Source organism: Panthera pardus, unplaced genomic scaffold, assembly GCF_024362965.1.
Source record: "Panthera pardus isolate Hobbes unplaced genomic scaffold, ASM2436296v1 HiC_scaffold_24, whole genome shotgun sequence".
Classification (NCBI taxonomy): domain Eukaryota; kingdom Metazoa; phylum Chordata; class Mammalia; order Carnivora; family Felidae; genus Panthera; species Panthera pardus.
This window is the reverse complement of record NW_026526810.1, coordinates 4387098-4459164: the sequence shown is the minus strand read 5'-3', so window position 1 is coordinate 4459164 and position 72067 is coordinate 4387098. Positions and strand designations below refer to the sequence as shown.

Genomic DNA, 72067 nt, shown 5'->3' with positions numbered 1-72067 from the left:
GGACATTTTTCACCTTGTGAAACTGAAGCTCTGTGCCCATTATCCACCAAGTCTCTACTTCCCGCTCCCCCCCACTTCTGGTCACTACCATTTGGCTTTCCGTCTCTACGGGTTTGACTTCTTTAGGTTCGGTGGAATCATGCAGGACTGGTCCTTTTGTGACTGGCTTCCTTCACTCAGCATAATGCCCTCAAGGATCATGCATGTTATCGCATGTGTCCGAATGTCCTTTTTTTTTTTTTTTAATTTTTTTTAACGTTTATTTATTTATTTATTTTTTATTTATTTATTTATTTTAAACGTTTATTTATTTTTGAGACAGAGAGAGACAGAGCATGAACGGGGGAGGGTCAGGGAGACACAGAATCTGAAACAGGCTCCAGGCTCTGAGCTGTCAGTACAGAGCCTGATGCGGGGCTTGAACTCACAAACCACGAGATCATGACCTGAGCCGAAGTCGGATGCTTAACCAACTGAGCCACCCAGGCGCCCCAAACGTTTATTTATTTTTGAGACAGAGAGAGACAGAGTATGAACGGTGGCGGGGCAGAGAAAGAGGGAGACACAGAATGGGAAGCAGGCTCCAGGCTCTGAGCCATCAGCCCAGAGCCCGACGTGGGGCTCGAACTCACGGACCGCGAGATCGTGACCTGAGCTGAAGTCAGACGCTTAACCGACTGAGCTACCCAGGCGCCCCAGGAATTTTTTTTTTTAATGTTTATTTATTTTTGAGAGAGACTGTGCATATGTGAGCGTGTGAGTGGGGGAGGGGCAGAGAGAGGGGGACTGAAGATCCGAAGCAGGCTCTGTGCTGATAGCAGACAGCCCCATGTGGGGCTCGAACCCACAAACCGTGAGATCATGACCTGAGCTGAAGTCAGACACTTAACTGACTGAGCCACCCAGGTGCCTCTGAATGTCCTTTTTTTCTTTTTTTTTTTTTTTTAAAGTTGGATAATATTCCATTGTAGGTATTTACTGCCTTTTGTTTATCCTTTTGTACAGAGGATAGATTTTTATACCAGGATTTAATTTTCAGCACTGTTTGAAGTAGCAAAAGGTTGGAAGCCATTTAAATGTCTGTGTGTAGGGGATCAGTGATATAAAGTAGACATAACCTCACAGTGGAATAACAAAAATGGGGCCTCTCCTGAACTGGTACAGAATAGTCACCAAAATAGAACATTACAGTGTTGAAAACAGTATAGACTGTTTTACTTTTGATGTAATACCAAAAAAAAAAAAAAAAAATTCCAAAACAGGTCATATGTACATGCTTTCCATAGTCGCCAGAGGCTGTGTCTGGGGGAGGGAACCAGATGATGTACTTTTTGCTGTGTGCCTTCCCCTCCACCCCATGTGCTCTTTGATATCTTTTGCATTTTGTACCAAGCATTATGTACTTCCTCTTTAAAAATGTTGAAAAGAATGCAAATAACCTGTCCAGAGGGAAAAGTGATTAATTTCCTGCAGATCTTACATAAGGAAGGATGCTTTGTGCTTACAAATAATTATTAAATTAAGTCAGTAAGAAAGACTTAAATTAAATTAAACTTGGTTGGTTAATTCTCTTGACTCTCAGTAGAGATTAACAACGGATCTGATTCTTTGACTACCCCAAGGATTTTTTAATAACTGAATGTTATCAGCAGTTTGGGGATCAGATCTATGCAGTACTCAGAGACTGACCTGAAAAAGCTCCATCCAAATGAATTTAAGGACAAAGCCTTGACTTGATGCACTGCTCCTCTTTTTTTTTTTTTTAATTTCTTACAGTTTATTTATTTTGAGAGAGTATGAGTGGGGGAGGGGCAGAGAGAGAGGGAGAGAGAGAGAATTCCAAACAGGCTCCACGCTGCCAACACAGAACCCAATGTGGGGCTCGAACTCATGAAACTGTGAGCTCATGACCTGATCTGAAAACCAAGAGTCGTTTAGCTGACTGAGCCACCCAGACATCCCTTAAATTTTTTTTTTAGTGTTTATTTATTTTTGAGAGAGAGAGAGAGAGATAGAGATAGAGCATGAGCAGGGGAGGGGCAGAGAGAGGGAGACACAGAATCAGAAGCAGGCATCAAGCTCTGAGCTGTCAGCACAGAGCCCGATGCTGGGCTCGAACTCATGAACCCTGAGATCATGACCTGAGCCAAAGTTGGACGCTTAACCAACTGAGCCACCCAGGCACCCCTGATGCATTGCTCTTCTTAACGGCTATTCAAGTGCAGGCTTCCAAGGGAACACTCCTTCACAGCTATCTAAAGCTTCAAGGAAAACTGCTTTTAGATGAATTTGATAGCCTTGTCTGAATAAATGCTTACGTCTGAATCCAAAGGGGTTTGTGTCTCCAGATCAGGGTCCATGGATAGGCCTTCCCATAGAACGAATATTTGTTCATAACGGAGGTATCTGAGTTAATCACCATCATTTGCATTATGGGCTCCTCAGTGCCTAAGCAATGCAAGCATACCTTCGAAACTGTGAGATTATCTGGGGGCACTTGGGGGGCTCAGTCAGTTCAGAGTCCAACTTCAGCTCAGGTGGTGATCTCACAGTTCATGAGTTCAAGCCCCACATCTGGGCTCTGTGCTAACACTGTGGAGCCTGGAGCCGGCTTCGGATTCTGTATCTCCCTCTCTCTCTCCCCCTCCCCCACTCACGTTCTGTTTTTCTCTTCTCAAAAATAAGTAAACATTAAAAAAAAAAAAAAAAAGCTGTGAGATTATTCAATCCTTGCTCTCAGATGTAAGATCATGCTAGCACTTTAACACCGAGACAGATGGCCCTGGACATTCATTACCAATGACAATTTTTGTTTCAAATATTCCCATTGATAAAAAGGTAATCATCATATGCCTGGCTTCTGAAGAAATATGCTTGGAAATTCTGTATAATTGGTGTGGCTGTGATGACTCTGGATATCACTAATAATGGCTTACATTTCTATAGCTCCTTCCTACTTCTCAGTGACTCTTCATTGGTCTCAAAGCAAAGAGTCCTTCCGCAGGCACCGAGGGTTTTCAGGATCTGATCCCGATCCTGTCTGTCTGATCCTGTCTCTTCATACCCCTGCACCTTCTGTGATATCTTCTCCAGCTGTCCCCAAGTGTTCTTTTGTTTGTGTTTGCTGGACTTTGAACTCCTCTGGGCAGTGGGTCTCAAGAGTCCTCCGGCATTGTGCCAGCATCTTTTGGGGGGCTGGTTAAGGCAGGGCATTAGGCCCCACTCCAGAGTTTCTGATTCAGTAGGTGAGGCGTAGACCTGAGAATTTCGTTTTTAAAGAAGCACCTAGTTGATGATGATGGTTGTGGTCTGGGGACTACCCTGTGATGACCTCTGCTCTGGGGGAAAGGACTGGGCTTTCTTTCTTCCTTTCTGTGTCTATAGCGTCTGCGCCATCTTGGTGCGTGTTGGAAGTCAGCAGGTATTGGTGTTGAATGAGTGCAAAGACAGTTATGTTGGGTACTGTGTACACTGGATGTTTCCAGTCATACACCAGAGGGAAATCTGAACAGTGTCAGTGAACTGATGACGAAGACGGTGAGGGAAGAGGCAGTGCCGGGTACACAGGAAGAACTCAGTAAGCACAGGGAAAAAGAGGAGGGAAAAGTGTAGGTAAGGTGTGAGGGAAGTCAAGAGTGAGGAGGTGAGGGAGATAGATTCTTTCTACCTCCAGAAGTTGAGCCCTAACACATTAATTTTGTAACGTTTCTTATTTTCTTAAAAAATATTTTTAAATTATTTTTTTGCTTTAGAAAGAGAGAGTGAGAGAGCATGAGTGGGGGAGAGGGGCAGAGGGAGAGAGAGAGAGAGAGAGAGAGAGAGAGAGAATCTCAGGCAGGCTTTACGCTAAGCCCAGAGCCCAAGGCTCAATCCCATGACCCTGGGATCATGATCTGAGCTGAAATCAGGAGTTGGACGCTCAACCAACTGTGAGCCACCCAGGTGCCCAACATTTCTTCTTTTCTTTTTAAGATTTGTTTTTTAAAAAAAAAATTTTTTTTTAACGTTTATTTATTTTTGAGACAGAGAGAGACACAGCATGAACGGGGGAGGGGCAGAGAGAGAGAGAAACACAGAATCGGAAGCAGGCTCCAGGCTCTGAGCCATAAGCCCAGAGCCCGACGCGGGGCTCGAACTCGTGGACCGTGAGATCGTGACCTGAGCCGAAGTCGGACGCTTAATCGACTGAGCCACCCAGGCGCCCCATGATTTGTTTTTTTTTTAATGCTTATTTATTTTGAGAGAGAGAGACAGTGTGAGTCGGGGGCGGGGGGGGTAGGAAGAGAGAGGGAGACATAGAATCCAAAGCAGGCTCCAGGCTCTAGGCTCTGAGTTGTCAGCACAGAGCCCGACGTGGGGCTCAAACCCATGAACCACGAGATCATAACCTGAGCCAAAGTCGGACACTTAACCAACTGAGCCACCCAGAGGCCCCAACATTTCTTATTTTCTAATGTAAACTTTTGTAGGCTGTAAACTTCCATCTAATTGATATTTTCTTAAATCCTGTATGTCTCAGGTTATAGTTATTTTGTTATGGTTCACTTTTACGTGTTTTGAGATTTCTATTATGATTTCTTCTTTGATCCATGAGTTATTTAGAAGTGTATCTTACATTTCCAGTCATGGGGTTTTCTTGTTATCTTTGTGTAATTGCAAACTGCATTGTGGTCCAAGCTCGTAGTCAGTATGGTGTCATTTTTTTGAGGTAATCCTACTGGCCTATCACGGGGCTGCTTTTTGTAAATGTTTCATGTATGCTTGAAAACAATGTGCTTTCCCCATTTGCTGGACGCTGTGGTCTATGTACGTCTCCTGGACCAAACTTAATAATGGAACCATCTTTATTCATATGATTGTTAATATAGTTCTACCATTTTTTTGGGCAGCTTGATCTCTTTGAAAGAGGTATGTCAGAATCTCTCACATGATGGTGGATTTATCAAGTTCTCCTTGCAGCTGTGTTAATTTTTGCTTTGTATGTTAGGTGCATACAAAGTTAGACTCTTGTTTTTCTGATGAATGCAACCTTTTATTATCATGAAGTTATGTTGTCATCTCTTTGTTTACAGCCTGTTTTGTCTGATGGTACAGCAACATCAGCTTTCTTATAGTTAGTATTAGCCTGCTGTATTGTTTTCGATCTTGGGCTTTTCACCTTTCTCTGTATGTCTTCTCTCCCTCCCTCCCTCCTTCCCTCTGTCTCTCTTTTGAGGGGGATGGCTTCTCTTTAAAATAGCAGGTATAACCTTTTGATTGTTGTTATAAAATCCAGTCTGAAAAATCATTTTTTTTTAATTGGAAAGTTTTGCCCTTTATTATAATTGCCGATATATTTAGATTTTTTTCCTATCATCTTATTAAAATCTGTATTTCCTTTTTTTTTTTCGGCTCCTCCCCTTTCACTATCACCTACCTTTCTTCCTTCTTTTGGGTGATAGATGGTTTTGTTTTCCCCCTTATTCTAGCACACCCTACTTCCAGATATTTGGACATTCTGTGTCAATATAAAAATATTCTTTCTAGTGGTTACCCCAGATATTTTGATGTACATACTAAACAAAATTTATTTAAAGTTTGTTGGGGCTTCTGGGTGGCTCAGTCAGTTGAGTGTCTGACTCTTGATTTTGGCTCAGGTCATGACCCCAGGTTGTGGGTTCAAGCCTCGCATGGGGCTCTGCACTGAGTGAGGAACCTGCTTGGGATTGTCTCTCTTCCTCTCTCTCTGCCCCTCTCCTCCACTTGCTCACACTCTCCCAAAATTTTTTTTTAAAGTTTGTTAAAGAACAAAGATGAAGATCTAATTGGTTTTATCAAGTGATTCGCAAACTGGGAAGCACCCAGTCCAGTAAGTAGAAGGGAGTTCCAAGAAGTTGTACCAAATGGAAGGTTTTTATAAGATGGAGAGTACAGGAAGAAGGAAGTTATTAGCAGAAGAAAGGAAAGGATTATTTCAAGCTAGGTCACTTTCTCCAACAGGGAAGAGCAAAGGGTTTTATCATACAGATTACCTCATCTTCTCTCCGGGGAGTGGAGAGGGCCCATGTGACAGTAACCTCGTTGGTGTTGACCAGAAAACTCCCGACTGCCTGGTTCAGACTATGTTTCTGGGGGAGGTTGAAATTGCAGTTAGGTTAGATATTAAGCCCCAGTTTAGTGACATGGCCTAGCATGAGTGACTCCATCTTGGGCGTGTTTTTCTTTCTTTCTTTCTTTTTTTTTAAACAGGTTAATCAATTTCTTATCTTCCTTCAGATACAAAGCTCTTAGAATGTTTAGGTCAGCATCTTCAAATTGGAGCATTCATGCATTTACATTATATATAGTATGGTGATTCTTTTACGGGAATCAATTTCCAGATCCTCTGTTTTCACATGCACTCTTTTCTAAAATTGATTTCCTGGCAGCCCCTTTGAGATGAAAGGACGGGGTTTTGTGTTTTTGTTTTTGTTTTTTTTTTCTGGCTTCATCTTTCTTAATCTCCATTTTTCTCTCTGGCCCATCCTGAATCTAACTCTGGCACATTATGCTGAGTGTACAAGCCTTTAGGCTACCAACAAGGAGTTGACTAAAAAATATTGGTGTTAGGTTTGAGGTTGGCAATTTTTTTTTTTAATATTTGAACAATATTTAATATTTATTTGTTATTTTAAAAAATGTTTATTTATTTATTTTGAGAGAGAGCACATGTGAGTGGGGGATGGGTAGAGAGGGAGAGAGAGAATCCCAAGCAGGGATTCATGCTGATGCAGGGCTCGATCTAAAGAACTAAGAGATCATGACCTGAGCTGAAATCAAGGTCAGACGCTTAACCAACCGAGCCACTCAGGCACCCCTGAATAATTTTTTTAAAGTAGTCTATACACCCTACATGGGGCTTGAACTCATGACCCTGAAATCAAGAGTTGCATGCTCTACTGGATGAGCCAGCCAGGCTCCCCTTTTATGAATAATTTTGATGTTAGATCACATTGATGACAATTTAGCTAAACTGCTATGTAATATTACTACCTCAGCATCTTTTTGTTGTTAAGATTTTATTTTATTTTATTTATTTATTATTTATTTATTTTTTTAACGTTTTTTATTATTTATTTTTGAGACAGAGAGAGACAGAGCATGAACATGGGAGGGGCAGAGAGGGAGGGAGACACAGAATCTGAAGCAGGCCCTGGGCTCTGATCTGTCAGCACAGAGCCCGATGCGGGGCTCGAACTCACAGAGCGTGAGATCATGACCTGAGCCGAAGTCGGACGCTTAACCGACTGAGCCACCCAGGTGCCCCTAAGATTTTATTTTAAACTAATTTCTATACCCAATGTGGGGCTTGATCTCACAACTCCGAGATCAAGAGTCCCACACTCCACCAACTAAGCCAGCCAGGTGCCCATCAACATCATTTTGTGTGCCCAACCTGTCTGTATGGGCTATGGGCTTGGCCTCTCCCTAGATGCCAGCCACACTCTCTGACCTCCTTTCCACCCCATGTGGCATCTCGGTATGCTAGATACCCCCTCCAGGACCAGTGAGACAAAATAACTTTGTCTCTTTTTCTAATTTTTATTTTTTTTAATGTTTATTTATTTTTGAGAGAGAGAGAGAGAGAGAGAGAGAGAATGAACAGAGGAGGGGTAGAGAGAGAGGGAGGCACAGAATCCTAAGCAGGCTCCAGGCTCTGAGCTGTCCACATGGAGCCCAATGTGGGGCTTGAACCCATGGACCATGAGATCATGACCCGAGCCAAAGTTGGACGCTTAACCGACTGAGCCACCCAGGCTCCCCTAACTTTGTCTGTTTTAATTACCTTGTGGTATTTTGTTGAAGGAGGTTCACCTTCCACACCCTCAGGTTCTGCTTAACAAGTGTTGATTTAACCCAGTTGCAATGGGCATATAATTCCGAAAAGTTCAGGGGGTTGAATGACATTACTTTCACGATAACCCTTCCATATCCAGTTATGTATCTTAGTGCTCTCATCTATATAGGCAAAACTTAGAAATGAAACTGAGGTTGAATCTTTCTTATGCTGGCAATTATTAATGCTCATCCATGAATACATGAATTAATTGGAAATAAAACCAGCCCATTTGTTTCATTAGTAGATACATTTTGGTAAAATTTTACTTTATACAATTAAAAATTGTATGTCAAAATGTATATCTCTGTGTTGCATCAGTCAGTTGTGTACTAATCATAATTGTTATGCCAAGTCAAGCTGAAAAGATTTCTTTTTAACATTAGCCTTATACAGAGAATACAAATGTTCAATTTATATTCATATTTTGGCCACTGAGCAGTCTGGCAGAGCAGTCTATAAAAGACTTTCAAGAATACAAATGGTTACATTAGAGGGCAGTTATATGGAGGAAATGGAAGAGAAATAATCAAGGGACAAAGGAAAGTTGTAAAGTAAGAAAGAGGCAGCCTCTGATATCTGGAGGCTACCCTGACACTAAGAGCTTGGCCTCTGTGTTGTTAGAAGCTGACCCAGGACTCCCCGCGAGGCTGTGGTGTCCTGAGCAACATGATGATCTCATAGTTCACTAGCATCGTGTAGGGTCATTCTTTGACCATGGCGATGTGAGCCAGAAAAGAAATAGGACTGTCTTATAATCTTGTCTAAGCATGGGCAAAAACAAGGTCACTGTGCAAACCAAAGTGATACTAAACATCCCTCTGGTCGATACCCCCTAGGAGGGCCCTCGTGATTCTCACTCTCCAGTGTCCATGCCTTGAGTGAGTGGGACCTGTAACTTGCTCCTAACAAACTGAATCTGATAAAGGTGATGGTTATTTTAAATTATTGGCAAAGTTGAAGGGATTTTGCAGATGTAATTAAGGTACCTGATCAGGTGATTTTGAATTCAACAAAGGAAGACTTTCCGGGGTGGGCCTGACCTAATCAGGGTAGCCCTTTGGAAGAAGGTCTAGGCTTTCCCTGACAGTAGATGGTAGAGACTTCAGCAGCAGATTCTCTCTTTTTTCTCGGCTTTGAAGAAACACATTGGCATGAATTCTATTCCTTCAAAGAAATGGATTCTACCAACAACTTGAGGGAGCTTGAAGATGAATTCTTCCCTAGTCCAGTCTCCAGATGAGAATGTAGCCTCCTGGCACTCGATTTCTAGCCTTGTGAGACCCGGATCAGAGGACCTATTTAGGTTACTCCACAACTTGACCCACAGATGCTGAGATAATGGTGTTTAATAAATGGTTGCTAAATTTGTGGTAATTTGTCTGAAGCAATAGGAAACTAATATAAATCTGTTCTCCCAGCTACTATAAGTGATTGCTTCTCTATCATTTAAAGTGTTAGCTTTCCCTATTATATTCTCCTTCTAGATAAGATTTATTTAACCCAACATAGAATTACTCCTGCTTCCTGACAGCATCTAATTTAGAGCAAAGCCCCGGTTCTTTGAAGTCTCCCTGAAAGTAACACAACCCCAAATCCTATGAGTCTTTTCTGATACCTTGTCACTGAGATGGCCTGCAGTTCCCCATGGTTAATGTTCTCCCTTGTTGCAATGAGTCTGTAAGCTCAAGTTGTTCATGGTCATCTTTGGCTGGAGGGCATTGATAAAGCTTTTGCTTTTTTTTTTTTTTAAGTTTATTTATTTTTGAGAGAGACAGAGACAGAACAAGTGGGGGAGGGGCAGAGAAAGAGGGAGAGAGAGAGAGAATCCCGACCTACCACCACAGAGCCCGATGTGGGTTTCAAACTCACGAAACTATGAGATCATGACTTGAGCTGAAACCAAGAGTCAGACGCTTAACCAACTGAGCCACCCAGGTGCCCAAAGTGTGTGCCTTTTTTTTTTTTAATGTTTATTTATTTATTTTTGAGACAGAGAGAGACAGAGCATGAACATGGGAGGGGCAGAGAGAGAGGGAGACACAGAATCTGAGACAGGCTCCAGGCTCTGAGCTGTCAGCACAGAGCCCGACGCGGGGCTCGAACTCACAGAGCGTGAGATCATGACCTGAGCTGAAGTCAGACGCTTAACCGACCAAGCCACCCAGGCGCCCTGATTTTTTAATTTTTTTTTAAAGCTTATTTATTTTTGAGACAGAGAGAGACAGAGCATGAACAGGGGAGGGGCAGAGAGAGAGGGAGACACAGAATCGGAAGCAGGCTCCAGGCTCTGAGCCATCAGCCCAGAGCCCCACGCGGGGCTCGAACTCATGGACCGCGAGATCGTGACCTGAGCTGAAGTCGGATGCTTAACCGACTGAGCCACCCAGGCGCCCCAATGTTTGTTTATTTTTGAGAGCGAGAATGAAAGACAGAACATGAGCAGGGAGGGGCAGAGAGATAGGGAGACACAGAATCCCAAGCAGGCTCCAGGCTCTGAGCTGTCAGCACAGAGTCCAACGTGGGGCTCAAACTCACAAACCATGAGATCATGACCTGAGTTGAAGTCAGACTTAAGCCTAACTGACTGAGCCACCCAGGCACCCCAAGTTTGTGCTTTTTGAAGAGCTTGCTCATGTGTTTCCTAAAAGATTAATGATAGGTATCAACTCACTGTATTTATTAGGTTCCTTCCACTGGATAGGTTTAAAAGAGTGGTATAACAATTTAAAAATGCCACTAGTTTAATAGATTAGAAATCATATAATTTGTAATTGTTTAATTGGGGAATGAAAAAATTTGCATGCTAACTTTAAAATTGGTGAAGAGACACAGATTTATAAAATTCTTTTCATAGGGTGTTCAAAATTGTTTGAACACCCTACTTTAGATCATCTTTCTCCCACCCTACATCGATGATTTCAGCTCTAAATCTTAGTGCTGAGGCCAAGGAACTGAAGATTTCACTGGTGTCTGGCAACCATGTCCCCAGAGGAGAGGGCAGCTGTAAAAACTCCCAGACAGGCTGGCTCTGTGCCCAGGTCCAGCCAGCCTGCTGGAGAGCCAGTGCCCAGATGTGTGGCACAAACACAGCAGTGCTCCAGAATCCGAAAGAACCACGTGAGCTAGAACAAGAGGTATCTCAGTGAGAAACATTGTGGACTGATGACCAAAGGGACTTCCTAGTGCTTGATTGTCACACATGAGCCAAGGCCAGCACAAAATGGAGGCGGAAGATGAAATAAGAGGTGGGGGGCATACATAGTGTGGTAGAGGTCCAGTAATGTCTGGATTTCTGGTCAACCCAAATGGATAGCGTTTAGAGACAGATTTGGACTGATTGAACAACAGGCGCGTGAATGGCTCAGTCGGTTAAGCATCCAACTCTGAATTTCGGCTCAGGTCATGGTCTCAACGGTTGGTGACTTCGAGCCCCGCATTGGGCTCCACTGCCAGTGCGGAGCCTGCTTTAGATTCTTTGCCTCCCTGTCCGTCTGCCCCTCCCCTGCTCGTTCTGTGTCTCTCTCTCAAAATAAATACATAAACATTAAAAAAAAAATGACCAAACGTGAAGAATTGCTAAATTTCTTACACACTTGAGTTTGTGGTTGCAGATTGACACCTGCTACATGTGGAACGTTTTGTATACACTGTTGTTGGGTTCATAGGTGACCGGAAGCCCACTTAAGAATATATGGACCAATCCCAGGTTAAGCCCTAAGGATGAGGGCTGCCTGAGTGCAACTTTTTCTAGGCAAGTTTTTACCTGCCAAGAAGTGACCCGAATGGAACTATAAGAGTTGGAATGAATGTGAAGCTTTTCGGTGGGGTTTTGACAACATCCTTCTTTCTGAAGCCAACAAAGCTGGCTGCTGGACTCGCACAAACAGAACCTGTCAAACCTAACAGGAACAGATGGCTGCATCTTTGCCCACACTTGTTGTCCTCCTCACCCATCCACACCGCTTGCTACTGGAGCTGCCCCCCATGCCTGAGGCACAAAAGAAGCCATGAGTCACCTACAGGGAGCAGAATGTGGACAGGTTGGGGAACAGTCAATGCTTCTTCCAAACCCTAGAGAGTTCCTTTCCTCTGCTTCCTTCCTATAACTGTATTTCAGTGACAGGCCATCCAAATGGATTCCCTTCTCTGAGGGCATATAGCATAGGAATGGAATAATCCAGCACAGGGAGAGAGAGTAATGTATTGAATGTGGGTGGGCATACTGGAACCACTCAAATCAGAGGTTAAGGGGCCGTATGAGTCACCGGGAGCTTGTCACGGACAAGCTGTGTGTTTGGCTGCCGGGACTGAGCCTCTTCCTTCTGACCTTTGGCTGACGCATGCGGAAACACTTGTTCTTTTCACTGGGGCACACGGATTCCATGACGCTCTGTGTCAGTTTCCAAACACAAAGAAGAATTTCATCCCTGGCCCCTGAGCGAAGGAGCAGAGGTGGGAGCAGCCCGGAGGTGGTTGGGAATCCTGGCCCCATCACTTTCCAGTGCAGATGCTCCGGCAAGCAGGCACTTGAGATTTCTCCCGTGTCAAGTGGGGGGCTAATTACGCAGGTCTATGGGTTTTACAAAGTTCTGGTAAATCAGGAAGTTTTGTTCTCCATTCTGGGTTGAAACCAAGAGCCTGCTGGGTCTGCTCTTGCTACTTGTGGTGGGAGGGGAGGAAAAGGAGGTAGAGAAGGGACTGTTCTGGGTTGGAACGTGGCAGGTCTTTGGCCCTCTAGCAGCGTTTGATGGCTGCCGTGCAAGAGGCACTCCATCCTTGAATTGCATCAGGCGTGTGATTCAAAAGGTTTGTCAGCCCTGATGGAGGGATATGGCAATCTCACTCAATTCACAGCCTCTTTTAACAGTTCATTTGAAATTGCATCTAATTTAAGCTCATTCATAATCGCCTTTGATGTAAATAACCCCAAACGTAGAAGAGCCCATCCCGCAAGGCCTGGCAATTACTTCACAATGAAAACCTAACTGTAGGAACGTCAGTGTTGCTATGACAACCACAGAGAAGCCTGGTTGCCCACGGTTACCTATGTTAGCAGATGTCACTGGTGCTTGAGTCTTAGCTTGAATGAGCCTCGGGAGCATAATGGGGACAGGCAGTGGGAACTGTAGGAGCGGGTCTGGATGAAAGAACCTTCTTGCGCCCGTGGGCATCTCTGATATCCTTTTTGTTTTCTTACTGCTAATGGGTTCATGAAGAGTCTATTTCATTACAGGACCATTGAATTGTCATCTTGGAGCCAGAGAGTTCTAAGATGACCCCTCCTCTGAAAGGCCTTTCTTTTTTCTTTTCTTTTAAAAATTCTTTGTTACATTAAAAAAATAAGTAATATAAATATGTGGTTCAAGCCTCAAAAAGCACCAAAGGTGTATGGGGAAGTTCTCTTTCCTGTCCTTCTCTCCTGTCTGCCCACTTCCTGTTTTCCCCCGAAGGTGTTTTTTTAACACCTCTACAAATCAGTAGAAGATGTATTTCCTTTCTTTTTATTTTTATACAACAGTGTATAATACACACAGAAGAATAATGTATCATACACGTGTTCTGTACCTTGCTTTTTCCCTTAATATGTCTTGAAATTATTTCATATCAATCTATGAGTACTTCCTCAGTCTTTTTACAGTGCATAGTATTCCATTATATGGTTATGCCAAATGTAGTCAACCGGTCCCTAATAATGGCATTAAGGTTTTTTTTGTTTTTGTTTTTGTTTTAATTTTTACTGTTTATTTTTGAGAGAAAGAGAGACAGTGTGAGCAGGGGGCGAGGGCAGAGAGAGAGAGAGAGAGAGAGAGAGAGAGAGAGGGAGACAGAGAAACTGAAGCAGTCTCCAGGCTTTGAGCTGTCAGCACAGAGCCTGATGTGGGGCCTGAACTCACAGACTGTGAGATCATGACCTGAGACTAAGTTGGACACTTAACCGACTAAGCCACCCAAGTGCCCCATGTTGGTTTTGTTTTTGTTTTTAGTCTTTTTTTTTTTTTAAATTTTTATTTTAGAGAAAGAGCACAAGCAGAGGAGGGGCAGAGGGAGAGAGAGAGAGAGAGAGAGAGAGAGAGAGAGAGAGAGAGAGAATCTTAAGAAGGCTCCATGCTCAGCGCAAAGCCTGATGTGGTGCTCAATCCCGTGACCTTGGGATCTTGACCTGAGCCTAAATCAGAGTTGACACTTAACTGACCTAGCCACCCAGGTGCCCAAGTTTGTGGTTACAAAGAAGGTTGTAATGACTAGTCTTGCATTAATGCCATTTTGCATGTGTGAGTTATCTGTAGAATAATTTCTAGATCTAGAATTGCGGAGTATATGGATTTGTCACTTTAAATTGTCATCCACAGATCTTGTCCTGTTTTGTGTCCCCCCCGCCCCCCCCCCCCCCCCCCAGCCATGCATGTGAGGCCTGCATCCCCACAGCCTCACAAAGAGTGTTTTGTCCAACTTCTGGGTTTTTGCCAATCTGGTAGGTGAGAAATGTTACCTCAGCAGGATTAAAATCTGCATTTTTCTCTTGTGTGTATTTAATTTTATTGAACTATCTATTCATATGCTTTGTCTATTTTCCTATAGGTTTGTGGGCCTCTTTTTTAGGGGGAGCTCTTAGTATATTAGGGATATTATGTGATATGAATTTCAGTTATTTTTTCTGTTTCATTTGTCATTTACCTTTGATTTTGACAGGATAGCGTAATGGAGACAAACTTGGACTCTGGGGTCAGGCTGTCCAAGTTCACATTCCCGCTCTGCCGATGGGCTGCATGACTTTGGAAATTTGTTTCTCTGTGCTTTATTTTCCTCCTCTATAGAGTGGGGATAATAGTGCCAACTTCATACGGCTTTTATGAGGATTAAATTCTTAATATATTTAAGGTGTTTGTAATAATGCTCTGTATGGAACATAGTAAATTCTATATTTGATACATCTTATTTTTAGAACCTTTTTTATGGTTCCTGGATTTTGTGCCATAGTTAGAAAGGCCTTAAGAAACTTTCCCTATGCCCTCCTTTGCTGTGGCCATGATTTTTTTCACATACCTCTATCAGGAAAGCCGTGGTAGCTGAGTGGTTATAAGCACTAGTTTTTTTTGTTTGTTTGTTTTTTGTTTGTTTTTTGAGAGAGAGAGAGACAGAGAGACAGAGAGACAGAGAGAGAGAGAACCCCAAGCAGGCTCCATGCTCAGCACTCAGTGCAGAGCCCAACTTGGGGCTCAATCCCACCACTCTGGGATCATGACCTGAGCTGAAATCAACAGTCAGATGTGAAACCAACTGAGCCACTCAGGAGCCCACACGCACCCCGTTTTGTTTTTTTTTTAATGTTTATTTATTTTTGAGAGAGAAAGAGACAGAGTGCGAGTAGGGGAGGTGCAGAGAAAGAAAGGGAGACACAGAATAGGAAGCAGACTCCAGGCTCTGAGCTGTCAGCACAGAGCCTGACGCGGGGCTCAAACCCACGAACCACAAGCATCACGACCTGAGCCGAAGTTGACAGTTAACCGACTGAGTCACCCAGGCGCCCTCACTGTGAAAGTTTATTTTATTTATTTGAGAGAGAGAGGAGCAGTAGTTTTTGAGTCAGGCAAACAAGTTTCAGTAGCTGCTCTAGCACTTACTAGCTAAGTGACCTTGACCAAGTAATTTTGTCTCCCTAAATGAGGACTAAAATGATACCCACTTATAAGGTGGCAGTGGTGATTGGAACCGTGGCAGCTACATGGTGAGTGGGAATGCAAAGTCAACGGTGGCCATTGTTTTTGTTATAATGGTACCGGCCATACTTCTATCCATTTAATTTCAATTCTCTGCCTTTCCAGTTCCCTAAGTGCAGGGGCTATGTCTTGTTTTTTTTTTTTTATCCCCAGAGATCCACATGGAAAGGCCTCAATAAATGCTGATTGATGAATGAATAGAGAAGCAGGCTTAAAGCACTTTAGAGTTGCTTAGTGTAGATTATCCCTGGCAGTTTACAGAGAAGAAAATGGAGGCAGAGTGATTTGCCCAGGGTCAGAGTCAGAACGGGACCTGGAACTTTTGACTTCCAATCTTTGAGGGACCTGTTCTTTTTTTTTTTTTTTTCTCTTAAGTATATATATATATATACATATATGTACACCTATATATGTACACATATATATAGGTGTACATGTATACCTATATATATGTGTACATATATATATATGTATATATATGTATATATATATGTATATGTATATATATGTATATATATATGTATATATATGTATATATATATGTATATATATGTATATATATATGTACACCTATATATATATATATATTTACATATATATATATATTTACATATATATATATATTTACGTTTGTTTATTTTTGAGACAGAGAGAGACAGAGCATGAACGGAGGAGGGTCAGAGAGAGAGAGGGAGACACAGAATTGGAAGCAGGCTCCAGGCTCTGAGCTGTCAGCACAGAGCCCAACGCGGGGCTTGAACTCATGAACCGCAAGATCGTGACCTGAGCTGAAGTCAGATGCTTAACCAACTGAGCCACCCAGGCGCCCCTCTCTTAAGTATGTTTATTTTTGAGAGAGAGAGAAGGAGCACAAGCAAGGAAGGGGCAGAGAGAGAGGGAGAGAGAGAGAATCCCAGGCCGGCTCTGCACTGTCAGCACAGAGCCCAACTTGGGGATTGATCCCACGAACCATGAGATCATGACCTGAGCTGAAATCGAGAGTTGGACGCTCAACCATCTCAGTCATCCAGGTGCCCCTTGAGGGGCTCTTCCCACCAAAAGGCAGCAGCTGGTTGCAACCTTCGATGCCATGTTGGCCCCAGACTAAGAGGGGCCATGTTCAGAATCCTTCAACAGCAGACATCTCTACCCATTACTGCACATTGGTATCTTCCATTGTGTCTTCTGAAATACCATTCATTTTCCTTGTTTTTAGCAGATCCATTAACAACAACAACAACAAAAAGACCTGTGTGGAATTGAATTGAATTTCTCTGGGCCTTGGCTTCTCCATCTCTAAAATGGGAGCAATCGTTGATTATTGTTCCTCCAACAAACATTCATAGAGCCTCTGCAGACTCTATGTGCCTATTCGTGCCTACGGTGGACACCGAGCCTGCAGAGATGGACGAGGCCAGAGCTCTGCACGTGGAGAGCTCAGAGAACAGCGGTGCCACCAGCCTAAGACTCCATCAGCAATGCCCGCCTCTTCTTTAGATCGGTTGGGCCTGTACAGAAGCCCTCACACGGTGCTTTGGAGAACACAGCTGAAGAGCTGTTTATCGGGCTCGGGGCAGAGTTAAGGAAACTTCAGAGAGGATGTGACATTTGAGCTGCCTTCTGAAGGGTAACTAGGTGTACCAAGTTTATTGACCTTGCTCTGTTTATAGATTTATCTTGGCTGACGATGCCCTTTATATGACAGGCCTTGTTGGGAGCAGATACAGAGATTATTCAGGAGCTCAGGGCTTTGTACTTCTTTCTTTATTTTTATTAAAAAAATTTTTTTAATGTTTATTTTTGAGTGAGAAAGAGAGAGCATGAGCTGGGGAGGGGCAGAGAGAGAGGGAGACACAGAATCTGAAGCACGCTCTGGGCTTTGAGCTGTCAGCACAGAGCCGGACGCGGGGCTCGAACTCACAATCTGTGAGATCATGACCTGAGCCGTAATGGATGCTTTACTGACTGAGCCACCCAGGCACCCCAGGGCTTTGTACTTCTTTGATGTGATGATGCTTCCTTGAGCTGAGCCCTTGCAACTCCCCTTTCAACTTCTGTCCGCAGTGTGGGAGTGCCAGATTTAGCAAGTGAAAATACAAGACTCTAATCAAATTGGAATTGGAGATAAACCATATTTGTTTGGGACGCAACTGATACTAAAAATTTATTTGTTGTTGTTTATCTGAAATTCTAGTTTGGGAAACCTGTGTTTTATCTGGCAAACCTACCACAGTACACACCACAGAAATCTCTCTGCTGGGGTCCCGTTTCTTTCTTTTTTTCTTTTTTTCAATGTTTATTTATTTTTGAGAGACACAGAGACAGAATGCGAGTGGGTTAGGGGCAGAGAGAGGGAGAGGGAGACACAGCATCCGAGGCAGGCTCCAGGCTCTGAGATGTCAGCGCAGAGCCCGATGTGGGGCTCGAACTCATGAGCTGTGAGATCATGACCTGAGCTGAAGTCAGACTCTCAACCGACTGAGCCACCCAGGTGTCTCTGGGGTCCCTTTTCTTCAGCAGGTTGTCTTCTGAGACACAGAAAATTTGGGATGGCTCATGCCCTGCTGCTTTCCTCAGCACCCATATCATTCGGTGAGAAAACAGACACATCTTTGTGATTCTAAACATTGAGAGAGAAGGCTACCTCACTGCTGCCCTCAGAGGAAACTACACCAACCCTCTTACTTCCTGCCAGTGTAACCCACCCACCACTTTCAGTGTTCTCCAGATAGGAAGGAGACATCAGTGTCTGTGTTTGCTGATAGACTCAAACTTCAGGAGATAAGCATTCCAAGAATGCTAAAGTTTGGGACGCCTGGGTGGCACAGTTGGTTGAGCGTCTGACTTTGGCTCAGGTCATGATCTCACAGTTTGTGGATTCGAGCCCCGTATTGGGCTCTGTGCTGACAGCTTGGATCCTGGAGCCTGCTTTGGATTCTGTGTCTCCCTCTCTCTGCCTCTTCCCCTACTCAACACTCTGTCTCTCTCAAAAATAAATAAACATTAAAAATATTAAAAAAATAGAATACAAAAGTTTGTCAGTAAAGCAACCCCATCCCCTGTAAGCTGGTTTAATAGCATGTGCTGGTGTGCACACATACATTTCCTAGCTCTCTTTGCTGAGAGGGTCTGGAACAGTGACACTCCAGTTGCAAGGAACATAACTCGAAGCCCAGTCTTCCTTTCTAAACACCATTCTCCAAAAAAAGGAACTAGGGCTTGATAAATGGCTGATTCCAGGATTGGGGCAGGGGAAATACAAGACGAGCCTGGAGCATTGTGTCATGACAGCAAGTAAAGAAGTGATTAAAAAAAAAAAGAAAAGACTAAAACAAAATGAAACTAAAAACGAACAATGGATGGGGATGTGTCAAGAGGACTTGGCCAGTCTGAAAGAGCTCCCGATGGCCAAAGGGGGAACAATTTGAGCAACAAAAGAAATAACCCAAATAAGTGATTATGAACAAATGATTGAATAAATAAATAAATAAATGGGAGAGAAGGAATACATCTTCCTTACAGGATACTTCCAAATAACTTATGTAGATCCCCCCTCTTGCCAAGAGATAGGGCTTAAATTTCTCTCCTCAAGTGTGGGCTGGGCTTGGTAGTAACTTTTAAGCAAGTGAGTATGGAAAGATAACAACTTACCAGTGAAGAAACCTGGCAGACACCCCCTTCACCAAGTGATCCAGGTTAACATTACCACGGATAAATCGTGGTGATCTCCCGTTACCACCATGTGATGAGTTGAGAAGGGCTCTTTCACCATCTATGTATTCTTTCTCCAAACCCTTAAACCCACTCTATCACGAGAAACCATCAGGCAAAGTCAAATGGAGGTACATTCTTTTTTGTTTGTTTTTTTTAAATATATTTTTTTAATGTTTATTTCTTTTTGAGAGAGAGACAGCACATGAGCAGGAGAGGGGCAGAGAGAGAGAGGGAGACACAGAATCTGAACTGTCAGCACAGAGCCCAACGTGGGACTTGAACTCATGAGCCATGAGATCATGACCTGAGCCTGAGTTGGATGCTTAACCGACTGAGCCACCTGGGCACCCCTCAAATGGAGGAACATTCTTAAAAATAGCTGAGAAGTATTCTATAAAAGGTCAAGGTCGCGAAAAGCCAGAGAAAAGACTGACAAACTCACTGGCCAGAGGTGAGTAAGGAGACATGGTGACTGAATGCAGTGTGGCATCCTGATGGGATACTGGAATGAAAAAAGAACATTAGTGGAAAAGCTGGTGAAATCCAAGTGTACAGTAAATGTACCATCATTTGTTTCTTCACCTTGACAAGTGAAGCACAGGAATGTAAGGTGTTAACCTTCAGAGAAACTGGGTGGGAAAATATGGAGAACTCAATGTATTATCTTTGCAACTTTCCTAGAAGTCCAAAGTAAAAAAATGAAACAGACAACGGAAGGTGGTTTAAATACATAAGAGTTCAGTTTCTTTCATGTAAATTAAGTTCAGAGGTAAGCAGTCTGGGACTAACATGCTGGCTCCATGGTCATCGGGGATCTGGGCTACTTCTACAGATATTCTGCTATTTTTAAGCCTTTCTCTTCATAGTGCAAGATGGCTGCCAGAATGCCAGACATCCTGGCTATATTCCAGGCATCAGGAAGCAGGGAGGAGGAAGGACAAAGGAAGATAGGAATCCTTTCAGTTGAGGCTTTTCCCTTTAAAGAGCTTACCCAGAAACCCTACTTCCACTACATTGGCTGGGGCATATCTAGTTGCAAGGGAGGCCGGGGAATGTCATCTTTCTCTGAGTGCATTGTGCCCTGAGTAAAACCAGCAATCTGTTACTAAGGGGAAAAATGCATACTGGCTAGGCATCTGGCAGTTCTTGAGCCTTCTGTTCCTATGCATAACGTGGTCTGTGACTTTCTTAGCTCAGCTGTACATGGAGGAAGGAAGACAATCTCCCTTGAAGGCATCTTTTCTCTATAATGATTCTCTTGGCTTGAAGAAGGGGAAATGTCACAGTACTTCCTACCAGGCTGACCACTCACCTCCCTTTATAGATCTCTCCATTAAAATCTTAAGTTTCCTGGGGCACCTGGGTGGCTCAGTTGGTTAAGCATCTGACCTCAGCTGAGGTCATGATCTCACAGTTCGTGAGTTTGAGCCTCACATTGGGCTCTGTGCTGACAGCTTGGAGCCTAGAGCCTGCTTCAGATTCTCTCTCCCCTCCCCCCCCCCGCCCCTCCCCTGCTCATACTCTGTCTCTCAAAACTAAATAAACATTACAAAACATGAAAAAAAAAAACCCACTTCAGTTTCCTGCTTCTCTTCACTGGTGAAGATTGGAGGTGAGCACTGAAGGACAGTTTATCTTCTCTTTAGTCAGCCGTGTGCGTAATCTCAGAGTCTTTTGCTCTGGGACTCCAGATCTTCATCCATTTATGATGGATACCCATTCTTTGTTGAAAATATTGTAAATTGAAAATACAGTTAAAACACCTCATCTACCAACCATCACAACTTAGCCTAGCTGGCTTTAAATGTGCTCAGAATGCTTACTTTAGCCTACGGTTGGGCAAAATCATCTAACACAAAACCTATTCTATGATAAGGTGTTGAGTATCTCATGTAATTTATTGAATACTGGACTAAGAGTGAAAACCAGAATGGTTGTATAGGTACAGAGTAGTGGTAGGTGTATCACTTGTTTATTCTCATGCTCCCGGGGTTGACTAGAAGCCGGGGCTCTCGGCTGATTGCCGGCACCATGAGACAGTATTGCACTGCGTGTGGCTCGTCCAGGAACAGATTACATTCAAAATTCAAAGTATGGTTTTCACTGAATGCACACTGCTTTTGCAACATTGTAAAGTCGAAAAATCAGAAGTCAAGCCATCCTCTGTCAGGGACTGTCTGTATAGGTAAAATTTGGGGGTGATATTACATAGGGAAAGCCTATGTAATATCCTGTTAAACAGGTTTCCACTGAGAAGGTTGAGAAGCAAGATCCATGGGGCATGCATTTTATATGATCTGGTGTTAGGACAGATTGGTACCTCTCCCTTCCCCAGAAGGTAATTTGGCAGATATATCCAAAGTCTTCAGAATATTTATATCCCTGTAATGTAACCTTCTGGAAATTGGTTTGTGTCTCAGGGAAGAAATCTGAATACAACAAACAGGAAACTACTCAAAGTGGGGGTGGCTCAGTTGGTTAAGTGTCTGACTTCGGCTCAGGTCATGATCTCACAGTTCATGGGTTTGAGCCCCATGTTCTGCTCTGTGCTGACAGCTTGGAGCCTGGAGCTTGCTTCAGATTCTGTGTCTCCCTCTCTCTCTGTCCCTCCCCCGCTCATGCTCTGTCTCTCTCTGTCTCAAAAATAAACAAAACATTAAAAAAATTAAAAAAAAGAAACTACTCAAAGACATTAATTTCAGTGATATTTATAATGTGAAAAAAAATAGGAACCAATTTAAAGGCCAATGATGGACCTTTCATTAGGTGGGATTTTATGTAGCCAAAATAATACGGTTCATTTTGATTCAAGAATAACATGGAGATGTGTTTATATTATGAAGTTAGGTGGAACTAAATGGGTTTCAGGGTTGCGTATACAATATGATCAACCTAAAAAATTTGGGGAGAATACATGCACCAGTGTGCTACTTTAATTATCACTGGGTAATAGGGATTTTAATGTAATAGAAATGTTAGAAAAAAAACCCGAAAATATTCTGGATAAAGGCAGAAAAATGTAAGGAAGAAAAGGTATGTGGGTGATTTTATTCTTTGTTTTGGGTTATCAAAAAATGCAATTTGATAACTTAGAGTCAAGACCAACCAGTAGGGGCGCCTGGGTGGCTCATTCAGTTAGGCGTCAGACTTGGTTTTGGCTCAAGTCATAGTCTCATAGTTCATGAGTTCAGGCCCCACATTGGGCTCTATGCTGATAGTGTGGAGCCTGATTGGGATTCTCTCTCCCCCTGTCTCTGTCCCTCCTGCATTCTCTCTCTCTCTCTCTCTCTCTCTCTCTCTCTCTCTCTGTCTCTCTCAAAATTAAAAAAAAAAGAAAAAAAAAGAACTGTGTCCTGCCCAACTTCTCCCTGCTTTCCTGGGGAAACCTGTCCAAGTCTTAAATTTTTCCTCTGGGTCAAAATAACATGCTCAGGTTGCCACTTCTTGATTTATTGATTTTAGGCATTATCTGTTGGCTTCCTGATAAGGTAGATGAAGACTTAGGTCTCTTATACCCCTTAGTGGGTAAATAGTGGCCTTCCAAAGTTCATGTCCATCTAGAATGTTGGAATGTGACCTTTATTTGGACATAGGGTTTTTGTGAAGGCAATTGAGTTGAGGATCTTGACATGAGACCATCCTGGAGTTGGGTGGGCCGTAAATCCAGTGACTGGTGTCCTTGTTAGTTGGGGAGAGGACCCACAGAGACATGTATAGAGAGAAGAAGGCCGTGTGAACACTGAAGCAGGGACCAGAGTTATGTAGCCCCAAACCCAGGACTTTCAAAAGTGATTGGGAGTCACGAGAGGCTGGAAGAGAAGCATGGAATGAATTCTCTCTCACAGCCTCCAGAGGGAACCAACCTTGCCAACATCTTGATTGCAGACTTCTAACCTCTGGAATTGGGAGAGAATAAATTTCTTTAATTTTTAAAAATTTTTTATGTTTTTATTTTATTTTTGAGAGAGACAGAGAGACAGAGTGCGGGCAGGGGAAGGGCATAGAGAGAGAGGGAGACGCAGAATCTGAAGCAGGCTCCAGGTTCCGAGCTGTCAGCACGGAGACCGACGCAGGGCTCGAACTCACGGGCTGCGAGATCATGACCTGAGCTGAAGTCAGACGCTTAACTGAGTCACCCAGGTGCCCCTAGAGAGAATAAATTTCTACTTTTTAAAAAAAAATTTTAATGTTTATTTACTTTTAGGGGAGAGAGAGAGAGAGAGAGAGAGAGACAGAGCACTAGCAGGGAAGGGGCAGAGAGAGATGGAGACGCAGAGTCCGAGGCAGGCTTTAGGCTCTGAGCTGCCAGCACAGGGTCCATTGTGGGGCTTGAACTCACGAACCGTGAGATAATGACTAGAGTTGAAGTCCAGAAGTGGAACCTTAACCAACTGAGCCACCCAGGTGCCCCAACCTTTTTTGTTTTTAAACTTCCCAGTGATCTTTCTAGTACTAAGCATGCATTTCGTTTATAATGGGAGAAAATAAAGTTTATTAGGAAAGAGGGCTAGGATGTGAAAATGTAGTGTTCGGGGAAGAACAAAGGCACTCAGAATCTGGCTGAGGTTGGGTAAGCGTGACTCTGTGTTGAAGAGAGATGCTGGTGGCTCAACATGACTAAAGACAGAAACCACCTGTGGCAGCACAGCTACCATTTACTCCAGAAAGTTCTTGCCCAGGAAGATAAGATTGTAAACCATTAAATATTTGACCATTTGCCTTGGAAATTCCTGAAAGCCAATTTATTCAAACAAGAGATTGCACAGTTGTGCACATAGCTCTTTTCCCAGAACCATTGGCTGTTCCCCTGGGCAAAAACTCCACTTGCCAAACAACTGTTGACTGATAAAGACTTGCTCTAAGGCTCCTGCCTTGCTGTGGCCACCACTGATCCTAAACTGTAGTAACAGACCGGACTTAAATCACTTGAGCTCAGACACCAAAACCCAGTAGGTATCTGCCTCTGGACTCCCCCTTCTGAGACCCTCCCAGCCTTGATCGAGGTGGAGCTCCTGCCTCTGACAGCAGTTAGGTAAAAAATCCGGCTTATTTGTTGCCCAGGATATTCCGGTGGCCTTACTGAGCAGCCACGGTGTACAGGTGTTTGAGTGTGTGTATGTGTGTGCTCGCTTGTGTGAGAGTGTCTGCAGGAGGAAGTGTGTGTCCGTGTGTGTGTGTGTGTGTGTGTGTGTGTGTGTGTGTGTGCATATGAATGCCAAGCTAGGGAATTGGAATTCTCTTCCACAGACAGTGGGAACCTTGAAGACAAGCATAGAGAGGTGACGACATGCCCAGGCCTGGGTTTTGGAGAGATGTGTGATACCAGGCTCAGGAGGACTCTCAGGGCCATCGCTAAAGGTTTAAAAGACACCCACGCAGTCGGGGCATAGAAGCAGACAAGATTGCCAGACAACAGTGAAGTGGATTAAAGCTGGCTGCTGATTCTTGGCCATTCTCCCATCAGGAGAGAATCTGTGCTAGCCTTGGGCCTTGTTTTGACCAAAGGAAGTGACACTGATGCTAGGCCTTTGGAGATTGGCGGCTTCTGATATTCCTCTTTGGAATGCTTCCTTTTGCATCAGACTGTAAGAAGTCTGATACCCTTGAGAACACCATGCTGGAAGGAAGCCCAAGCTTGCCTTGTGAATAGAGAGGGGCTACAGGGAAATAGGACAGAGGCCCCCACAAGAAGCAGTGAAGCTTTCTTGAAAATTCCACTCCAGTTCAGCCGGTAGCTGAATGCAGCTGAGTGAATGATGCCAGCTGATGCCATGTGCAGCAGAAAAGCCACCCAGCTGAGCCCTCTCTGAATTCCTGTCTCACAGACTCTTGAGCAAGACAAATGGCTATTTTAAGCCACTGAGTCATGGGGTAGTTTGTTATATAGCAATAGACAACCCAGATAAACAGCTAACATCTCTTGGTTACTCAGTGCAGGTCAAGGATAGGGGTAGGCAGTATTGTTAGGATGTTAGTTACCCATGATTTGTTTCACGGATTCGGTGTAATCCTAGGCACTTAGATTTTCATATTCATGATTCTCATTAGCTGTTTGCCTGAAAGTATTGCCCATCATACATTTAACTTTTCTTCTTACTCGTAAGTAATTGCTGAGTCAGAAATACTTTTTCAGGGGTGCCTGGGTGGCTCAGTTGGTTAAGCGTCCAACTTCAGCTCAGGTCATGATCTCACAGTTCATGGATTCGAGTCTGGTACTGGGCTGTCTGCTGTCACTGGAGAGCCTGCTTTGGTTCCTCTGTCCCCCTCTGTCTCTCACCTGCCCCTCTCACTCGCTGTCTCTCTCTCTGTCTCAAAAATAAACATTAAAAAAAGAAAAAGGACTACTTTTTCAGTATATGTTAAAGTCAAATAAGATGTGAACCAAGAGAGTCCAAATTTGTATCCTAAATTATGTCACATAAGCTACCTTTCAATAAAACTTTGGGGAAAAAAAGTACAGCGCCAGGCTTCGTCTCGTTAATCCTTGAGGTGGATGCTACGGTTACCTCTGTTGTGCAGAGAGGGAGCAATGATGTGAGGGAAAGAAGGATGGAGCTAAAGGGAATGCAGTTGTGGGTGGAGGGGGGTCAGACAAGGAAATCGAGAGGGAGCACTGGAGAGAAAAGGAGCCATGCGGCCCCCGCCCTTGGTCTGGGCTTCCTGCATAGGATCTGGTTCTCAAAGAGGGATGCTAACCTGGATGTCGGCTGGCTCTTGGCTTGAAGTGTGTGTCGTCTTGCATCCTTCCCTCAGATTCCCCAACTAACGTACATCCAAGTTAACCCACCCTCCTTACCCCCCACTAGCATTTCCAGGTAAAACCTTGGTTTGGGGTGAAGCCTTACTTACTGTTATTTTCTTTCGAAGGGGAGAAGTGGGTAGCAGAGAGAGAGAGAGAGAGAGAGAGGGCCTAGTCCTAATCCATTAACTTGATTGGTTCAAAATATTTGCCTTCTTGGATTTCAGTGGCCTGGAGAAATCCACCCCTAAATGAGGAATTTCACCAGCTATAAATTAATATGCAAATCTATGCAAATAATGTGCAACTCTTCCTAGGCCTCTCAGACAGGCTTTTGTTTGCAACAGGATTACTTCACCGGGCCAATTCAATTGGGTAGAAAAAGCCCTTTGCAAATGGGATTTTCATATTAACAAGAGCTGTGGAGGATTAAGTGTCTGGCACTTGATGTGTCTATTTATAACCCTCCGTCACAGAACTGGGCAAGCTGCAGACGGCACCTTGGAGCTGGAACCCAGGTTTGCCTACAAAGCCAAGGACTATACAAAGCTGTCATCTTAACTAATGTTCTGCCTCTACCTTTCGGCTGAGGTGTTTCACCATAAGAGCCAAGCTCAAATGCTAAAATATCAACACCAGTTTCTTAATTTCAGTAGTAGGAAGTTTAGAGTATGTGATATTGTTAACATGGTGTTTTTTTTTTAGGATACAAAATAATACCTACTGACTGGCAGATAAGAATGGAAGTTAAGCGTGCACATTCTGCGGCGGGGGGCTTGGGCTTGGGCTGAGATCCACCCCTTCCCAACCACAAGAATAGGGCCAAGTGGCTTTTTACCTCTCGCGTGTCTCAGTTTACCCCTCTGTAACTCTCAGGGTTGATACGAGGGTTAACCGAGTTCATTAAGAGCACGCCATGCCTGGCACTAAGGAACTGCCTGATAAAGGTTATCAAGTGCCAGGTAATTAATGAAGATTTTAATGGGAGGGAACGTCTTGATCGGTCAGAACAACCGACGAAGTAGCAGCATGGGAAAATCAAAATTTGGCCATTGTTTTTAGCCGTGTTTACAGTGTGACATCTAGCCCCCAGCAGATTTCAGGCACACTGGGGGTGCCTGGGTGGCTTAGTCGGTTGAGTGTCCGACTTCGGCTCAGGTCATGATCTCATGGTCCATGAATTCGAGCGCCATATCGGGCTGTGTGCTGACAGCTCAGAACCTGGAGTTTGATTCAGATTCTATGTCCCCTGCTCTCTCTGCCCCTCCCCCACTCATGCTCTGTCTTGCTGTGTCTCTCAAAAATAAATAAATGTGAAAAATTTTTTTAGATTCGAGGCATGTTGAAGAATGGGGAAAGCAGGATTTTTGGAAGACAAGCATGCTTTTTTGTGTGTGTAAATTATTTTATTGAGATATAGTTGACATATAACATTATGTAACTTTAAGATGTACAACATATCTATTTGGTACGTTTATATATTGCAGTAGGATTATCACCTTAATTAAGGTTAGTTAACACCTCTGACAGGTCACATAGTTACCATTTCTTTTTTGTAGAGGGAACAATTCAGATCCACTCCCTTAGCAACTTTGAAGTTTATAATGGGCTCTCTGTGATCACTGTGCTTGGAAGGCAAGCACTCTCCTTACAAAAAATGTTTGCTGCGATCCTTCCACCCAATTTTTAAACTTCACATTATGACATTTTCTAATATTCGCAAAACTTGAGAATGTTTTCACGAACCTCACATGCTTATCATCTACATCCACTTACATTTCGTCATGCTTCGTCTTCTACCAACTTTTCTTTTTTTCTTTTCTAATCTAGTATTTTTTCTTTTTTCCTTTTCTTTTTCTTTCTCTTTTTAATTTTTTAATTTACATCCCAAGTTAGTTAGTGTGTAGTGCAATAATGATTTCAGGAGTAGATTCCAGTGATTCGTTCCCTATGTATTAAACCCAGTGCTCATCCCAACAAGTGTCCTCCTTAATGCCCCTTCCCCATTTAGCCCATCCCCCCACCCACAAGCCCTACAGCAACCCTCAGTTTGTTCTCTGTATTTAAGAGTCTCTTATGTTTTGTCCCCCTCCCTGTTTTTATATTATTTTTGCTTCCCTTTCCTTACATTCACTTTGTACCAGATCTTGGTTTCTAACACCATCCTCCAAAAAAAGGAACAAGGTTGATTCTACGACAGGGGAAAGAAATACACAAGATGAGCATCTTGCAGTGCCTGAAAGTAAGAAGTGCTTCAAAAAAAAAAAAAAATGCAAACAAAACAAAACAGAACACAGAGAGCCTGGGTGGCTCAGTTGGTTGAGCGTCCACACCTCATTTCAGCTCAGGTTGTGATCCCAGGGTCATGGGATCAAGCCCTGAGTCGGACTCTGCACTTATGCACTTAGTGTGGAGCCTGCTTGAGATTCATTCTCTCTCTCTCTCTCTCTCTCTCTCTCTCTCTTTCCCCCTTCCTCAGGCCCTCTCCCTCACTCACACTCTCTCTCTCTAAAATAAAACAATAAAAAAAAGCCAACAATGATGGAGGCATGTCAAAGGAACCAACTGAAAGATTTCCCAGTGGCCAAAGCTGCACCAATTTGGGCAACGAATACTTTTATTTCTTCCTTTCCAATCTGCATGCTCTTTTATTTCCCTTTCTTGCCTTGCATTGGCCATCAACCCCAGCACGATGTTGAATAGCTGTGGTAAGAGCAAACATTCTTGTTTTGGTTCTGATCTTAGGGAGAAGGCACTTAATTTTCACTATTAAAAAAATTTGTTTTAAGTTTATTTACTTTGAGAGAGAGCGAGAGCACACACGTGCTCAAACTGGGAAGGGGCAGAGAGAGAGGGAGAGAGAAAACCAAGCAGGTTCCTTGCCGTCAGTGCAAAGCCCAACCCGGGGCTTGAACCCATGAACCACGAGATCATGACCCAAGCTGAAATGAAGAGTCTGAAGCCCAACCGCCTGAGCCACCCAGGTGTCCCACTTAGTTTTCATTATTAAATATGATGTTAACTGTATCCTCGTGTTGAATGAAGATAATTGTTCACAACATTTGAGGGCCGTGAGCCCTCTTTTGGTCATTATGACCTTTTAGGATCTTGAGAGATACTTAGGAAAAACCAGGGCATGCTCTGGCTGGTGGTCACTGTCTCAGGGCAGGTCCCCAAGAAGCAGACTCTCAGACAACAGTATACTTAAAAAAGTTTATGGTGAGTGCTCTTGGAATTAACGTGTGGGACTGGGCAGGGGGAAGATATTGAACTGCAGTGCAATCTTAATGAGGGTCAACAGATTTAATTAGAAGATGTGGAGCTGGGATGACCTTGTGTAATTGCCAAATTGAGGCCAAAGACAGCCACTTGATGCAAACACATATGCTTCTTCATTGAGCTCCCTTTGCTGTGCACCCTGGGTATCTTGTGACACATTGGAGCTGGGTTTGTCTGGACGTCTTGGTACTTGGGTTCATGTTTTATGTCTTGTAGCAAAGATCAACTATTCAGTTGTAAGGAATCTAGATACCATTTAATGACAAAGTGAAAACCCTTTCAAGACTTTTTCATTGCATGGCTTTCTTTAATAGATGATGAGGGACAGATATCTATAATATTCTCAAGGCAGACTGTGCAGGGCTGAACACTGCATTATACTGAAGCAGCTAAGACTTCAGATTCATAGGTCTGAGTACGTTGCTCAGAACTCCCATCTGGTTCCCACTGAACTTATCCTGACATCTTTCTCAGGAGGCTGTTTTGAAGATTAAATGAACTAATTCTTACAAAATGCTGTGTGCTGCCTAGCACATAAGCATGCAATAAATGTTAACTATTATTATTATTATTATTATTAATATTTATATCCTTAGACTATTTTTTGCAGTTTGTACACGATGAAAACATATTGATTGCACTTATTTTTATTTTTATTTTTATTTAATGTTTATTTATTTTTGAGAGAGAGAGAGAGAGCAAGCAGGGGAGGGGCAGAGGGAAAGGGAGACAGGAGATAGAATCCCAAGCAGACTCCGCACTGTCAGTGCAGTTGGTTGAACTTGTGAACCGCAAGATCGTGACCTGAGCCAAAATTAAGAGTCAGATGCTTATCTGACTGAGCCACCCAGGTGCCCCCATGTACTTATTTTTAAACAAAGTTAACATGGGGTGATAAGGTCTTAGCTGAAAGACAATACAGGCATTCAGGGTGCCATGAACTTCGCCCATTTAGAATGGCAAACTTAATCGGTAAATATTGCGTGTGTTCTGACTACTCTGCCAAGCAGTTCCCTTGCCTCCTCTCTCTCTCTCTGGGCCTCCTTGTTATTCCCTGAGATACAGCAATATTGACAATATTGAAAGAAGGCCAATTAACAACCCTACGATGGCCTGTAAGTGTCCAAGTGAAAGGACACTGAGGACTTCTCTCACTTTAAGTCAAAAGCTAGAAATGATTGAGCTTAGTGAGGAAGGCTTGTCAAAAGCTGAGATAAGCCAAAAGCTAGGCCTCTTGCCCCAGTTAGCCAAGCTGTGATGCAAAGAAAAAGTTCTTGAAGGAAATGAAAAGCGCTACTCTGGTGAACACATGAATGGTAAGAAAGTGAAACAGGCTTATTGCAGATATGGAGGAAGTTTTACTGGTCTGGATAGAAGATCAAACCAGCCGTAACATTCCTTAAGCCTAAGCTTAGTCCAGAGCAAGGATCTCTTCAATTCTGTGAAGTCTGAGAGAGGCGAAGAAGCTGCAAAGACAAGTGGGAAGCTAGCCGAGGTTGGTTCAGGAGATTTAAGGAAGGAAGCCAGCCCTACACATCCAAGTGCAAGGTGAAGCGGCAAGGGCTGACGTAGAAGCTGCAGCAAGTTCTCTGGGAGATCTGGCTGCGATCCTTAATGAAGGTGGCTCCCCGGATGACAGATTTTCAGTGTGGTTGAAACAGCCTTATATCAAAAGAAGATGCCATCCAGGACTTTCATAGCTGGAGAGGAGAAGTCAGTGCCTGGCTTCAAGGCATCGAAGGACAGGCTGACAACTCTTGTTAGGGGCTAATGCTGCTGTTGACTTCAAGTTGAAGCCAGTGCTCACTTACCATCCTGAAAATCCTAGGGTCCTTGAGAATTGTGCTAACTCTACTCTGCCTGGAGAAAGACATATACCATGTGTTTTCACTCATGTGTGGAACTTGAAAAACTTACCAGAGGACCATGGGGGAAGGGAGGGGGAAAAATAGTTACAGAGGGAGGGAGGCAAACCATAAGAGACTCTTAAATACAGAGAACAAACTGAGGGTTGAAGAGGGGGGTGGGGAAGAGGGAAAAATGGGTGATGGGTATTGAGGAGGGCACTTGTTGGGATGAGCACTGGGTGTTGTATGTAAGTGATGAGCCATGGAAATCTACCCCCAAAACCAAGAGCACACTGTATATGCTGAATGTTAGCCAACTTGACAATAAATTATATTAAAAAAAAAAACTACTCTGTCTGTGCTCTATCAATGGAACAAAGTCTGGATGACAGCACATCTGTTCACAACTTGGTTTCCTAAATATTGTAAGCCCATTGTTGAGACCTACTGCTCAGAAACAAAGATTCCTTTCAAAATCGTACTGTTCATTGACAATGCACTTGGTCACCCAAGAGCTCTGACACAGATGTACAATGAGATTAGTGTTTCATGTTTGCTAACACAGCATCCTTTCTACAGCCCGTGGATCAAGGAGTAATTTAGACTTTCAAGTTTTATTACTTTTAGAAAAATGTTTATTTATTTATTTTTGAGTGAGAGAGGGAGAGAGAGAGTGTGTGAGTCGGGGGAAGGGGTGACAGAGAGAGAAGGAGACAGAGAATCCCAAGCAGGCTCCGCACTGTTAGTGCAGAGCCTGACCTGGGGCTACATCTCAAGACCCTGAGATCATGACCTGTGCCGAAATCAAGAGTCAGACACTTAACCGACTGAGCCACCCAGGCGTCCCAATAAAGTATTTTTAAATTAAGGTATATACGTACCTAGGTGGCTCAGTTGGTTGAGCGTCTGACTTTGGCTCAGGTCATGATCTCGCAGTTCGTGAGTTAGAGCCCCTGCATTGGGCTCCTGCTGTCAGCCTGTCAGCACTGAGCCCACTTCAGATCCTCTGTCTCCCTCTCACTGCCTCTCCCCTGCTTGTGCTCTCCCAATAAATAAATAAATAAATATTTAAAAAAATTAAGGTATGTATGTTAAAAAAAATAATGGTATTGCGCACCGGATAGACTGTGGTATAAACAGCTGTTCTATGCACTGGGCAACAAAGAAATTCATTTGACTTGCTTTGTTGCAGTATTGTTTTACTGTAGTGGTCTGGAACCGAACCTGCAGAATCTCTGGGGTACGCCTGTAAACAGTGACGCTTGATGACGGATAATTTCTACCACCGGTGGATAATTGCTCCTCAGCAGCTACAAATACTTGTGATTAAGTCCCTTAAAAATAGTGTTTTCAATTTTATCTCACATTTTAAACTATGAAAATGTACAAACATATACAAAGATAAGGAGAATAATTCAATGAACCTCATCACATTTTCCCACATAAACATCTATTTCTTTTTTCTCGAAACTATTTTTCTTAAAGTTTATTTTTTTAGTAATCTCTGCACCCAACATGGGGCTTGAACTCACGACCCTGAGATCAAGGGTCTCGTGCTCTTCCAGTTGAGCCATCCCCTCTTTTCTTAACAAAAATTTTTAAGTGTGTTTATTTTTGAGAGAGACAGAGACGGTGTGAGCGGCAGAGGGGCAGAGAGGGAGAGAATCCCAAGCAGGCTCTGCACTGTCAGCACAGAACCCAGTGTGGAGCTCGAACTCACGAAACCATGAGATCATGACCTGAGCTGAAACGGAGAGAGTTGGGTGCTTAAATGACTGAGCCACCCAGGTGCCCCTCTTTTTTCTTTTAAAGCAAATTCCAGTAATCATATCATTTTGCACTCACTTACTTTAGTATGCATCTCTAATAATATGGGCCTTATTTATATAGCCATAGTACATAATCATACATGAAGAAATTTGGTATCATCCAGTTCACAATAAAGTTTTCCTGATTATCTAAAAATTCTCATATTTTAGAGGAATTGTTTAAATCAGGAAAGAAACAAGGTCAATACATAATACTTGCTTGTTGTCCCTTAATTCTTTTAAAATATTGACTAACCTGCACCCCTTTCCTCCAGTTGTCATGTTGCAAAAACTAGGTCAATTGTCCTAGAAAATATCCCATATTTTAGATTTGTTCGTTTGCTTCCATGTGGCATTATTAAGTAGCTCCTGTATCCCCTGTATTGCATTTTATTTTAAAATTATTTATTTTAAAGGCTTTTCTAATTAAAGTATATGACATGATAGTTGTAAAAACTTAGAAAAATGATAGAACTCCAGTTGGTAATGTGGAAGGTACAAATTTGTCATAATCCTACCCCTAGAGGTAGTCACTGTTGATTGTTTGGCATATATTACATCAGAAATTTTTCTTCGCCATTCAATAAGAAAGTAATTTCTTAAGTCATTTTACGATGAAGTTGGCCATCGTATGATTCTCTATTACTATGAGGTTTTTGTGGCGATGATTCAGTGGTTCTTTGCACGGTGTCCCAATCCCGTAAAAAATCTAGCTGTTGTTAGGAAGTATTGGGTCAGGACAGCACAGTTATTGTTTTAAGTTAATCACACACGGGGTATTTTGTGCGTGTTGCAGGGTGAAGAACACAGCCCTGGGGAAGGTGCAGATACAGAATGGGACCAGTTGAGTAGGGCCACACCTTACTCTAAGCTGCTCATACTATCAGATAGGACATGATCTAATGGGACCAGTGAGTTTGGTGCCCAGTGGTGGAAGGAAAGATCTTTTAGGCCAGTACCTAAATAACTAGGACAATTCCTTTAATTGTCTGTCTCCGTGGGGATTCTGAGCCTCCCATTCTGTCCTCTCATGCTAGGAATGGACTGTTAGTGGAATGCATACTATAATTTGTCCTAGTGCTTGCCAATTGCAAATGAAAAAGAAAAAAAGAATATATCACTCTAATTTGCATGCCCTCCCTTGCCCAAATTGAAGAATTACACAAATCTTTTACTACAAATTCCCTGTTTTTGAGTTCTTAATTTTGACTTTTCTTTCAGTTGGTCTTAGTATGTCTTCAAATAATTGTTTCTAAAAGTAATGTGCAGGATGTTTTCTAATCTTTGGACATCTGAGAATAATTTTATGTAAGTTTTGCACATGAAAAACATGTTGACTAGATTTTAAAATATGTGATTACAACAGTTCTCAAAATTTAATAGCTATTACTTTATTATCTTTTATTTTTATTTATTTATTTTATTAATGTTTCTTTATTTTTGAGAGAGAGAGAGAGTGCAAGTGGGGAGGGTCAGAGAGACACAGAGATAGAATCTGCAGCAGGCTCCAGGCTCTGAGCAGTCAGCACAGAACCCGACGTGGGGCTTGAACCCATGAATTGCAAGATCATGACCAGAGCTGAAGTCGGACGCTCAACCCACTGAGCCACCCAGGTGCCCCACTTCATTATCTTTTAGAACTTGGTGCTGCAAGAACTTTGGGCCAGTATGGATTTTATTAATTTGTAAATGACCTAGGTTTTAAGATGGGGCTTTTTGCTTGTTTTTGTCTTTTTAATCACTTCCTAGGATATATTTAGGGGTGTGATCTAGATACTCCCTTTTTGTCCCTCCATTCTTCATAATCTCCACCCTGCTGAGGGCTGTGGGATTCTTACAGATTGAGCCAATTAGCTCTGATGCCCGGTAGCTTCTGACTGATTGGGCCAATGGGAGTCACTAGAAGATTAGGAGCTGGAGGAGGTAAAATCAGGCCTTTTTTTTTTTTTTTTTTTTAACAACTGTCTCACTCATTTCTGATACTTTACCTTCTTCTTGCTTTTTCAGGCCTAGTGCTGGTAATAATGTCGACTAAATTCTTGACTGATTCTGTGCAGACCTCCTATAATTGATTAGTCCAGGTACTTGGTGAACATGGTCAAACTTCAGTTGGTATGGTTTCTAATGACCTGTCCTCAAGGTCACTGATTATTCCTTCTGTTATTCCACTCTAGACTATGGTTTTTGTTTTGGTCTTTTCAATTTCAGATATTGTATTTTTCAGTTCTAGAATTTTCTTTTTGGTCATTTTTTTGTATTTTTAAAAATTTTATTTTAATCCATTTATTCATTATGACTGTGTTGCCTTTAAGTCTCTGAACATACTTAAAATAGAGATTTTGAAGTTCTTGTCTGCTGATTCCAACTTCTGAGTCATCTTTTTTTCTCCTATGGGTCTCCTTTTCCTTTGTTTTTTTCATATCTAGTAACTTTTTAAATTATATACTGGACATTGTAGGAGATGGGTTTTAAAAGGATCTCAAATCTGTTTTCTGTCTTCGGAGAATACAGAGTTTTGTTCTAGAATGTAGTTAAATTACTTTATATCACCTGAATCATTGCTAAGGCAGATCTATTTTGGTTTTACTGTTACTTCGGAGGTGAGTACATTAGCCCTGGGGAGGTCTTTACTCCTAAGTGTAGCTTTCATGGAGTTGTAACGGAAAGGCTGTAATGGAAAGCCCCTTTAACTTGGAAGGATTTGATCTCCTCCCTCCGTCTTCCCTGTGGTGGGCAGGTGCTCAAATCTCACTTCAGCTCTAGTCTTTCCAGCTCTTTTCCCCTTGGGCTTTCTGTAGTCTTGCCCTGCAGATGTGGACCATGGGGGTCAGCCAATGACACACGGGAATTCTCGGTGCACATTTTGAGCTTACTTCCTCTGTGGCTTCCTCTGTTTTGTGGAATTCTGCCAATGCTCCTCTGGCATGCTCGAATTCTTTTTTCTGGCTCCACACACCAATATGATTCCAGACTCTGCCCAGCTCTATCTGCCATATTCCTATTTTTCACGTATCAAATCCTCTTCTGTTTCTGTCTGCTTTGGGTCGCTCTGCAGGGTCTTCAAACAGCTTTTTTTTGTAAAGCTCCAGAATTGGCAATCGTGATCGTCAGGAGGAATACTCTGATACAAGTTATTCTGCTATAACCAGGCCATTATTATTTCTTGCCTGTATTTTTGTGGTATGCCTCATGTACAGTCTGTACAGTCTCTGTACAGTCTCTTCTCACCTCAGCAGCCACAGTAATCCTATCAGAACGTTGAGTCTGATGATGCTTTCTTTTCCTTACAAGCCACCACTGGCAGGTCCATCTCAGACCTGAGGCACCACTGGCAGGTGCCTCAGAATGAAAGCCCAAATCCTGGCAATCAGCAGCGTTTTCCTCCAGTGTACCCCCCACCCCTCACTCTGTCTTTTCTGTCTGCCTTGCTGTCTGATTATTTTCCATTTTAATCACTCTGTTCTTGTCCAAATTACTTTCTTTTCTTTAAAAAAATTTTTTTAATGTTTATTTATTTTTGAGAGAGAGAGACAGAGCATGAGCGGAAGAGGGGCAGAGAGAGAGAAGGGGACAGAAAAGATCTGAAGGGGGCTCTGCGCTGACAGCAGTGAGCCCGATGCCGGGCTTGAAGTCATGAATCGTGAGATCATGACCTGAGCTGAAGTCAGACGCTTAACCTCCTGAGCCACCCAGGTGCCCCCTTGCCCAAATTACTTTCTTCTTACTCCTTGCTCTTGTCTCAGGGCCTTTCCCCTTTCTATTCTCTTTTCCTGGAATTGTCAGCTCCCACCCTGTTGAAAATGATAAATTCCTACATCCCTACCTACTCTTATAGCCTCTTTCTAGCTTCCCTGGTTTACTTTGTCTCCGTAAGGTTCACAACCACCTTGTTCACTGACAGCTTCTCCTTACAAGGATGTAAGTTCAGTGAAAGCAGGGATTTTTGTTTGTTTTGTTCCCTTGTATAGTCTCAGATCCCAGAATGGATAAACCCTGAATGAATCAGAGTCTCTTACTCTATAGAGACTCATACTGAGCCAGTTCCTTAATACCAAAAAATGTATGTCCAAGGCAGTTCCCAGCCATATTATGAAGCTGACATATTTTATCTTGGGCCCATTTATCTTCACTCCTGCGTAGAATCTTTCCCACATAGCTCCTCCCTTGTAGTGCTCATCTTCTGGGATACAACACTGTGGTGTTTGATAAAATGTCACTGGATTAGGTGTCTGTGGAGTTTTAGAAATAACCTCAAGAAAACACAGTATCCTTTAAATTTGTTACCACTGCATAAAATATACCAGTGTTCTTGTGTTTATAGAGTTAGTAGGATAGAGATAAGAAAAAGAAGGGGATGTTGGTTTAATTGTCATTTATATAATACATTTTATGAGCCTACATAAATTATGCATCATTGACCTTTAAATGAATTTAGGCTTAATGAGATTGTTTCATCATGTTTAAAGATGTAATATAATTATTTTATTATGTTTTTTTATTATTTCCGAAGCTTATTTATGCTCCTCCCCCCTCATCAGGGCCCAAATGCGTTGCCTTCTTATCTAATATTTTTAAGCTGTTTTCTGGTTTGAGGTTTGCAGAAATCTGATCTCACTGAATTATGGCGTCGCTTAGTTGTTTAATTTTCCAGGGTGCTCTACAACAACCTTAGCTTTATCAGAGACCTGTGTTTCCAAAGAGTTAAACTTTGTGATCTGAAAATGGATTCTTTAAAAGTGTGGTTTGCAATAGGAATCTTTATCATCCTGCACACACATAGAATAATGAATCTAGAGCTTAGGCTCAGCATTTTGCCCTCTAGTGTTGGATCTTGAAAACGCAGATTAATATTGAACACGACTTTGTGTCCCATGGAGTCCTAGGGTCTCCAGAGGATCCCAAGAAATCTGAAGGGAGGGAGGAGGAGGCTGTACAGGCTGGACTCTGGCCTCATTCCTTTCAGATGCACAAGTATCCCTTGGGGCCACTGCTCTGCTCTTACTTGACAAAACAGTTGTTTTTGTGCTTCAAAAATAAAAATTTAAAAACCATAGCTCTAGAGTGTAAGCATATGAAACCTAAGAAGTGATTGTAGTGCACATGTTCACTTATGTCATTAGATATTGGAATTTGGGCTATATTTCCTCATATAAAACATAAATGCTTGAGCTAGCCCCAAATGACTATTTAACGTATGGTGCAATTTAACATCTATCTATCTATCTATCTATCTATCTATCTATCTATATTTTTTAACATCTATATATTTTAATTAAAAAAAATACACAACAGAGGGGTGCCTGGTTGGCTCAGTTGGTTAAGCATCTGATTGTTGATCTCAGCCCAGGTCTTTGGGGTTCTGAGTTCGGGCCCCACATTGGGCTCCATGCTTAGCAGGGAGCCTACTTAAATAAGCAAACTTGATTATCACTGATAATCAAGGTGTCTTTGATCTTTTTGCAGGGAGGCCCTGGTGGAGGCCTCCTGAAAGCAATTCTGATGTTTCTATGCTGTGGCTTGTGGTGAAATGTCCTCCTTAATCCACTGAAACAAAATTTATGCTGTTTCTTTTTGTTTTCTGGGTGGGAGTCAAAGCATATGGGGATGGGAAGTGGATTTTCTTGGGCATTGGAAGGGGCCTGAAGTCCCTTTGGAAGGGAAGCGGAGATGGGACTTAGGGGATCAAGCCTTTTCCAACCTTCCCAGCTAAGGATTCAGGTATCTTTGGTAGTTTTCTCCTAAGGCTCTGCTGGTCCTCCTGGTTTCTGGGACTCTAGCCCAATTCTCATAGTTCAGAATTGGGGTTCTTGGTTGCTTCTCCATTTGGCTGTGTGGAGTTTTGATAACCTCCAGTGACACTGAGATCTTGTTTCCTGTGTCTGAACCTACTTTAACAGGAAAATAGAGACTTGGAGAGATCAAGGAAAAGAAGGCATGGCGCAGTGGAGCAGAGTAGAAGGATGGGTAATTTCCGGGGGCCCCCTTTGGAGGAGGGCTGTGTGTGTCCTGGGCCTTCTGCAGGAAGGTACATATAGGAAATTGGTGTTGATTTGTTCAGTCTTGTCATACTGGCCAGGAATATGCTGGGGGTACTTCCAAGCTACTTGGGACTGGGTAAGCTGAGTTTTTAGAGGTGTTGGGGGCACCCAACAGGCTAAAACATCTTCCCAGCCCAACAGTGTAAAGGGGAGAAATTCATGAAAAATCTTATGGTATTCTTCAGTGAGCTGGAGAGACAAGAAAATGTGCCTGTGGTAGGCAGCATCCAAGATGGCTTCCAACGATTCTCTGCTTCTTAGTATTCATGCTCTGTGTAATCCCTGTCTGTGTGGGCTGGACCTAGTGATTCTAATACATAGATTATGGCAGAAGTGAAGAGGTGCCACTTCTGAGACTGTGGCTTCCATTTTGCTTGCACTCACTCACTCTGGCTCTTCTTGCTTACTGATGAAGCCAGCTACCATTTTGTGAGCTGCTCTGTGGAGAAGCCTATATGGCAAGGAACTGAGGGTGCCTCTGGCCAATAGCCAGGCAGTGGGTTTGAAAGCAGATCCTTCTCCAGTCAGGTCTTCAGATAAGATCCCAGCCTTGGCTGATACCTTGATTACAGCCTTGTGAGAGTCTCTAAGCTGGAGGAACACAGTTAAGCCATGCCCAGGTTCCTTATCCACAGGAACTGAGAGAATAAATATTTGTTGCTTTAAGCTAATAGATTTTGGGATAATTTGCTTTGCACCAATGGATAACAATATAGCACCGTTGGAGTAGGAGTGTCGGAGGCTATTGTTTTATGTAGATGATTGTAATGAGTGGCTTCTTTCACTCCACCCTTTCTGGTGATTCCTGAGCCAAGGGTGGGAGTTGAGGGCGTGTGGAAGAGGTTAGCCAGAGTTAGGGTCATGTTGTTGAACTGTGCAGGACCCCTTCCCCCAACGAAGAGCTCCCACATCATTCCATAAGATAGTCATAATTAGCATTTGAAAACCTGTCATGCAGAGATCAGGAGAGCCTACTCAGGGCTGGTCAGAGAAGCCATGTCAACCAGTATAGGAACTGTGACCAAATCTAGTCAAGTAAGGAGACACTTGTTCTTTATCCCTTTTCCAAGTTCTCAACACTAAGTAGCCAGAGCCTAGAAGAGGGGATGGGTGAGAGTATGAAGGGGTAGGACTCTTGAGCACATCAAAATGATAGGTTTTCTGTGTACAAGGGCATAGCCCATCACCCTCCAAGAGTGACCTGGTGGTCAGTAGAGGCAGGGGAGACCTTGTGACATTCAGTAGGTGAAAAAAAGGTGGCCCCAAGGGTCATAGGTCAGCATACTTTAAAGGGGTTTTGTATAGAAGGTACCAATAACAAGCATTTGAAAGCAGTCTCTATTTTTGTCTAGTAAAGCATTACAGTTCTATCATTTTCTTGAAAGTTTAACTTTCCTTCTCTAATCACAGGAAACACTATTTTATTATGGAGGAACTGTTTTCTCCATCAGAGGGTCCAAGAGATGTAAGAGTAGGATCCACAGGACCTGGGATCCTTGGAGATCCTTGGATCTTCACTGGATGCCTCTGGGGCCCATTAAGTGAAAGAGGGAAAGCATCCTTTGCCAAATTTTTTACTGTTTCCTTTGAAAAATCTTTTTGAATTATTCTCAGTACTCTCAAAAAAATATGTATTCACTGTAGGAGGTTAGAAAGAAGATAATAAAAACCATGATCCCAATGCTTAGCAGCATCATCTGCGAACGTTTTGGTGTATATTTTCCCAGCCTCTTTTCTAAGGTGTTCATGTTGTGTTGTACACAGCATCTTTTGAAATTTACCGTGATAATAACTTGAGCATCTTTTCATGTTTCCAAGTATATGACCATGACATTATTTTTGAGGGTTCCGTAGTATTCCATTTAAAAGATACAACATATTGAAGGTATGTAGTGTCCTCTTGGTGGGCATTTAGAAAGGTTCTAGTTTTTGATATGCAGAGATGACTATTCTTCCTTGATGTAACCAAGTGAGGTCAAGTTGAGAAAGGGCATAGACTTAGTGTAATGAGACCAGGAGAGACATAGAATGTCCAGGGGTCTCGAGAACTCTTGATGATCCTTCCCCTGTGTACTTTCATGTCCACCACCAGTGAGAGTCAGACCATGTGCAGGCCATGGTTATCTTGTATGTAAGGTGAGGGTGTTGGTCCCGTGATTTCTTTGGTCATTCCATGTTTGCGAATTGTTGACCAGTTGACTGTCTTCAGGTTCTCATCTGGTGCACCTTAAACCCCTCCAGTGTGCTTCCTCCTCTGTGAAATGGGAATATAAATGTCCTTCTTAAGAGGTCTGGGGGATTAAATGAGATCATGTATGTCTGTCATAGACCCCAGCACTTAGTAAGCCCTCAACAAGTCTCCTGTTATTAGGTCGAACCATACGAAATTGCCAATTTTTTGTAGGTCAGACATGACTAATACTGGCGATTTCATTTTTCTTCCATAGTAAAATGTCATCTGTACTTTTCGCTTTCTTTGATATATACACATACACACACACATTCATGCATACTGGTTTATTGAAGCAGGGAAAGAGAATGGAGGCATTTTACAAATTCGAGGGCTGCAACAAGTTGGAGATGTTCTTTGCAGACATTCCCATGCTATGCTCTCCACAGTAAAGAACCTGGATGCAGCTGAGAGGTTATATTACAGGTAGCTAGAAACAGAGGTCACATGTTGTCTGCAATCGCTTTGGAAAATTTTGAGAACAGGTGTATCGTCGTGACCATTTAAATGTTGCTGAAACACCCTGAAATGAATTCCTATAGGGCAGCAGTGCCCCTGGAAACTGAACAATTAAGACATCCTGTTACTCTTCAAGACCTTCAGGCAAGTGGGGTTCGACAGTGGACAAGAGGCACAGTGAAGGGTGGATGGAAGGACCCAGAGGTCACTGAGGTCATATGTGGCTACAGGGGAACTCGCACAAGTCCTGGGACCTGACACATCCCCACCAGGAATCCAACCTAAGCTTCTGGCTCTTAAAGCCATTGGACATAGGGAGAATAATTTCTGAATTGAGAGGATACCAGGAGAGAAATGGCATTTTTTCACTGAAGGGATGAGAAGATGAGCTACAGCTCACCTTTTCTCCCCTGACTTCCTTTCTCGTTCAGTCTTGAGAAGCCACGCAGCAAAGGGGCCGCTGATCAGCAGCCCCTTTGAGGGGCTGCCCCTTGCTGCCCCTTGCAGCCGAAGGGGGACAGTAATGGGTCAGAGCCGGATGGACTGCTGGTATGAAGCCTTGCGCCACCCTTCCAGAAAGAGACACTTCAGATACCTCCAGGATTTTAAAGTGAACCATAGAGATCCTTTTGATTCCTTGGAGTTTTTGAAATGCTGATGTGTAATAGGGGGGGCGGCCAGGGGCTGGCAGTCCTGTCTGAGATCCCCTAGGCAACTGTGTGGAATTCTCCCTTCGAATGTCAAGCAGCCGCACATCCTTGGTATTCTTTTATTGTCTGGGGGAATATGTGGTTGAGAATATACTGAGAAAGCTGGATAGGAGGCCCTGGCTCATTCGCAGGGAGGGCCCACAGCATGCATTTCCGCTGCCCTCGGGGGACCAGAGGACAAGACCTACAGATAGAGTGTCTGGCCACCAATGAGCATTCGGGCTGGCGGGTGGGGAGTGTGTGTGTGTGTGTGTGTGTGTGTGTGTGTGTGTGTGTGTGTGTGTGAGAGAGAGAGAGAGAGAGAGAGAGAGAGAGAGGGAGACCATAAAGGAGGAGGTGCACTTGTACATCCATGCAAGGAAGAAGAAAAACAGTTTGGGGGAAGGGGAGTTGGGGAAAGAAATATATAAAAAACCCTTGGAGAGAAAAATATTCTGTACTAATCAATCTGAGCCAACCTGTTATTTGGGGAGCGTTTTAGACGTTACCATAAAAAACAATCATCGGGTGATCACTGAGCACAAAATCATTTTGCAGTCACCCAGCAGTCTCTCTTCTAGAGCTCCAGAATTACCAAAATATTCTTGTCTACCAGCAGAGGTATAAAAAAAAAAAAATTGCACATCTCCCTGTATGTTTTTTGTTTTTTTTGTTCCCACATGCCCATGTGATTTCAACTCTGAGGCTGTCCCCTAGCACAGTTCCCACCTGGTGGCTTCTCACAGGTGAGCATGAGCAGCAGGAGCAAGGGGGCAGGTGCCAGAGGCTGCAAAAGAACAGCTTCTGGGGGGCACTGGGTGGCTCAATTGAGTGACCGACATCGGCTCAGGTCATGATCTCACAGCTCGTGAGTTGGAGCCCCGTGTCGGGCTCTGCTGACAGCTCAGAGCCTGGAGCCTGGCTCGGATTCTGTGTCTCCCTCTTTCTATGCCCCTAACCCACTCACATTCTGTCTCTGTCTCTCTCAAAGATAAATAAACATTAAAAAAAAATTAAAAAAAAAAAAAGGAGCTCTTCTGGTCCACATCCATGTAGAACCAAAAGCCAAGGTAGGAAATATACAGGTTGATGGGGGGTGGGGGTGGGCAGGGAGATGATGGGGAAGGTCCATGTGGTGACATCCAGGACGGGGGCTGCCGAGGACAGTGTGATCAAGGCCAGGCGGTGGCACAGGGCAGTGCACCTTCGCAGGACTGGGTGGGTGACTGACATCATATGGGAGCCTTGGGAGTCGTCTGTGCAGAGGCCCCAACTCAGTGTGTTGAAATGGGGAAGCAGGCAGGAGTAGAGGATTCCTCCCAGGAGAAACATTCCAGCGTCAAGGCTTCAGGTTGCTGCTGGCCAGCCCACGACAGGTGGTGTGGCCCCAACAATGGCCCCGACCCACGTGTTGGCAATGCTGATCCTCTTTAATGGGGTACAGCAACAGGTACACAGGAAGATGTGGAGGACCCCCAGCACTTCCGTGAGTGGGTCCACCCCCTCAGGTAAGAAGGGCAACTTCTGGAACCGCACAGCTCGCCACGGGGTCATCCGTCCACGAACCAGAGGTCTGTTTTTTGTCGTATTCATGTTTGAATCCACTGACGCTCCAAAAAACTGATCGATGGAGTTGGTGGCACTGAATGCTAGGGCTGTTCCGGTAAAAGTAAGTAGGAAACAGTGAAAAGGTCCTGGAGCCGGCTCAAGTCCGGCTGAGAGCTGTGAGTTTGGCATTGGGCAGTCGAGCCACAGTTCCTGGGAGATCTTCCAGATACAGCTTCGTTTCTCCCCACTGCTTTTCATCTTTGGTCTCTCCCCACATCTCCTGAGCCTGTAGTTCTGGAGGCCGGCCCTAGTTTCTAGCAGTTCTTTCTTACATTTGGCTTTCTGGGCAAAGAAAGGCTGGGATGCAGAAAAGGTCTCATTTCAGAGATTTCTGCTTTGGCCTGACCCAAAGATGTTTTTTTCAAGGAATGGAGATTCCACTGATTCTGGCTTCCATTTTACTTGCTGGCTGAGGCTTCTGTCCAGTTCTGTGACATACATGCGCGTGAGGAAGGTCACCCACTGCTTACTGAGGCTCCTGAAAAGATGCAGACATGGAGGGGATTCCTGCACTGCCCTTTTTTCTAGAGACCAGACACATCCTCCGACCCAACCTGTCAGGAGGCGTGAGGAGAGAGCGTGTGGGGATGTGACTGCAGCGCGTGAGTCTGGCTGCTCCCTGGCGTCCCCGTCTCCTCTCTTCTCTTGGCTGCTGGGCACTGAACTTTTTCTTTCAGAATTAATCTTCTGTACCCAGGAAAGGCACACGATGTAGGGGAAACAGCATGAGCCACTGTCCAAAGGCAGGCAGCATCCCGGCCTCTTTGGCAACGTTTTCACAAACCATCTTTAGGGTCTGTTTTACCCGTAATCCCAGCCCCCTCCGTAGTGTTATTTTCATATGTGCAGGTGGGGCTGACCCCGGTCCCTACTCATCCTCGAAGAAGCTGCATAGTGCTTCGAAGAGGACAGTTAGAGGCGGTCACTGGGGCCACTGGCTTGTTCCTTCTTGGAACAAGCATCAGGGACCTCTAGGATCTGCGTAGCCACCCAGCTTTACCACGTACCCAAGGAGTCTCATTTCCTGGCAAAGTCAAGGGACAAGGTCACAGAGGTCATTGGGGCTTAGTGATCAGCAGAGGGTGCATCATTAAACATTTTTTGTCTCGATTGTAGAAGTTACAAAGTTTAATTGTGAGCAATTTTTATTGTGGGAAAAAAGATCAAATAGCACAAGGATAAAAATAAAAAGGTGGTATAAAGAGATTCTGGAGGCTTTTCTCCCAAGTAATAGGGTCTTATGTGTGGCTTGGACCCATGACTCTGAGATCAAGACCTAGCTGAGGTCAAGAGTCAGATGCTTAACTGACTGAGCCACCCAGGCACCCCAATAGGGTCTTAAATAAATTCCTCTTCCAGATACTACTACTGTATAACAAACCACCCCCGAAACATACTGGCATCAATCAGCCATCTTCTTATGTTCACAGATTCTGTGGGCCAGGAGTTCCCAGACTGGGCAAGGCCATACAGACTGTCTCTGTTCCATGATGTCTGGGGCTTTAGCTAGGAAGACTCAAAAGCTGGCAGTAACTTGACTGTTGGTTGGAATCATCTGGAAGGGACTTCACTCACACATCTGATTCTAGATGATGATTCTAGATGATGGATGGGACCTCTCCCTGGGGTTAGCTGGAACAAATACACATATCTCTTCTTATAGACTAGCTTGGGCTTCCTTACAACAGGGCAGCTGGATTCCAAGAGTGGGTGTCCCAAGAGATACGAAGTAGAAACGTGCCAGTGTCTTAAGAGCCTGGACATGGTCATAGTGTCAGTGTCATTTTTGTTGTATTCTGTTGGTCAAGAACTAACCAAACGCAGATTCGGCATTGACCCTACCTCTTGATTTGATGAATGGGAAAGAATTTGGGAGCTCTGTTTTAAAACCTCCACAGTTCCCCAGATGACAGTGTATGTAGCTCAGTGATTAGGAGATGAGAACCTGGGTTCATAGTTCACTTCCATTCTTACTGGCTGTGTGATCTTAGGCAAGTTCATTGAGATAGAGACTAGTGCTCGCTAGAATCTGTTTCTGTTTTCGTCTTCCTGGGAGCACCAGTAGGCTATGCCCCAGCCTCTTGCATTGAGCTGGGGCTGAGAGGCTCATTTTAACCACACTTTAGCCCAGTGCCGTGTGTCATACTGGGTTAAGGGGATAAAGAGCCCCTTGCTCTCTCCTTACTTGCTATCTAGATACAGGGAAATCAAGTGGCAATTCATTGTGGGGGGGGGGGGGGTCACAATACAGAAGGAGCCTGGGTCCCTGCATGACTGCTACAGTGAGTCCTTCGTTTCATGCCCTCTGCCAGCAGGGATGTGGGGAAGAGGTAGGCTTGGAGTGTGTTAAGTCACTGAGGTTTTGGGTTTTTTGTGATAGTGGTTGGCGTACCCTGACCAATGCGTTACCCAACCTCTTTGAACCTGTTTCCTTGCCTATAAAGTGGGGTATTAACCACGGCTATCTTTGGGTGCCCTGAAAATTAAGTGAAATAATTTATTGTACAGCGTCTGGCACATAGTAAGTGCTCAATGGATGTTAGCTATAGTTATTAAGTGAATGTGACTGCCAGTTAGAAGAGGGGCAGGTTTGTGTGTGGAAGGATTGTGGTCCAGGGGGAGTGAAACGGTAGGGTTGCCATCATCGTCGTCGTCTTCATCATCATCATCATCATCATCAAGATGGCGCCCACCATTACTGAACACCTGCTTGGGCCAGGCTCTGGCCTGGGGATGCTTCACCTGTCTTTATTTCAATTCACTGAGGCAAGATATTTTTAGTCTTGATGTCGAGATGAGGACCTGGGGGCCCAGAGCTTCTGCTAAAGCTGTCTGAAGTCACAGGCAGGCTTGAAACTCAGAGCTCTCTGACCTCAAAGCCTGACTTGTTTTACTGCAGGGATGACACCTCATGCATTTTGGGGAAATGTGACACGTATTTAAAGAAAAAAAAAATGAGGCCCTGCCTGGCTTCTCACTGGAGAAGTGCTGTGTTTTCCTTTTGAGATTTTTCCTCTGCTTCAAGTTGTAGGGATTTGCTTTTGGTAATTAATCTTTCAGCAGATAGCTGGACCAAAAATGTGGAAGGCCCCTGCTTCCTTCCCTTCCCCCAGGTCCTCTTGCTTTGCTGTTTTGTTTGAACTCTGTAGGCTCTATGTGTAGTGGGTCAGTGGAGACCGAGACTGGATCTCCAGAACAAAGCCCATGTCTGAGTCCTGAAAGTCTCTCTTCAGCTTGAGGCCTCCTGTGAGAAGAGTGGATGTTTTAAAGCCCTCTCAGTGACATTGATAACCCGAGGTGGGATTGTAACACCAATGTGGCTGGCTCCTGGGTTTGTCTGTCTGTCTGTCTGTCTTTCTTTCTTTCTTTCTTTCTTTCTTTCTTTCTTTCTTTCTTTCTTTCTTTCCTCCCCTCCCCTCCCCTCCCCTCCCCTCCCCTCCCCTCCCCTCCCCTCCCCTTGCCAAAAGCAACTTGCAACTTGTGCAGGACCTAGATTTACTACATTACCCGGTGATTAATGCCTCTGAATAATCGTGTGTAAATTGTTGCCTCTCTCTCCTCTTTATATCAGTTTTAGTTTTAGCAACATAACCTGCCCCAAAGACCAGTAGATCTATAGGTTTTGATTCAGTCATTGGCATTGTGGGATCTCCCTGGATGACATTTGTGTTTTCATTAAGAAGGCAGTTCTAGGTGGCTCAGTGGGTTAAGTGTCTGACTCTTGATTTCAGCTCAGGTCATGATCTCGTGGTTGGTGAGATAGAGCCCCACATCGGGCTCTGTGCTGTAAGCGTGGAGCCTGCTTGGGATTCTCTGTGTCCCTTTTCACTCTGCCCCTCTCTTGCTCTCTCTCTCTCTCAAAATAAATAAATAAACTTAAAAAAAAAAAAAAGAAGGCCGTTCCATTTGCCACTGTTAGGTTGTGCCCACCTTCAGTTGCTGAACTGAGACAGGCAAAGATGAGGGTTTATGACATATTTTACTTACACTGTTTCTGTTCTGGCTCGGATAAAACTTTAAACACAAGCCATACCTTTCTTCATTTTTATGTATATACGTATGTATGTATTTATTTTTAATGTACATTCAAGTTAGCATATAGTTGCAATAATGATTTCAGGAGTAGATTCCAGTGATTCATCCCCTATGTGTAACACCCAGTGCTCATCCCAACAAGTGTCTTCCTCAATGCCCCTTCCCCATTTAGCCCATCCTCCCACCCACAAGCCCTACAGCAACCCTCAGTTTGTTCTCTGTATTTAAGGGTCTCTTATGTTTTGTCCCCCTTCCTGTTTTTATATGATCTTTCTTCATTTTTATCTCACAGGCAGTTTTTCTATCAAAGGCAATACTAAGGGCCAGATGGATAAAACCAACATCTACCCTTCAGAGTATCTTTGAAATATTTATAAACGTGTTGGCGGAAAAATTCTTGACCACTCAATGCTAGAACAATGGGTAAAGTTGATTTCCTTCTAGAATATTATTAATATCATATTATTAGTATAGTATTATAGAATATTATAGACATTCTTCTGCAGTAAAACTTTGAAAACTGTTTTGTTCTTTAAAAATGCTTTTAGGGGCGCCTGGGTGGCGCAGTCGGTTAAGCGTCCGACTTCAGCCAGGTCACGATCTCGCGGTCCGTGAGTTCGAGCCCCGCGTCAGGCTCTGGGCTGATGGCTCGGAGCCTGGAGCCTGTTTCCGATTCTGTGTCTCCCTCTCTCTCTGCCCCTCCCCCGTTCATGCTCTGTCTCTCTCTGTCCCAAAAATAAATAAAAAACGTTGAAAAAAAAATAAAAAAAAAATAAATAAAAATGCTTTTAGAAATTAGAACAAAAAAAAAATCTTTGTGGCTATTTAAAAATTAACACTAGATGGCGCCAGAGAGCCGGAGAGGCCGTGGATTTGCTTCCAGAAACAAGATAGACCTGAATGAAAGGGGCGGCCTGTGGGTGACAGAGGTTATTTCTGAGAGAAATGCTGCAAAGCAGGGGCTCTGGCAGTCACTTCTGCACATCCTCGCAGCGTGATCTGTCTTCACCAAGCCTTTGCACAACCTTTTCAGCCCAGGTACCATCTTCTGGCTGAAGTGTATGCAAGAGGCAGGTTGGTCTTGAGCAGTGGAGGGAGAATAAAAGAAAAAGGCAGAAGGAGCGGAACCGTGCAGTGAGCATGTGCCCCAGCAGTGCCTCTCTAGGGTGCACGGTCACAGCCAAGGAGAGGGAGAGCTGGATCATGAGGGAAGGCGGAGACCAGAAGACCAACTACCGGCAGGTGGCTTCTGCTCTCTGGCCCCGAGTTTTTCAAGGAAAGAATGGAGAACTTGGTGATTAAGAAATTATGGCAAAATTTATGTAATGTAAAACTTAGCATTTTAACTTTTTTAAAAAACTTTTTCACTATGGTAAAATATGTAACATAAAATTTACCATCTTAACTTTTTTTAAAAAAAATTTTTAAAGCTTATTTGTTTTGAGAGAGAGGCAGAGAGAGTAAGCAGGGGAGGCACAGAGAGAGAGGGAGAGAGAGAATTGCAGTATGAGCCAGGGGGCTTCATCAAGAGGCAAAGTGTGTCATTACTGAGGACAGGGAAGGATGTTTGGAGGAAATGTGATGTCTTGAACTTCATTCAATGTGCTCGCCCTTTCCAATTTGAACAGAGCAAGGATTTTGCAAGAGAGTACAACAGATGCACCAAGAAGTCAGGAAGCTCGGGAGGAGAGAGAGAGGCTGGGGCGGGACACAGGTCCCTTTTCCTTCCAAGGGGCTGGTGGTGACTCTGCAGGATGACTGGGTTTTGGCTCCCCACCAGGAGTTTCTGTTTGGTATGCAGGAGTGAGCCTTGCAAATGGTGATGGTATCTGCACGGGGCAATTGCAGAGCTGCAGGAACAGGCCGGCTCACCGAGGAGGCTTCAGCTGCCGCTGGTGGAGGCAGGCGCAGACTGTGGGGCAGGAGTAGAGCGGTGAAGGGAAGGAAGGGCAGAGACCAGGCTTGAGCTGCTATTTCAGATGGTTCCAGAGCTGCCAGGGGTGGTGATACTGCAGAGAAATTCTTCCTGGGGGAAGAGTTGCAGACAGTAATTTCCTCAGTTATCTGCTGAGGAGTGGGGCCTGGAAGGCTCTTTCTGGCATGCAACAGGGCATGGTTTATTGAGTACTGTTTTGGTCCTAAAAGGCCCAGTAGTGAAGCACTTGGCCTAGACTCTAGTTGGGGTCATGGGGACTCAGGCAAGCCTGGTCAGGGAGTACAGCCTGGAGGAGGTGATGTGTGAGCTGGGCCTTGAGAGATGCATAGGAGTTTAGATGAACCATGGGGCAAGGGGCAGAGGTGGGGCAGAGGGCAGCTGGGGGTCTAGGTCTAGGCAGAGGAAATAGGCCTCCAGGCCAAGCTCTGATGGTGAACAGTGGTATGGAAGGTTCTGACAACCTCACGTGGTGGGAATATTAGGTTGCCTGTGGTGGTTGTGTAGGTATAAGTTGCAGTTGAAGAAGGAAGCAGGGGCCAGATTGTGCTAGGCCTTTTATGTCTTCTAACCTGGTGAGGGAGTTTGAGTTTTATCTTGAAGACTGTGGCAGCCAGTGGAGGGTGTGAAGCAGAGGGGTGACATTGTAAGACACACCTTTTTGATAAAGGACTCTGTGGAGACTGGATGGGTGGGGGCAAGACCTGAATCGAGTGCCCATAGTGCCCTCCTCCAGACCAGGCTGACTCTATTCCAGGGTAGAAGTGTTGGTCAGAGCCTAGGTAACGGAAGCAGAAAGGAGAGAAAAGGAAAGTGCTTTTTTCCCGCTGTACAACTTTAGGGGCCACCAGTCTCACAGACCATGGTGCGAAAAATAGGCCTTAAATTGGACAGTGCACATTCTATGCAACCCTATATGGCATCCCTGAATAAACAGATTGAAGACTAAAGAGGATCAAGAAGATAAACGATGGTGGTTCATTGAATGTGAGGGAAGGAGTAGAGAGGGTTCAGAGATGACCCCCAGGCTTCTGACTTCGCTATGGGATTAGGGGATACTGGTGTCATTCATTGAATCAGAGGACACAGAAAGAGCGCAGATTTGGGAGACATGACTGGGAGAAACTGGGAAAACCGTTGGAAGCAAGAGACTTTGTGGGTATGGACACAAAACCCTGGAAAGCAGGGACTTTTTCCACCTTGCGGTTCCTGGCTCCCAGCTGGGCACGTGGTGACCTTTCCTGACTCCCCTGGGGGCTCATCCAGGCTCCTTATGGCAGTTAGCATTAGTGTTCAGAATGGTGGATGGCTTTGGGGTCAAGAACTAGTAGCAAAGAGAATAAATGCTGTACAAGAGCCCTCCAGGGACATCCTACGTTGTCTCCATGGTGACCGCAAACAAACAGAGAACCCAAGAGGGTGCTGGGTCATTATGAGGTCACTCACACCACTTCCAAGACAGATGCCTAAAAGGAAAACCCAAAAAAACCTGGTGGTGGAACTGAACTCAACCACTTTCTTTTATTTATTTATTTTTAACCAAATGCAGTCAATCTCATTTTGTGTGTAGCTAGGCATCGTGAGAAGACTCCAGGATGAGCCACCCTTGTGAGCCTGGGGTTTGGTTTGTGCCTGGGCAGGGTCCCCTCATGAGAGACACAGTTCCCACCTCTTGTTTATTTGTTTTTATTTTATTTATTTTGAAAGAGGGAGAGAGAGAGAGAGAGAGGGAGAGAGAGAGAGAATCCCAAGCAGGCTCCAAGCCGTCAGTGTAGAACCTGATGTGTGGTTTGATCTCATAAACCCTGAGATCATGGCCTGAGCCAAAATCAAGAATTGGATGCTTAACCAACTGAGCTACTCAGGTGCCCCCCAACCTCTTGTTTTTATTCAGGGAATTTGCTCAACCCCATGCTTTCCCCAGGGTCACCTACTCACTGCTCTGCAGAGAACATTAAAAGCATCCATGAAAGAGACATGGCAGATTTTGTTGGCCATGAACCTCAAAGATGAATTTTCCTATCACATTTTATGAGTATGGGTTTTAAAGCCTCCATAATGCAGGGCTGCCCCTCTCCAGTACCCATGAACTTCCTCTTACGGTGATGATTTGTGTTGTTAATTTGGCCAGGAGAAGACCTTGGACAATACTGGATCATGTAGCGTATGGAACTGATAGAAATGATTATCTTTTTTCTTTTTTTTTCCCTATGGATAGCAAAGGGAAGATTTTGCTGTCTTCCTTGAACTTCTTAGCTCACAGATGGGATCCTTTGTGAGGAGCTTGGGTGGGGATCCCAGGCAGGCAGAAGATGATGTGGTCTCCAACAGTATCCAAAGACCCCGAGGGTTAGGAAGAACAGATTAAGGCATGGATTTATTTTGTTAATGATTATTTTTGAGAGAGAGAGACAGAGTATGAGCTGCGGCGGGGCAGAGAGAGAGGGAGACACAGAATCCGAAGCAGGCTCCAGGCTCTGAGTTGTCAGCACAGAGCCCGATGCGGAGCTTGAACCCACAAACCGGGAGATCATGACCTGAGCCAAAGTCAGACACTCAACTGACTAAGCCACCCAGGTGCCCCATAAGGTGTGGATTTTGAAGGGACCTCCAGGAGCAGTAGGTGGTGACATGAACAGAACCATAGATTGTTGGAGCTGGACAAAGCCTTTGGGATTGTTTGCCCCAGTTTGTTGAATTTGTGGATTGGGCACCAAAGCCTGAGGTTTTACTCAAGGTTATCTGGAGGCCTCTAACACTTAAAAATAATTCTTTAATTTACAAAGCGGAAGGTTTTTTTTTTTTTTTTTTTGGTTAAGTGGGGCAGTTAAATGAAACACAAGCCTCCATTTGTGGTCTAATAATAACCCAAAAGTTTTCTCCTGCCCTAAATTAAGAATCCTCATTAACGAATTGGGCTTTTGTTTGCAAGAAGGCACAGAGCATGGCCTGTTTTCCCCCTGCCTAGGACAGCAGCAATTATAGCTCATGGCTTAGGCAATGATTTTCTGGTGCCTTCTCTGTGCTTGTAAGAGATTAGAGTCACTAATGAGACATTAATGATCCAGCTCCCAAACTTAACTAGAGTTCACTCTTGCCTTTTCAGAAAGAGGTGGCGAGATTTTCTTCCCCCTTTCCCCAACCTGTGGTGGTAAATTCAGGCAAAACCCTGGTGCAAGGAGCAGATTTGCAGAAGTGGGGCCCCCAAATGCCTGACCACTGTGGAAAATGACTTCTCCAAGCAAAGGGCACAGGACCCTAGACAACAGGCGTGCATTTGATACATTGGAAACCTGGTTCTACCGCCGTTGGCCTGGCCGTGTGTTTTTCTGTTGGAGAATGCATCACCTGAACACGATCTGCTCAGTCACATTTCTGTTCACCTGGCTTGGCCTCACTCTAAGAGTACTCTTCTCCTTGTCATCATGGACATTTGTTTTGAAATGCCCTGGGACTTGCTGCCCATCTCAAGCATGCCTTCAGGAGCTTGGTGGGCTTCTACTTGGAGAGTCGAGAAACACTGGTCCTGACCCTCCAGGGTGGGTGGCTCGGGGGACAGTGGGGTCTCACCGAGGCTCTCTCTGAGCATGTTCCACCTTAGGCCTGACAGAACATCTATGACCAACGTGTAAATGGATGCTGTTCTAGAACCTGAGAGCCACAAAATCTGGCCTGGGCGGTGGCTGTCTCACCTGCACATCTCTGTGCTGATCGCTGCTCTCCCCTCATTTGTTCGCTTAGCCTCCCCTCAATGATAACTGTCTTAGATTGGGCTCCCTTAGAAGGAATTTGAGTCTAAATAGTTTACTTGATGGGGGGGCAGACTTGGGGGGTACGAGAGAGAAGGGGAGTGACTCCAGAGGGCAGGCTGACAAGCCGCTGTTGCTGTGGGCACTTGGGGCACTGTGCCCCTGATGACCTCTGGGAGCCACCAACCCCCTCCCCAGGGGCAGAGAAGCTGCCTTCTCTGTCACCAGCTCCTGTCCTGCATTGCTTGAGGGCTGTCCCACATTCAAGGATGGAGTGGGCCCCTCACCCTTGGCAGAGAGCCCAGATAGTCACAGGGGAGAGGCACTTGTGAGTTCCGGAATGGTGGGTGCTGGGCCCCTGTGTCTGCCCCGTGACCGTGACTGGGGTTTGAGCCTCTGCTGTGTGACAGGTGCTCCACGGGTGCACACCTGTCTGACTCTTCTCCTGGAGGAGGAAAGGAGAGAGTCAGCAGCTTGCTCAAGGTCACGCAACTCATACAGCAGCCTGTCTGGCTGCAGAGCCTGAGCTGCCTTGCCGGTGTCTCCTTTGAGGTGTCCTGTCTGGCCTCCGGCTCAGTGCAGGTGGCCTTGGGGACATCTCTTGTGAGCTGCTTCCCCGGGGGAGTCGCAGTGCTTCTCACCTTGGCTCCGAAGGGCTGTGTGTTAGACGCTCCAGCGGCACAGGGCAGGGTCCCTGCTAAGCCCACTCTTCTCGTGAGGTCCTCCAAGATGCGAGGTCGAGAAGTCTGCCCAAGCCCTCAGTGGAGCGAGCTCCAAACTCACTTGATTCTCCAGTGCTGTCGTCACTGTGCTGGGGTGTGGTGAGATAACCACTCCATCTACTGCCAGGCGAGTGTGAATCAGGGACATCTCAGTGGTGTACAATATGGTTAATATCTATCAAAATTACCGATCCACGTGGCCACATCCCCAGTAATTCTACTTCTGGGAGGTTATCATGCAGCTACACCTGCAAGTGAGTGAAATGGTGTATGCATTTGGTGGGTCCCAGCAGCATGGTCGGTGCTTGTAAAAGGTTGGAAATCGCCTAAATGACCATCAGTAGGGGCCTGGCTAAAGCAGGTGTGGGACATCCATGCGATGAACTCCCAGGCAGCCATGGAAAAATGAAGACGCGGGCTGTGTATTTGTTTGTTAGAGAAAAAAAAAAACCCCAGGGGTGGAACTGTGTGTGTGCTGTGCTGTAACTTGTGTGAAGAAAGTGTGTGTATTTGATTGCTTTTGTGTGTCTCTGGCAGGAGACCCAGCATTGATTGCTTCTGGGAGGGGTCCTGGGAGGCTGGAGTCGGGTGGGAAGGAGACTCTTTTGGTCTACTGTTTAGTATCTTGTGAATGTCAAATCATGTGGATATTGGCTGCCTACTCAAAAGTAAATAGCATTTAAAAAATATTTAAAATCAGTGTGTTCTTTTTGTTATATCGCATTGAACTCTGAAATCCCCACCTCCCCATCTGTAAAATGAGAGAAGTCATATTTGTCTTAGAGAGTGCTGACTGCTCTCTACGTGTCTGTTCCCTTATAGTGCTTACCACCACTCTTACACATTTAGTTTTAGGAGCGTTGACTTGATCTGTCTTGCTGCTCGAGAAGAATCATGAAGGCAGAAATTGGGTATCACTTGTTTACCCTGCTCTGTCTCTGGGACCTGCATTTGGTGGGGGCTAAACAAAAATATTTTTTGGAATAATAAATGAGTGAAGGCACTCTGTTCATCAGAACATGCTCTTTGTCTTTGTTACTATTATTTGTTGCATCAAGAGGCAGCCGGGCATACAGGCTCAGGTGGTCGAGGTTCAAATTCCAGCTCTACCACGTTTTAGCTGTGTGACCATGGGCAAGTCCCTTAATCTCTCTGTGCTCCAATTTCTTCATGAGCAAATTGGGAGCTGTGGAAGGACCTACCACACAGGATGGCTGTGAGGATACATGTATGCAAGCACTTCAAACAGCACCTGGCACTCTGTATATGTGAGGTATTTAAAAAAAAATTTTTTTTTTAACGTTCATTTATTTTTGGGAGAGCGAGAAAGCAGAGGAGGGGCAGAGAGAGAGGGAGACACAGAATACGAAGTAGGCTCCAGGCTCTGAGCTGTCAGCATAAAGCCTGATGTGGAGCTTGAACTCACGGACCAGACAGCACAGAGCCCGACGCTGAGCTCGAACTCACGGACCGTGAGATCATGACCTGAGCTGAAATCAAGAGTCAGATGCTCAACCGACTGAGCCACCTGGATGCCCTGAGGCAAAACTTCTTGTAGAATTTGGGAAGACCTTGAGATGAGTAGGAGTACTTGCTTGTTCCCCCTCTCAGTTCTTCCTTTCCAGTAAAGTGGCTCATTCTCTGAGTGGTCTCTCTTATTTTTCCAGAAAGGACCATTGGGGAAAAAGGCTCCCCAATTTAGGGGAGAGTCAGCCTCCAGGTCGTACAGGGATTATATATGTGTGTGTGTGGGGGGGCTCTTTTGTTCTTTTCTTTCCCAGCACCTGAGTCTGCACCCAGTCCTCATGAACCCCCTGGGCCCTACACTAGCCTTCCGGGTGAGTTCATGCCCTCCGCCTGTCCCCCAGGTGCAGCTGGGTGGGGTTTGTGAAAGTCCCGGCTCTGGTTCAAGTGGTTCAGCCTCTCCCTCTATGGGCCTGGGGGAGTTGAAGTTGGCCCAGGAGGCCTGGAGAGCAGCAGGATGCCTTGGAAACCCTCTGCTTTCTGTTTGACCGGTGTGAAAAGTGACTCTTCTGCTGCCAGCTTACTGATTATCATTGGGAAAAACTGTGCCTTGAGGCCTTGACGGAGATGCACAAAGGATGTGGACCACTGGGGCCTGACCTGCTCGGGGCATCTCCCTGGGGAGTGGGTCTGGATCCATGGGGAGCTTGGCCAGGCCGATCCAAGTGCATTGGGAGAGTGGCTTTCAAGACATTTTTTCAGCATCTGTCTGCATCCTGATGGGCTCCTCCAGTGCTCTTACCCCTCTCATTCCTGAGTGATCACCCTCCTCTCTGAAAGGTGGGGGAAATGTAGGGGTGGCCTGTTGCGCTCGCCCTCCTGAGCACCTTTCGTTCCATGGCTTGCAGTACAGCCACTGTGCATCAGGGTGATGCTGGAAAGTTCTCTTGCCGCTGGGAGGCTGGGTGCTGGTGGGAGATGGCTCATTAGTGCCAGGCATTCTCCACGGAGTTGTCTGCCCATTGGAAGTGTCTCCCTGAGATGGTGCTGGCTACCTTGGGTTGGCTCATTGGAACTTGAACAGGTGGCCGTGACAGCCAAACTTGAAAGACGGCAGGAGCGGTGCGCTCCAGTGCCTGGGCTCTGAAATTAATTTCCTTTCTTCTCAGGAATCTCTAGGCACATTTGTTTTTCATCTTGTTTCCTGACACAGGATAGCATCTTATCACAGTAAAATGAACCCTCAGTGTTCACACCCCCCTCGTTGTTAGGCCATATGGAAACAGCAGTAAACAAAATCACCACTGTGTTTCAAAAACTGAGGACAGGGACAGTAGGTTGACAATAGCCTGAAGAGGAGAGAAGAAGCCCAACCTCTCCTTATCTGCTGGGTCTTGGGGGGCAGGATGGAGGAGGAGCCAGAATGTCTAACCATGCTGTTTTCCTTTGTTTTGAAGTTCTGCATCCTGTAGGGGTCATAAAAAAGAAAGAAAAAATTTCTAGTACTTTATTTTCCAGCACTCTAAAATAGGAAACCAACCAACCAAACAAAAACCCCTCCCAGTCTCCCTTCTCTGCACCTTACCTCCGAAAAAGCAAACCGGACGTAAAGGCCACACACTGCCAGACTGTAGGCTGTCTCTGGCTTGCTGATGTGCTTTGTTTGGCCCACACAATATATATGCTATTATTATTTTTAATTTGGGCCAGCAGTTAAACATTGGGGGATTTCAAATAACTATGCAGAAAATCCAGAGTCCCTGACCACACTCAATTGCAAAACCAGATGGAACCATGAAGTTGCAGGGGGCTCGTCAGGCCTCTGTTGTCTTGGCTGGTCTCTGACCCCTGTAGGCATCTAATTGTACCATTTCTGGTGTAAAACACCTGGCAACCAGCTGTTGTCAGAGTATTTTTCTGGATTAAGCTTTCTGGAGCAGTGGGAGCATGGTGCTAGTATTCTTAGTTTCTTCTCCAGATTTGTCTCACCCACTCAACTTTCTTGATTGGCTTTATCAACCCAATTTTTCTGTATTCATGTGAAGCCTGGCAGGTAAGCTTCCATTTGAGTCTCCCTGGCTTTAAGAACTTTGCTATTTGATTTTAAATTAGGAGGCTTTGTAAATTTATGAATGTTCTGATTTGAATGATTTTGAGTTAGTGGGAAACTGTGAGTTTCATGTTGAGCCATGTTGACTTAGTAACTTTTTTCCAGGAATGTGTCTATTTCATCCAAGTTGTATTTATTGACATAACTGTTGCCCTAACATTTCCTTGTTATCTTTTTACTGTCTGCAGGATCTGTAGTGATGTCCCCTCTCTCATTTCTGATATTAGAATTTGTGGGTTTATTTCCTTGTTTTCAGTGTTCAAACTAACTTAATGATTCTTTTTAAAAAATATTTTTAATGTTTTATTTTTGAGAGAGAGAGAGAGAGAGAGAGAGAGAGAGAGAGAGAGAGAGAGAGAGAACAAGCAGGGGAGGGGCAGAGAGAGAAGGAGACACAGAATGCAAAGCAGGCTCCACACAGGGCTCGAACCCATGAATGGCGAGATCATGACCTGAGCCAAAGTTGGACTCTTAACCTACTGAGCCACCCAGGTACCCCTTAATGATTCTTAATATAGCTATGCTTTGACTATGTCCATGTATTATTCTATGCCTGTCTATACTCTTAGATTCCCCAAGTTGCCTCCTTTTTTTCTGAAGGCACCAACCACCTCCTGGACCATACTGCAGCCACCACTGGGGCCAACCAGTCACCTGCCCTGAGAGAGCTGGGCCATCCTCTTCCCTGTGCTCTGCAGCTAGGCCAACCAGCCATGTGCCTGAAGTTTTCTGGTTCTTCCTGCCACTTTTGGACTTGGATAAGCAGAAGCTCCATGCAGTTATGGAGTCTGGCATCTGCAGGTTCAGGGGAGGGTCACCCTATGGGGTAAACATTGACTAGTGGGAAACAGGAGATAGGAGTGAGCTTGCCAGGACCACAACTAGGCAGAGTTGAGTAAGACATTGAAGATGCAAAGTAAGGAATTGGCAGATACGCTTCTGTCCTTCTTTTCTCCCGTGGACTGTTCTTGAGGGTCAGTTTCCCCTTGTAGCTCACCTGTGTCTTCATATGTGGAGTGAATCCACCTGCCTGGTGTTCTGTTGTGTCTCTTTGTGGCTTGTAGTGAACAGAGGCAGCACTCTGTAATGCTCCTCTTTCCTCTGACCCTTTCCCCTTTCCCTTGTTCTTAAAGTCTGTAGAAAGTATCCCCCCAGTAAAGTGTAAATGTCCTAATCCTTGTCTCAGGCTCTGTTTCTTAGCGGATATGGGCTAAGATGGTACGAAAGTCTAAAGACAGGACACTAGATGAATTTGACTTTTATTTTGAATTTTCACCCTTTAATGAGTTATTGTAATAGGAAAAAAATCACTTAATTCTGTTTTTTTTTTTTGAGAAAAAAGAACAGGCCATTCATTGATATTCATAGGCTGAATTTGTTATGTTTTCTTTGATATATATGTCTTAAAAAGTTGAGCAACCATTTAAGAATCAGGAAATTTTTACATAGGAATACAGATTTTTTTTTTTTTACTTCTTTTGGAGCAGGGGAAAATCTGCAATATAGGCCAATAATCAGCTGGTTTGGGCATAGGCACACTTTAATTTTTTTTTTTTTACATTTATTTATTTTTGATAGAGTGAGACAGAGCTTGAGCAGGGGAGGGGCAGAGAGAGAGGGAGACACAGAATCCAAAGCAGGCTCCAGGCTCTGAGCTGTTAGCACAGAGCCCGACATGGGGCTCGAACCCACAAACCATGAAATCATGACCTGAGCTGAAGTCGGACGCTTAACTGACTGAGCCACCCAGGCGCCCCTGGGCATAGGCACACTTTAGATGGCACACCGGCTGAATGTGGTCCCAGCACTCCACAGTGACAAATATACTCCTGCCCATCCCCCCTCCCCCCCCCCCCCCCCCAATCTATGGAACGTGCCTGCCTCCTCATAGACATTTGAATTTAAAATCTCTAGGGTAAAGGGAAATTCAGCTAGAAGTCTTGTTGGGATAGGAATTCCTTCTCAGAAGACTTCTATAAACTGTGGCTAATGACTTCTAGATTGCTGAATCATCTGGCTCAGTTAGAAGTGCTCTTTGATCAGCGGTGGGAGGCAGATCAAATAATACAGAACACGTGCCAAGATGGCTCTTGTATATGCTGGGAGAGTTCTCTCTAACCAAATGACAGTGTTCTTGAGAGCTCCTGAATCATGAACGAGAGGGAACTGTCAGCTTAGCATCAGGAACGCCGTGAGGAAATTTGGCAACAGAGCCTCTGAGAATTAGAATGTGTGTGTGTGTGTGTGTGTGTGTGTGTGTGTGTGTGCGCGCGCGCGTACTATACACTAACACGTATATAATATTGTACTACATATTATATAGTATATATACACTGTATCTTACATCCAGAGTCACATATGTCTCTGTGTGTATATAAATTGCATGAATTTTGTATGCCTCTTGGAGGAAGGCAGGGAGCCCCTGGTTCTCGGTAGCGGGTGCTGGTTGTAAATCGCTGGCCAACGCAGTGATGCTTGTTTTGGGATTTGTCAGTCTCCTTCATTTCCTCCCTCTTCTTGGTTTCATCACTAGGTTCTGGCCCTCTTCCACCTCTGCCAGAGCTCCGAGGAACCGAGCTGAGTTGTAGAGAAACAGCTAGCCGGTTATTCTGACGCATCATCCTTCTCAGTGGCTGCCGCCACCCCCTTGGAGTTGAATGGTTCTTTAATATTTTCAAAGTGTTTTCACATCTCTCATCTCGTTAGATCCCTCTGATAGGCATGTGAGGATTTAAGATGGAAAGTGAGTCATAGTGAGGCTAAGTGGTTTGTCCTCTACTGTCAGCAAGGCAGGAGAAGAACAGGGATTTGGCCCAGGTCTCCAGTGGTTCCCCACTTGACTCCCAGCCCATCAACTGGCAACATTATCTGGCTTTAATGCTTCAGCCAGACTGATGGAAGCAGTGTTTTTACAAACTGTGGGATTCAACCCAGTTGTAAAATCAGTTTAATGGGTAAAACTAGTTTTTACGAATGAAATGGAATAGAATAGATATCAAAGAACATCACATGTAAGGATGAGGGTTGTTTAGTAAAGCTTTAGGTGTAAGTCTGCTGCTATTTGGATTACCTGGGCTCTGGCTGTTGTTTGGTCAAGAACAGATTCACATTCCTTTCCATGTGGATTTTTGGATGCTGTGATGCCTGAGGTTTTTTTGTTTTTTGTTTTTTTAAATTTTTTTAAATGTTTATTTATTTATTAAAAAAATTTTTTTTTAACGTTTATTTATTTTTGAGACAGAGAGAGACAGAGCATGAACGGGGGAGGGGCAGAGAGAGAGGGAGGCACAGAATCGGAAGCAGGCTCCAGGCTCTGAGCCATCAGCCCAGAGCCCGACGCGGGGCTCGAACTCGCAGACCGCGAGATGGTGACCTGAGCTGAAGTCGGACACTTAACTGACTGAGCCACCCAGGCGCCCCTAAATGTTTATTTTAAAAAAGAGAGAGAGAGAGCTAGAGAGAGCGTACGCAAGTGGGGGAGGGGCAGAGAGAGAGGGAGACACAGAATCCTAAGCAGGCTCCAGGCTCTGAGCTGTCAGCACAGAGCCGACATGGGGCTTGGACCTGTGAACCGTGAGATCATGATCTGAGTCAAACCAACTGAGCCACCCAAGCGCTCCTTGGGTTTTAAGGAGGTTAGATTTTAGTGATATTGTTCGGACGTGCTTCCCTTGCACATCTGATAATTCAAGGTAGGAATGCCCCATGCAGATGACAGAACTTCCAACGTACGTGTGATATTGAACTAAAAAAAACCCCAAAACAACCCCAACCCCCCAACTGGAAGACTGTATATTCCTGCTTAGAAAGGCTACAACCAAAGGCACCTGGGTGGCTCAGTCAGTTAAGAATCCAACTTTGGCTTAGGTCATGATCATATGGTTTGTGAGTTGGAGCCCCATGTCGGGCTCTATGCTGACAGTTCAGAGCCTAGGGCCTGTTTTGTATTCTGTGTCATTCTCTCTCTCTCTGCCCCTCCCCGTTCATGTTCTGTCTCTCTCAAAAATAAATAAACGTAAAAAAATAAATAAAAAATAAAAAGAGAGACTAGAACTGAAAGTCATATACCACTAGCTACTGGCACTATGCTAACATACAGTTTCAAAAAAAGAGTAACTTTTTAATATTCTGCTCTGAGCATTTGACAAATAAATGCATGGACCTCAGAGCAAACAGGTGGAAGAAGAGGCTATGCCCAGCAGAAACTTGGGGGCAGGAAGTGGACAGAAGTAGATATAATTAAGGAAGTAAATGGGACTTAAGGCTGAGAAGGAGGCCAAGGTCAGTCCTGAGACGGTGTCTCATGACCAGGGGAGTCGGGAAGGAGCAGAGGAGTGTAGGACAGATCAGGACACAGTGACCACGAAGAAGAAGGGAGGTTATTGAGGAACTGTTCCTAACAGGTGTTGCCCAGCGAGCTTACAGGCAGTTTCCATCGAATGTCTGGACCAATGATTACAAGTGTGAATGATTAAGTAGTCAATTTACACTGGGTCATTGAGAAAAACCAGTAAAACGGAAGCCAATCAATCAAGAAAGGTGGTTAATAAATAATAAATAGACTTTTAACATGGAGTACTCTAATTGATTGCCTGTTTGCCTAACTTTTCTTGCAGATGTCCAGGGGGAGAATCACATACTCATAAATCATACTCAGTCAAAGGCAGAATGTTCTTTGAAGGCTATAGTAGCTTCCATCTGTGGTTTTTACTATGTATGCCAAGGTTTTTTCCTCTGTGGGATCATACTTCTGAAATAGCAATGGAAGTCAATGGGAAAATGTGATGATTTACAAACATTTGTTTTACATAAAAAAAAAAAAAACACTCAACTGGCAACCTAAAAAACCAGTGACAATGAAGTCAATAACAATGGAAGAATGATGATAGATTGCTTCTGCGTGTGAAGGAAAAAACAGTAGAGGAAGAGACAGAGTGACTTGGGAGCTCTAGTGAATTGGGGCTGGGGTGTGGAGACAGGAGCAGGCAGGGGAGAGACAGAGACAGACACCTGCAGGCCAGAGAAAGGGCATGACTTCCCAGCACTCTCAACCTTCTTCAGTCCTTCTGGTAACTTTTCCTCCCTCCAGCATCGAACTCCCCTACTTGAAACTCCAGGGCTCCCCCTAAAACCTTGATTCCTCTTTGTCCAACCTGACGTAATAAGCCCAGATTCACATAAATAACATGAAGTATTTCTATAGACATGAAATATATTAAAACACATACATAAATATGTACATATAAGTATATAAAATATACAGATGCTCTACAGACCCCAAACCAACCCAGGTCTCTTACCGAAATGACAGTAGTGGTGTTGCTGGCCACATATGCACACGTGGCCCATGGTATCAACCTCTTCTGCTCTCAGTTGTATTTTCTTTCCCCTGTTGACCCTCTGGCTGGCTTCACTTCCTTCGGCTATGCTGAGCCCTCAAGATGATGATGCTGGAGTTGACCAGGAGAAGGCCATGGTCATGTTTGGACTGAGGAGAGGGTTGGGGGAAGGCGGGGATGGGAGTGTTGAGTTATCCTAACTGGTACAGTGGTTATCCTAAGTAATGGACTTTTACTGGAGCTCCTGGGTGGCTCAGTTGGTTAAGCGTCTGACTTCGGCTCAGGTCATGATCTCACAGTTTGTGGGTTCAAGCCCCGCGTCAGGCTCTGTGCTGACAGCTGGGGGCCTGGAGCCTGTTTCGGATTCTGTGTCTCCTTCTCTCTCTGCTCCTCCCCTGCTCATGCTCTGTCTCTGTCTCAAAAATAAATAAACATTAACAAAATTTAAGTATGAAATCTTTGTCCTTGAGCTGTGCTTCATCATGGCATTCAAAGACAAGATAGCTGAGTATGGAGATGGCCAGATTCATGGTCTGTGTCATGTATCCATGCCAACTGTCCCAAATTCTCTCAGCATTCACTGTCTTCTAAAGACAGTGTCCTGACCAAGATTCCAAGCCTCTTTTAGTGAACAGTGAGCCCTTGATGCATAAAAAATGTCCAAGTTAATTTTCTTAACATCTACCTTCAGCTTTCTCAGATTGAAAAGCCATTCCCTGCTGTACAATTCCTTTGGCTAAATTCAAATCTTAGCTTTTATTTTGTTTGCTTCCACCCTTTTCTCGTCAGTTTGGTTAGGTAACTCAATCACTTATGGCTGAAAGCCCTCATTTGCTTGCTCAGAAGGCTTGGAACGAGGGGAGAGAAGAATGAGTCCAGGAACAGTTTGTGACAGGTATTAGACCTCTGAGCTGCACGATTCCAACATTGTTCCCAACAATACAAATGTGGCTCAGTGGTCCAGATACAAGACAGTCTAATCCTAACCTGTCTATGGGGGGATTAATGACTTGGGATGTAGTCTGTGTCCAGTGGTAGAAGGCAAAGCTTCTTGCCCATGTTCCTGGATGATTCTGTCAGTTATGTGCTCTGGATAATGTGCACAGGGGCACCTGCTCAACATAGCACTGGATTCAAGAAGCAAGGAGCTGTCAAATGTAATTCATCCATTTCCCACCCCAATGTGGAGACACCTGCAGAAGACACCTTAACTCCTCTCTCATTTTCCTTTTTCTAATATATGAGGAGTTGGCTGAGTGAGGGTAGGGCTGGCTCCTGCCCTGGAGCTCCAGAGGGCAGGAGGCCCAGTGAGTCTGGGGTTCCCAGGCTGCTACTGCAGAGGGCTGGTGCCAGAAAAGTGAGTGCCAAGGTAAGTCACCAGGGGAGGATTCTGTATAGATAATGGCATTCGGGTATTTGCAGAATTCAGGCTTATCAATAAAGGTGGGAAGGGTAATCCAGACAGAGTTGGATGCTGAGTAGTTATATGGTTACTTGGTTGTACTGTCTCATGTTCTGTATAATTTTCTATATTATATCTCTCACAAGATTATTACAGTTTTTTTTTTTTTTTTTGAGAGAGAGAGAGCATGCATGAGTGGGGTGGATGGGCAGAGGGAGAGAGAGAGAACCTTAAGCAGTCTCCACGCTCAGTGTGGAGCCTGATATGGGACTTGATCCCATAACCCTGGGATCATGACCTGAGCCAAAGTCAAGAGTCAGATGCTCAACTGACTGAGCCACCCGGGTACCCCTATTATAGTTTTGAAAGCAGAGGTCTCTTAGAGTGAGTGACTCTTACTGTTTTCTATGGAATATGCTAGATAAATACATGTACACTGATTGGCTAGGTTTTATTCAGAAGGCAACATGTCCTTCCCTCTGATTACAGTTGACCTTAATTTTGACCTGTTGGGGCCAACCTGCAGCCAGGAACACTGCTAATTGATTGCTTTTCATTCCAATAGCTCCTATGAGATGGACCGGGCACATTTATCTATTATAAACCAATGTAGAATTCTGCTTCTTTTCACCTTCAGCTGCTGAGCAGTTGTCAGGCGCCACTGACTCCCAAGTCAATTGCTGGGCCTCAAATTTATTGGCTGAGTCACTGGCAACCTCTGGATGATTCCCAGTGAGCCAGTCACCCAGAACATGATTTTGAATTAAAAGTTTATATATTGCTTGGAAGGAACATGGCAGTCATGGCCATAGAGGCCGGGAAGGAGAAATGGTAGAGGTTGGTTTCTGGTGGTGATTGGGGTGGGGCATGAAATAGAAATCTTTCCAGCTAGATAAAGAGCAAAGCTCAGCACATAAATATTTCACTTTGATGCTCATCTGAGATCAAGCTGCAACCTGGAGTTCTCTGATTCCTGGGATGAGCTAGTAGGTGGTGTGCTTTTTAGTGTTGATGTGTTCGATTTAGAAGATGGGGGACCCAGAACACCACTCTGAAGAGTTATGGGCCTATGGGCATATCTGTGCCCTCCTGGAATCATCCTTGCATTGAACACTATTGACCTTCTTGTTTTAGAGTATGGCACAAAGGGAATGGAAATTTTGGTGGTGTGCAGGAATTTCACTTAGTGAAGATTAATTTCTTAAGTATTGGCCACCTTGGAAAGCCTCTCCTGAGGAGATATGAAGTTGTTAACAGAGCTTCGTATCTTAAAGTGAATTAACTTATCTGATCATTTTTATTCCTTGGCAGGGCAAGGAAATGGTGGGAGGTAGAGGGAATGAAGGGAAATTAATATTTATTATGATTTCTGATGTGCTAGGCCCTGTGCCAGCAATAATACCCATGTACCTCATTGAATCCTCACAAATATGTGAAGGAACTTTCTTTGACCTCAGAGGCAAAGGGTTGAGTTAACAACACCTCCCTGTTGGTCGGTGTAATTGTCTTTATTGTTTCAGTTATTTTTATACCCTTTAATCTTACCCTCTATGTCCATTCCCCAATCTTCCTAATGGCAACCATTCTAATATGCTTGACATACGTCATTTTATTTCTATTATTATTTTTTGGTGTTTATATATGTATGTATGTGTGTATGTATGTATGTATGTATGTATGTGTGTATAGCGTGAGGGGCAGAGAAAGAGAGGGAGAGAGAGAGAATCCCAAGCAGTCTCCATGCTGTCAGTGCAGTGTCTGGTGCGGGGGTTCATTTGTGAGATCATAATCTGAGTTGAAATCAAGAGTCAGGCATTTGACCAACTGAGCCACCCAGGTGCCTCTTGGTGTTTATATTTTAATTTTACATTAATCATGCAGTATGTATCCTGTTTCATTCTTTTTCTTACCACTGTTTAAAAAACTTTTTATTGTGCAAAAATTTCAAACAGTTTCAAAAATTGAAGTGTGATGAACTTCATTGTGCCCATCACTCAAAGTGAAGTGTGCAATTTGTACAGAGTCAAGTTCAACTTGTAGCTACTATTGTTTCATCTGTAATTACCACCCATTCCCACTGTTCACAGATTACTTTGAAGTAAGTTCGAGTACCATACTACATACTCTTCCACCGATAAATATATTGTATGTACCTCTAAATTATAATCATTAAATTACATAATCAATATATCATATTATCATACCTAAAAATTAGAAATAATCAACTCTTCAGTCATTGTTCAAATTTTCCCAAATGTCTCATAATTTTTAAAACTTGTTTGAATCAGAATTCAAAAAAGGTTTATACATTGTGATTGGTTGATGGGTCTCTTGTCTCTTTTAACCTATGGTTCTCCCCTCTGTTCCTAAATAGTTGTTTGTTGAAGATCAGAATATTTATCTTCATGAAATTTTCCAAAGTCTGGATTCTGCCAACTGTATCCCTGTAGTGTTGTTTCCTATGTTCCTCTGCCCTCTGTATTTCCTGTAAATTGGTAGTGAGATCTAGAAACTTGATCAGATTCAGGATAAATATATATACATATCTATATCTCAAGAAATACTTCATAGGGGAAGTTATGGACTTCTATCAAGAGGCACCTAGTGTCTGGTTGTCTCTGTGATGTTAGTGGAGTTGATGATCAATGCCTAGGTCCATGATTTCATTAGGGGTTTCAAAATAATGATAATCTAATTCTATCATTCCTTTATTAGCTGGACTATTTCTATAAAGAGAAACTTAGTTGCCTTGAGATACAGTTTGTATAGGAAAAGCAAGACAGTGCTTGATTCTTTCTTTTTATTTATAAATTTTCAAAATAATGAGCCAGTTCCCCTAAAGATAAATCAATAAAGTTGAAAAAAAAAAGCTTTTTAATATTTATTTATTTTTGAGAAAGAGAGAGAGCACAAGCAGGGGAGGGGCAGAGAGAGAGGGAGACACAGAATCCAAAGCAGGCTTCAGGCTCCGAGCTGTCAGCACAGAGTCCGATGTGGGGCTCGAACCCATGAACTATAAGATTGTGACCTGAGCCAAAGTCAGTTGCTCAACCAACTGAGCCACCCAGCTGCCCCAATAAAGCTTTAAAAATAAGATTATAAACTCATATATTTAAACATATTTGAGGGGCACCTGGGTAGCTCAGTTGGTTCAATGTCCGACTCTTGATTTCGACTCAGGTTGTGATCCCAGGGTTATGGGATAGAGCCTCGCATCATGCTCTGCACTGAGCGTGGGGCCTGCTTACGATTCTCTCTCTCTGTCTCTCTCTGGCCCTCTCTCCCACTTGTGCGTGCTCTCTTTATTTCTCTCTCTCTCTTTCTCAAATAAATAAACACATTTGATTATTTCAGTTGTTTGCAGTTATTTATACTGATATGTTTAAATCGCCCCATCTTTGGCAAATGGGAGCCTTTGTAAGGTTTTATTTTGTTTTTTGGTTATTTTGGACACTGTCTCATTAGTCTTTGATAGATAGCTTCCTTGCTTCCTGGTATGATGATCTTTTCCTGGATCATAATACATTTATTGCCCTAGACTGGAGTCAGCCATTTCTTTAAGGAGCCCTGGTTCTGCTTAGTGGGAGATTGTATTCAGAGTCCAGAGCCTGGGTGCTACGAGCACTATGTTTCTACACTTCATCCATATTGCTGTGCACATCCAGTCTGCTTTTTCTAAGTGCTGTGCCATATTCCACAGTGTGCATTCTCTACATGGCACAAATCTACTTCTCCAATCTTGGATGGCTGTCCCCTTCCTGCTACCACAAAACAATGAACATCTTTGAACATGTCCCCTCATGGACCCGTATGAGAATTTTTTTTTTAAAGGCCAATGTTATTATGCCCATTTAATTGGAGAGATTGCCAAGCAACTGGGATTGAGAAAGAAAGTGGGGAAATAGGAAAGAGGGAGGGTGCAGAAAGGGGAGATGAGGCCTAAGGCAGAATGGAACAGCTTAGAGACCATGTTCACCTGGGTGTCTCTTGAGTGGAGGCTTCTCATTTTCCTGCGGTCCTGGTATCGTGAGTTCTGGAGGAAGGACAGGGCAGGAGATGGTGGATCCGCATTCTCCTGGCTTCTCACGGCTGCTCTCCCACCCTTTCTTCATGAGTGAAGAACTCTCAGTACTCTAAAGCTCGTGCCACTGGAATATCTCACAGCTCTATGACTTTGTTCATTGTCTACATTTTGGGGTTTCTTCTACACATCCAGTAAGGGCTTTGGTAGGTGACCCCAAGTCTTCTCCATTCCACTTCTTGCCATAATCCTGGTCAGCTTCATTATCCATATGGATGATGCATTCTGCACCACAGGCTCTCAACAACTTGGTCTCCTCTGTACCAACTCCATTCCGAGGACAGAGAGAACAACAAGGTCTTGGTGACTAGAAAGAAGGCCATTATGGCTACAGCATGGAATGCTGAGCCCGTAGTGCTAGATGAGGACCCAGTGCTAGGTAGGAACCCAGCATTCAACTTTGTAGGTTATATTACAGATTCTGGCCTCTGTCCCAAGAGAAATAAGAAGCTAGTGAAAGGTTTTTTTTTTTTTTTAATTTTTACTTTTTAATGTTTATTTATTTTGAGAGAGAAAATGTGAGCAGAGGGAGGAGCAGAGAGGGAGGAGAGAAAATCCCAAGCAGGTGCTGCACCATCAGCTCGGAGTCTGATGTGGGGCTCGAACCCATGAACCTGTGAGATCATGACCTGGCCTGAAATCAAGATTCTGATGCTCAACCAACTGAGCCACTCAGGTGCCTCCTATAAGATTTTAATGCAGCATACAGGGTGTTCTGGGTTGGTGATGGTGATATGATCAGATTTGTATATTGAAAAGATCTCCACAGCTACTGACTACCTTACAAGTAAAACAGCCGGTTATTTTACCCACAAGTGAGTTTAGCAGAGCAATGTAGCTCAGGACAAGGAAGCTATAGCAAAAGCCGTAGGTAAGTCTGGAGATCAAAGGAAAGGAAGGTTACTTTATAGAGAAAAGGAGGAATTTGGATGGGCTACTTTGAATAAAGGTCCATTGAAGGAAAACAAGATTTCAGGGTTGTGACTATTTCTCATTGCCTGAATTTGTTGCTAAGCAAGAAGAAATTCTTCCTCCTGCTGGAGAGTGAATTTGATTTCCTTCTTGCTGGGTCTGCAGTTGAGTGGTGGGGGCATGAGAGCTCCCCCTTCTGGCCTCCTGACTCCATTTTATTTATTTTTAAAAATTATTTTCTATTATTATTTAAAATATTTAAATTCCAGTACAGATAACATACAGTGTTATATTATTTTCAGGTGTATAATGTAATGATTCAACAATTCTATACATTACTCAGGGTTCAACAAAGTAAGTGTAATCTTAATCCCCTCCACCTATTTCCCCCATCCCCCCACCCACTCCCCCTCTGGTAACCATCAGTGTGTTTTCTGTAGTTAAGAGTCTGTTTTTTTGGTTTGTCTCTTTTTTTCCCCTTGTTTGTATGGTTTCTTAAATTCCACGTATGAGTGAAATCATATGGTATTTGTATTTTTTTTAAAATTTATCTACCTATTTATTTATTTATGTTGGAAGAGAGAGAATGAGCAGGGGAGGGGCAGAGAGAGAGGGGGACAGAGGATCTGAAGTGGGCTCTGCATTGACGGCAGAGAGCCTGATGTGGGGCTCAAACTCACAAACCTCAAGATGATGACCTGAATCAAAGTTGGGCGCTTAACCAACTGAGCTACCCAGGGCCCCTGGTATTTGTAATTCTCTGACTTATTTTGCTTAGCATTGTGCTCACTAGTTTCATTCATGTTGTTTCAAATGACAAGATTCCATACCTTTTTAATGGCTGAATAATATTCCATTACGAAAATACCACATCGCCTTTATCCATTCATCTGTGGATGAACACTTGGGCTGCTTCCATAATTTGGCCATTGCAGATAATGCTGCAATAAACATTGGGGTGCATGTTTCCTTTTGAATTAGCGTTTTTGTATTCTTTGGGTAAATACCCCCTACTGTGATTACTGGATCATATGGTATTTCTATTTTTAATTTTTTGAGGAACTCACATACTCTTTTCCACAGTGGCTGCATGGCTGCACCAGTTTGCATTCCCACCAACAGTGCAAGAGTGTTCTTTTTTCTCCACATCTTTGCCAACACTTGTTGTTTCTTGTGTTTTTGATTTTAGCCATTCTGACAGGTATGAGGTGGTATGGTTTTGACTCGCCTTTTCTTGATGATGAGTGATGTTGAGTATCTTTTCATGTATCTGGATGTCTTCTTTGGAAAAATGTCTGTTCATGTCTTCTGCCCATTTTTTAATTGGGTTATTTGATTTTTTTGGTGTTGAGCTTTATAAACCCTTTATATATTTTGGATACTTTATTGGATGTGCTCCTGACTTCATTTAAATGAAGTTTCTTTATTTAGTTTCACACCACCATGTAGAGAATAAGACACCATGTCTGGAACAAGACAGACAGACACAGGCTGGTCAGTGAGGAGGCTATTGCCATATCCCAGTGAGAGATGAGGGTGGCTTGGGGCAGGATAGAGACAAGTTGGTGAATGTGGGGGATTTTTAGGAGATTAAGGCTCTGGGGCCTTTTGCTGGTTTGAAAATGGAAAGAAAGAGTGAGGGAGCAGTCAAGGATGATACCCAGGTATTCAGTTTACCAGACTGGATAGTGGACGGGCCATTCCCTGGGCAAGACACCGTGTGGAGAGGGCCAGGCTTGAAGTCTGGTGGCATGGAGGGGAGTGCTTAGGGCCTAGGAGACCGTGGGCGCTCTCTGGGATATTTTGAGTGCAAGAAGCCTTTGGAACAAGCCATGAAAATTTGGGTGGTGACTCGATGCTCAGGTCTGGAGTCAGAGGAGAGGTCTGGGCTGCAGAGGGGAAGTTGGGCATCAGGAGGGTGCAGGTGGAAATTAAGCTGTGGACATGGCTGAGGCCGCCTGATGAGAGAGATCAGGTGAGTCAGCAGAGGGTCTGAGCCCAGCCTGAGGACGCCTGCACTTTGGGGTTGGGTTGAGGAGAAGGAATATGCTCAGGGGACAGGAGGAGCCACCAGAGATACAGGAAGAGAAGCAGAGAGCAGGGTGTCATGGACGCCACAGGAAGAACATATTTCAAGGAGGGAATCTCACTCCACTGGGAGAGAGAGAGAGGTCAGGAAAGATGAGGAATGAAAAATGTCTGCTAAATGTAGCCTTGCGGAGTCATGAGTAAGCTGAGAAAGAACCATGTCAGTGAGGGGATGGGCCAGACCTGTGTGGGAGGTGAGGAGCCCAGACACTGAGAAGATTCTGGAAAGTTGCACGGAGGGTGTG

The 72067-nt window shown here is 44.2% G+C and overlaps 1 pseudogene; it reads right to left on the bottom strand.

Annotated features, from left to right (window-relative positions):
• Positions 1-30837: 30837 nt before the first annotated feature.
• LOC109273292 (protoheme IX farnesyltransferase, mitochondrial-like) lies at positions 30838-46683 on the bottom strand (annotated as a pseudogene).
• Between the last annotated feature and the right edge of the window lie 25384 nt (positions 46684-72067).